The 52594-nt window shown below is 41.6% G+C and overlaps 3 protein-coding genes across 6 annotated transcripts; 1 reads left to right on the top strand and 2 right to left on the bottom strand.

Moving 5' to 3' along the window:
• The first annotated feature begins 7882 nt into the window (after positions 1-7882).
• Positions 7883-26376, top strand: LOC118373315 (protein RER1-like). 3 transcript variants are annotated; one of them, XM_052500500.1, is made up of 8 exons: positions 7883-8052; positions 10735-10820; positions 11073-11177; positions 13004-13100; positions 23292-23370; positions 24087-24222; positions 24453-24507; positions 25917-26376. In XM_052500500.1, exons 2-8 carry the CDS (start codon positions 10740-10742, stop codon positions 25925-25927), a joined length of 564 nt encoding a protein of 187 aa, XP_052356460.1. In that variant the 5' UTR covers positions 7883-8052; positions 10735-10739; the 3' UTR covers positions 25928-26376. The 3 variants fall into 3 exon arrangements, with proteins under 3 accessions (XP_052356460.1, XP_052356458.1, XP_052356459.1); XM_052500498.1 differs by having other exon boundaries at positions 7884-8052; positions 24453-26376; XM_052500499.1 differs by lacking the exon at positions 7883-8052 and adding an exon at positions 8362-8499 and having other exon boundaries at positions 24453-26376.
• Positions 26377-33616: 7240 nt separating this feature from the next.
• Positions 33617-34582, bottom strand: LOC118373319 (transcription factor HES-2-like). The gene is made up of 2 exons (XM_052500492.1): positions 34562-34582; positions 33617-34512 (listed from the first exon to the last, which is right to left on the bottom strand). Exons 1-2 carry the CDS (start codon positions 34580-34582, stop codon positions 34108-34110), a joined length of 426 nt encoding a protein of 141 aa, XP_052356452.1. The 3' UTR covers positions 33617-34107.
• Positions 34583-43582: 9000 nt separating this feature from the next.
• Positions 43583-45004, bottom strand: hes2.1 (hes family bHLH transcription factor 2, tandem duplicate 1). 2 transcript variants are annotated; one of them, XM_035759429.2, is made up of 3 exons: positions 44655-45004; positions 44384-44567; positions 43583-44264 (listed from the first exon to the last, which is right to left on the bottom strand). In XM_035759429.2, the coding sequence occupies exons 1-3, from the start codon at positions 44742-44744 to the stop codon at positions 43948-43950; spliced, it is 591 nt and encodes a 196-aa protein (XP_035615322.1). In that variant the 5' UTR covers positions 44745-45004; the 3' UTR covers positions 43583-43947. The 2 variants fall into 2 exon arrangements, with proteins under 2 accessions (XP_035615322.1, XP_035615321.1); XM_035759428.2 differs by having other exon boundaries at positions 44384-45004.
• Between the last annotated feature and the right edge of the window lie 7590 nt (positions 45005-52594).

Below are 52594 nucleotides of genomic sequence, written 5' to 3'. Positions count from 1 at the left end.
GAGGCTACGCTAATGCAAAGGAGATTGGAATGACAAGTGACTACACGTCTCGAATGTTCAGAAAGTTAAGCTTACGTAGCAAGAATCTTATTGACTAAAATGATTAAAATGATACAGTACTGCTGAAGTAGGCTAGCTGGCAGTGGCTGCGTTGTTGACTTTGTAGGCTAGCTGGCAGTGGCTGCGTTGTTGACACTACACTAATCAAGTCGTTCCGTTGAGTGTAATAGTTTCTGCAGTGCTGCTATTCGGGGCCAGCTGGCTAGCTAGCAGTGTTGTTTACGTTACGTTGCGTTAAAAGAACGACAATAGCTGGCTAGCTAACCTAGAAAATCGCTCTAGACTACACAATTATCTTTGATACAAAGACGGCTATGTAGCTAGCTATGTAGCTAGCTACGATCAAACAAATCAAACCGTTGTACTGTAATGAAATGAAATGAAAATGTGATACTACCTGTGAATGCGACCGGGTTGTTGAGTCCTATTCGGTAGACGTTGGCTAGCTGTTGGCTAGCTGTTGGCTAGCTGTTGGCTAGCTAGCAGAGTCTCCTACGTTAAGGACGACAAATAGCTGGCTAGCTAACCTCTGTAAATTAAGATAATCACTCTAAGACTACACACTCTAAACTACACAATTATCTTGGATACGAAGACAGCAAAGACAGCTATGTAGCTAGCTAACACTACACTAATCAAGTCGTTCAGTTGAGTGTAATAGTTACTACAGTGCTGCTAATCGGTGGGCATTTGCTAGCTGGCTAGCTGCTGGGCAAATAGCAGTGAAGACTACGTTAGGACGACGAAATACGATAATTATGCAATTATCTTTGATACAAAGACGGCTATGTAGCTAGCTAAGAAGAAATTGCTAAGATTAGACAAATCAAACCGTTGTACTATAATGAAATGTAATGAAAAAGTTATACTACCTGCGGAGCGAAGTGCCGATGCGACCGCTCACTCCATGCGTGTGAATCACCATACCACAATATTACACCACTACATATCTACAATACTAAATGTATAATACCACAATATTACACCACTACAAATAAACAATACTAAATGTAGAAAACCACAATATCACAACACTACATATCTACAATACTAAATGTGTAATACCACCATTCCACAATATTACACCACTACACATCTACAATACTAAATGTATGATACCACAATACCACAATATTACACCACTACAATACTAAAAGTATAATACCATCATACCACAATATTACACCACTACAATACTAAAAGTATAATACCATCATACCACAATATTACACCACTACATATCTACCATACTAAATGTATAATACCACCACACCACAATATTACACCACTACACATCTACAATACTAAATATATAATACCACCATACCACAATATTACACCACTCCATATCTACAACACTAAATGTAAAGTACCACCACACCACAATATTACACCACTACATATTTACAATACTAAATGTATAATACCACAAAATTACATCACTACATATCCACAATACTAAATGTATAATACCACCACACCACAATATTACACCACTACACATCTACAATACTAAATGTATGATACCACAATACCACAATATTACACCACTACAATACTAAATGTATAATACCACAACACCACAATATTACACCACTCCATATCTACAATACTAAATGTATTGTCACGCCCTGGCCTTGGTATTTTGTGTTTTCTTTATTATTGTGGTCAGGGTGTGACATGGGTGATTTATTCGGTTTTGTCTTGTCTAGGGGTTTTATTAGATTAATGGGGATTTGTTCAGTTCAGTTGTCTAGGTAAGTCTATGGTTGCCTAGAGTGGTTCTCAATCAGAGGCAGGTGTTTATCGTTGTCTCTGATTGGGAACCATATTTAGGCAGCCATATTCTTTGGGTATTTTGTGGGTGATTGTTTCCTGTCTTTGTGTTTTCTGCACCTTTCTGGACTGTTTCGGTTTTCACGTTTATTTGTTTTGTAGTTAGTTCATGTTTGAGTTTTCCTATTAAAACCATGGACACTTACCACGCCGCATATTGGTCCTCCGATCCTTCTCGATGAAGAGGAGGAATACCGTGACAATACCACCATACCACAATATTACACCACTATATATCTACAATACTAAATGTATAATACCACCATATTACACCACTACATATCTACTATACTAAATGTATAATACCACCATACCACATCATATTTACAATTCTAAATGTATAATACAGCTAAACTACTGGTGGGGTAAGTGTATGTGTCAGTGCTGTGTGTAATTTGACTATGCAAACAATTTGGAATTTCCAAAACATTAGGGTTCTTCTAAAAACAACACCTTACAGTGAAATGCTTACTTATGAGGCCCTTACCGACAGTGCAGTTTCAAAAAATAAGAATAAGAGATAAAAGTAACAAGTAATTAAAGAGCAGCAGTAAAATATAACAATATACACAGGGGGTGCCGGTACAGAGTCAATGTGCTGTGGCACCGGTTAGTTGAGGTAGAATGTACATGTAGGTAGAGTTGAATTAAAGTGACTATGCATAGATGACAAGAGAGAGTGTTAGTGGTGTGGAGAGGGAAGGGAAGGGGGAGGGCAATGCGAATAGTCTGGGTATCCATTTGATTAGATGTTCAGGAGTCTTATGGCTTGGGGGTAGAAGCTGTTCAGAAGCATCTTGGACCTAGACTTGGCGCTCCGGTACCGCTTGTCGTGTGGTAACAGGGAGAACAGTCTATGACTAGGGTGGCTGGAGTCTTTTACAATTTTTAGGGCCTTCCTCTGACACCGGCTGGTACAGAGGTTCTGGATGGCAGGAAGCTTGGCCCCAGTGATGTTCTGGTCCATTCGCACTACCCTCTGTAGTGCCTTGCGGTTGAAGGCCGAACAGTTTCCATACCAGGCAGTGATGCACCCAGTCAGGATGCTCTCAATGGTGCAGCTGTAAAACCTTTTGAGGATCTGAGGACCCATGCCAAATCTTTTCAGTCTCCTGAGGGGTAAAGGTTTTGTCGTGCCCGCCTCACAACTGTCATAGTGTGCTTCGACCATGTTACTTTGTTGGTGATGTGGACCCCAAGGAACTTGAAGAACTCAAACTTGCTCCACTGCAGCCCCAAATGATGAGAATGGGGGCGTGCTTGGTCCTCTTCTTCCTGTAGTCCACAATCATCTCCTTTGTCTTGATCACGTTAAGGGAGAGGTTGTTGTCCTAGCACCAGGTCTCTGACCTCCTCCCTCCTCTCGTTGTTGTCGGTGATCAGGCCTAACACTGTTGTGTCGTTGGAAAATGTAATGATGGTGTTGGAGTCGTGCCTGGCCGTGCAGTCATGAGTGAACAGGGAGTACAGGAGGAGGCTGAGCACGCACCCCAGAGGGGCCCCTGAGTTGAGGATCAGTGTGGCAGATGTGTTGTTACCTACCCTCACCACCTGGGGGCAGCCCGTCAGAAAGTCCAGGATCCAGTTGCAGAGGAAGGTGTTTAGTCTCAGGGTCCTTAGCTTATTGATTAGCTTTGAGGGCACTATGGTGTTGAATGTTGAGCTGTAGTCAATGAATACCATTCTCAAATAGGTGTTCCTTTTGTCCAGGTGGGAAAGGGCTGTGTGGAGTGCAATAGAGACTACATCATCTGTGTATCTGTTGGGGTGTTATGCAAATTGGAGTGTGTCTAGGGTTTCTGGGATGCTGGTGTTGATGTGAGCCATGACCACCCTTTCAAAGCACTTCATGGCTACAGACGTGAGTGCCAGGGATCGGTAGTCATTTAGGCAGGTTACCTTCGTGTTCTTGGGCACAGGCACTATGGTGGACCGCTTAAAACATGTTGGTTTTACAGACTCAGAAAGGGAGAGGTTGTAAATGTCAGTGAAGACACTTGCTAGTTGGTCAGCACATGCTCGCAGTACATGTCCTGGTCATCCGTCTGGCCCTGCGGCCTTGTGAATGCTGACCTGTCTAAAGGTCTTACTCACATTGGCTCCGGAGAACATGATCACACAGTCTTCCAGTACAGCTGGTGCTCTCATGCCTGTTTCAGTGTTATTTGCCTCGAAGCAAGGATATAAGTAGTTTAGCTCGTCCGGTAGGCTTGTGTCACTGGGCAGCTCTCGATTGTCCTTCCCTTTGTAGTCTGTAATGGTTTGCAGTTCCTGCCACATCCAACGAGAGTCAGAGGGGTTGTAGTACTTATAAGCTTCTGGGTTAGAATCCTGCTCCTTGAACGTGGCAGCTCCAGCCTTTAGCTCAGTGTGGATGCTGCCTGAAATCCATGGCTATGGTCACTGTGGGGTGATGTCATCAATGCACTTGTTGATGAAGCCAATGACAGATGTGGTGTACTCCTTAATCTGACCACTTTTTTTATTGTTCTAGTCACTGGTGCTTCCTGCTTTAATTTTTGCTTGTAAGTAGGATTCAGGAGGATGGAATTATGGTCAGATTTGCCAAATGGAGGGCGAGGGAGAGCTTTTTATGCATCTCTGTGTGTGGAGTACAGAGTTATTTTCCCTCTGGTTTCACATTTAACATGCTGATAGAAATTTGGTAAAAACTGATTTAAGTTTCCCTGATTAAAGTCCCTGGCTACTAGGAGCACCAACTCTGGGTGAGCGTTTTCTTGTTTGCTTATGGCGGAATACAGCTCATTCAATGATATCTTAGTTCCAGCCTCTGACGGTGGTGGTATGTAAATATCTACAAAGAATATAGATGAAACTCTCGGTAGGTAATGTGGTCTGCAGTTTATCATGAGAAACTCTACCTCGGGCGAGCAATAGCTCAGAACTTCCTTAGATATCGTGCACCAGCTGTTGTTTACAAAATTACATAGATCGCCGCCCAGTGTCTTACCAGACGCCACTGTTCTATCCTGCCGCTACATCGTATAACAAGCCAGCTGTATGTTGATATTGTTGTCGTTCAGCCACGACTCCGTAATGCACAAGATGTTACAGTTTTTAATGTGCCGTTGGTAGTTTAGTCTTCCCAAATGCTCGTCCATTTTGTTGTCCAAAGATTGCATGTTTTCTAGCAGAATTGAGGGGAGTGGGGGTTTATTCGTTCGCCTCCGACTCCTCAGAAGGCAGCCCGCCCTCCGGCCTCTCTTCCTCCACCTCCTCTTCACGCAGATCACTGGGGTCGAGGCCTGTTCCCGAGGTAGCCGTATATCCTCCGCCTCGGGCTCGTCAGAGTCGTGAAAGAAGAAAAAGGATTCTGCTAGTCAGTGGTGAGTAATCGCAGTCCTGATGTCTAGAAGTTACTTTCGGTCATAAGAGACGGTTACAAACAACGCAGATAAACTAACAAAAACACAATCGGTTGGGGGCAAAACGTCTGCCTTCTGCTCCGGCGCCATCTTACAGGTATTGTAATAATATTAGCCCTCTGATTACAAAGAAGAGCAAGACGTGTTGCTCTGTTCTGGGCCAGCTGCAGCTTAATTCGGTCTTCATTTGCAGCACTTGACTATATGACTGGACAATAAAAGATACAATAAAACTAGAGCTTGCAGGACATGCTTTGTGGAGTGTGGTGTCAAAAAATCTGATCATCTCTTTATTACAGACAGACCTCTCCCCATCTTTACAACCATTGAATCTATATGTTTTGACCATGACAGTTTACAATCTAAGGTAACAATAACTAATTTAGTCTCCTCAACTTGTTCAACAGCCACACCATTCATTACCAGATTCAGCTGAGGTCTAGAACATAGAGAATGATTTGTACCAAATACAATGCTCTTAGTTTTAAAGATGTTAAGGACCAGTTTATTCATGGCCTCCCATTCCAAAACAGACTTCAACTCTTTGTTAAGGGTTTCAGTGACTTCATTAGCTGTGGTTGCTGATGAGTACAGTGCCTTACGAAAGTATTCGGCCCCCTTGAACTTTGCGACCTTTTGCCACATTTCAGGCTTCAAACATAAAGATATAAAACTGTATTTTTTTGTGAAGAATCAACAACAAGTGGCACACAATCGTGATGTAGATGACCTGGCCTCAATAACCCAACGGAGATGGTTTGGGATGAGTTGGACTACAAAGTGAAAGTAAAGCAGCCAACAAGTGCTCAGCATATGTGTGAACTCCTTCAAGACCGTTGGAAAATCATTCTAGGTGAAGCTGGTTAAGAGAATGCCAAGAGTGAGCAAAGCTGTCAAGGCAAAGGGTGGCTACTTTGAAGAATCTAAAATCTATTTTGATTTGTTTAACACTTTTTTGGTTACTACAGGATTCCATATGTTATTTCAGAGTTTTGATGTTTTCACTATTATTCTACAATGTAGAAAATAGTACAAATAAAGAAAACCCATTGAATGAGTAAGTGTGTCCAAACGTTTGGCTGGTACTGTAAGTATTCAGTCCCTTAACTTAGTACTTTGTTGAAGCACCTTTGGCAGCAATTACAACCTTGAGTCTTAAGTCTCTCCAGAGATGTTAGATCAGGTTCAAGTCCGGACTCTGGCTGGGCCATTCAAGTGCATTCAGAGACTTGTCCCGAAGCCACTCCTGCGTTGTCTTGGCTGTGTGCTTAGGATCGCTGTCCAGTTGGAAAGTGACCCTTCACCTCAGCCTGAGGTCGAGAGCGCTCTGGAGCAGGTTTTCATCAAGGATCTCTCTGTACTTTTCTCCGTTCATTTTTCCCTAGATCCTAACTAGTCTCCCTGTCCCTGCCGCTGAAAAACATCTCCACAGTGTGATGCTGCCACCACCATGCTTTATCATGGGGATGATGCCATGTTTCCTCCAGACTTGATTCTTGGCATTCAGGCAAAAGAGTTCAATCTTGGTTACATCAGCCCAGAGAATCTTGTTTCTCATGTTCTGAGAGTCTTTAGTTGCCTGTTGGCAAACTCCAAGCGGGCTGTCATGTGCCTTTTATTGAGGAGTTGCTTCTGTCTGGCCACTGTACCATAAAGGCCTGATTGATGGAGTGCTGCAGAGATGGTTGTCCTTCTGGGAGGTTCTCCCATTTCCACAGGGGAACTCTGGAGCTCTGTCAGAGTGACCATCGGGTTCTTGGTCACCTCCCTGACCGAGGCCGTTCTCCCCCTTTAGCTCAGTTTGGCTGGGTGGCCAGCACTAGAAAGAGTCTTGGTGGATCCAATCTTCTTCCATTTAAGAATGATGGAGGCCACTGTGTCCTTGGGGACCTTCAATGCTGCATAAACGATCTGTGCCTTGACACAATCTTGTCTCGGTGCTCTACAGACAATTCCTTAAACCTCATGGCTTGGTTTTTTGCCCTGACATAAACTGTAAACTGTGGGACCTTATATAGACAGGCGTGTGCCTTTCCAAATCATGTCCAATAAATTGAATTTACCACAGTTGGACTCCAATCAAGTTGAGGATGATTAATGGAAAGAGGATGCACCTGAGCTCAATTTCGAGTTTCATAGCAAAGGGTCCGACCGAATACCTATGTAAATAAGACATTTCCGTTTTTTTAAATACATTTGACATTGGGTTATTGTGTGCAGATTAATAAGGATTTTTATTTATTTAATCCATTTTAGAACAAGGCTGTAACGTAAAACAAAATGTGGTTAAAGTCAGGGAGTCTGAATACTTTCCGAATGCATTGTAAGTAAGTTCCATCAAACAGTTAATGACCCTCGTCCTAGTGAGTAAACAACACTTGTCAAAAGGTATGTGTACTCTGTCATATGCTATATTATATTATTTTTAGAGAGAAAGAATAATTCGGCTATTTAATTGGGGGCATTATTTTAGGCTACTAAAAAGCAATTGAAAGGTTTGGCTGGATTTTTTTGTCGTGTCATATAATTGTGTTGTGTCATAAAAATTGGAGTTCAAATAAGTAGGTATTTTAAATTCTCCAGTGGCCAGGCAAAGTGCCACAAACCAGCTGTGCATCTCCCTCACCGGTCCAGGGTTTTCTTTGCTCTTCTGATCTTGCCTGCCGTACTTTAAAGCGAGTCCTCGCGGAAGTACTGACGTGTTCACATCAGCCAAACCAGCCCGAGAGGTAGTTAGGTAGAGCCGAGAGTGACACAGCGGCAGAATCAGGTAAGAAAAACCTGTCTTGCAGCAGTATGTCTGTCAGTAGGTGTGTGAAAATATGGTCTTTAGTTTTAGTGGAATTAAGGGGACCAATACCGAAGTAATATTTCAATTTAATTCCTCTCTAAATATGATATCGAGAGGCTATGCCTATGCTAGCTAAATAGGGCTCGGTTTCTAACCGGAAGTGAGTTGTCAAATTCACGAAGTTACTGCTGGTGGTTGTAGTTCAACTTCCCGCTGATTTGTAGCCATCATAATGACAAGATTGAGATTAAAGACTACATTTTCCTACTGTGATGTAGCAGGGTTGAACTGTTTGATTATTTGATTCCCGCTGCACATAATGGGAAGTAGAGGGAATCCATCAGTGTTTCACACACACTGTTAATGAAAGGTGGTTGTTTAAAAACTACACGAACCAGGTGGTTGTTTAAAAACTACACGAACCAGGTAGGTTTTTTGGGGGGTTGGGGGGGGGCAATCACTCATTAGCTTTTTTTCTAATGTTAGCTAAAACGTCACTCACCCTGCTTGCGAGACAGGAATACATTTAATCAAAATTGCGCTATGAATAAACACAAACGCTAAACATCTCATCTCAAACACTATAAATAATTGTTTTAGCTGGCTACAGTAGCTAGCAACTGCATTTGTTGGCTCGAGAAGCGGTAAACGAGTCAACGTTAGAGAGCTAACTAGCCATTATGAGAAGAGACTGTTTGTGAGCGACTCAACTCCACGATTTACGATGGAGCGGCGCGCCGACTAGTGTGTGGGCGGCCTATGTTTTTAAATACATAGTACTGATTTCAGGGCTGTTCTTTGGGTGCTGAAATATGTCGTTTTTGATTAATTTAATTGTGTGTCTTCGGAACTCCAGTCTGCCCACACTAGTCGCCGCTAGTAAATCGTGGAGTTTAGTTTAATTCGGCTAACAAAGTCTGTCATTATCAGCTAACTTAAGTCTCACAATAATTGAACGACTGTTTGATAAGCAACGTGACATTTGACATGAATGGAAATGAAACTATCGTTTGAGCCGGTAGACCTTCCAAGGGGGCAAGGACTTCGGGTGGGAAGAGTTGGGATAACATTAAACCAGTATTTATGCTTGAGGAGAAGATGTCTCCTCTGACGCCCATTATCCTTAAATGTCTAAGTCCCATTAATCAGCTCTGCAACTGTGATGTCAAAATAAGTTCATTACGCACCCAAAATATGGAGTTTCGCAGCAAATATCGTCTTTACTGCCGTTGTGCGCAGTATATGCTTGCAAAAAGTTTTTGACCAAGTGCATGAGCCAAATCAACCTAACACCAAATGTTGATGTAGCTGACTTTGTTCAACTCCATGGAGTTGATCAGAGACCAGGGTCTGTGGAATTCAGCTATTACTACATCGAATCACTCCCAAGGTCAATACTTAAACATTTACATTATATAACACTTACCATGATGTATCAATGTTTGCCCTCTAGTTGTATGCCTTTCCTTGTTTGCTGAAATCCATACTTTTTCAATAAACATTAATCAAATACAACCACCGATTTGTTTGCTCGTTGCTTTTAGATGGCACGTGTCAATTTGAATTTCAACATCCAGTCGGTTGTATTTGATTCATGTTTTATAAAAAAAATATGTATTTCAGAAAACAAAGGCACTCAACTACAGAGGATTAAACGTAGGTACAAGGTAAGCATTTCATTTTTTGTTGAAGTATTTACCTTGGACAAATCAATTTAGTCAGAGCTGAATTCTAAAAAGCCTGGTCTCTGCTCAACTGTTCATTGAGCTCATCAGAAACTTCCTTTACTGACCTCCTGAAAGGCGCAGCGGTCTAAGGCACTGCATTGCACAGCTAGAGGCATCACTACAGACCTGGGTTTGATCCCGGGCTGTAGCACAACTGGTCGTGATCAGGCGTCTCATAGGGCAGCGCATAATTGGCCCAGCATCATCTGGGTTTGGCCAGAGGGGTTTACTTGGCACATTGCACTCTAGCGACTCCTTGTGGTGGGCCAGATGCCTGCAGGTTGACCTCGGTCATCATTTGAGCGGTGTTTCCTCCGACACAGTGGTGCGGCTGGCTTCCGGGTTAAGCTGGCAGGTGTTTAGAAGCACGGTTTGTTTTGGGGGATGCATGACTCAACCTTCGCCTCCTGAGCATGCTGAGGAGTTGCAGCGATGAGACAAGTTTGAAATCGGGGTCCTTTACCATGGAGTTGAGTTAAGTCAGCTAGGTTGATGAAGCTTTGTTGTCGCTGTATGTGAGTTGTTGTCATGTTATTATATGTGGAAAAGGACTAAGTGAATAAAGAAACTAGCTAGCTATATAGCTAGCCAATTAAAAAATTACTGTAGCCTACATGTTGGGTGAGAATGATCTGCCAGTGTTAGTACTGAATACCAATAGATTATTTGCCAAATTGCTCTGAGCTGAAGGCCAAATATCCTCAGGTTCATCTGTCCACACATTATTTACATGCAGCAAATGTAGCCATGCTTTGAGTCACAACCAGGCAAGACATTCTTGTCTTGATAGCACACCACATCAACACATTGTGTCTATAACACCTTACTATAAACACTTAGTCTACAGATCCATACTCACGTTGCAAACAAAAAGCCTGGTGGTGAAATCTGTTCAAGTAATGCCTGTTAACAACCCCTTTCTCTCCTTGCACAGACAGAATGTCAGAAGGGGACAGTGTTGGTGAATCAATCCATGGGAAACCATCCACAATCGGAAGCTTCTTCACACGGGTTGGACAGGTACTGCTGCCAGGGCCTTTAGTTGTTCTCTCATCAAATGTCAAGAGGAAAGAAAACTAGGCTAAACCAAGGGAAATGCTTTGATTTTGATGAAGATAACCATTGGAACCACTGTCACAGTGGTGCTGCATTGAAAACCTAGAAATTGAACTTCAGATAAGACGATGTGAAAATGTGACGCTTTATCTAATGTTTACTGTTGCGCTCCTGGTAATGGTTGTGCACTGTCTTTCTGTTTGGTGTCTTTTCCAGATCTATCAGTCATGGCTAGACAGGTCGACGCCGTTCTCCATAGGGCGATGGGGAGTCACACTTTCGCTAACGGCCATCTACATGATCAGAGTGTACATATTACAGGTAGGGAAACACACCACACTCAGGGCTTATGCTGGGTCGCGTTCAGGAGGTTGCAAGGTAATGAACACTACAGATAGAAGTGCCATGAGTAGAGCTGACGTCTTTCCTTTCTCAGCATGTCAGAGGTATATCTGTTCAATATATTTCTATCTTAGCATTCCACAACATTTTTCCCTACTGAATATGCATCTGACGTCTTTTGAAGGTAGACTCTAATCTGGCGTCACCATATACAGTGCGACAACTTCCTCCTTTGACGAAATCAACAACGAAAGTCAAATCTGCCAAGATATGGGTATGCCTCAATGGAGGGAGCCTGTAACTGGCTTGTCAGATTTGGGTATGTCTCAATGGAGGGAGCCTGTAACTGGCTTGTCAGATATGGGTATGTCTCAATGGAGGGAGCCTGTACCTGGCTTGTCAGATATGGGTATGCCTCAATGGAGGGAGCCTGTAACTGGCTTGTCAGATTTGGGTATGCCTCAATGGAGGGAGCCTGTAACTGGCTTGTCAGATATGGGTATGCCTCAATGGAGTGAGCCTGTAACTGGCTTGTCAGATATGGGTATGTCTCAATGGAGGGAGCCTGTAACTGGCTTGTCAGATATGGGTATGCCTCAATGGAGTGAGCCTGTAACTGGCTTGTCAGATATGGGTATGTCTCAATGGAGGGAGCCTGTAACTGGCTTGTCAGATTTGGGTATGTCTCAATGGAGGGAGCCTGTAACTGGCTTGTCAGATATGGGTATGTCTCAATGGAGGGAGCCTGTACCTGGCTTGTCAGATATGGGTATGCCTCAATGGAGGGAGCCTGTAACTGGCTTGTCAGATTTGGGTATGCCTCAATGGAGGGAGCCTGTAACTGGCTTGTCAGATATGGGTATGCCTCAATGGAGTGAGCCTGTAACTGGCTTGTCAGATATGGGTATGTCTCAATGGAGGGAGCCTGTAACTGGCTTGTCAGATATGGGTATGCCTCAATGGAGGGAGCCTGTAACTGGCTTGTCAGATATGGGTATGCCTCAATGGAGGGAGCCTGTAACTGGCTTGTCAGATGTGGGTATGTCTCAATGGAGGGAGCCTGTAATTGGCTTGTCAGATGTGGGTATTTCTCAATGGAGGGAGCCTGTAACTGGCTTGTCAGATGTGGGTATGTCTCAATGGAGGGAGCCTGTAACTGGCTTGTCAGATGTGGGTATTTCTCAATGGAGGGAGCCTGTAACTGGCTTGTCAGATGTGGGTATGTCTCAATGGAGGGAGCCTGTAACTGGCTTGTCAGATGTGGGTATGTCTCAATGGAGGGAGCCTGTAACTGGCTTGTCAGATGTGGGTATGTCTCAATGGAGGTAGCCTGAAACTGGCTTGTCAGATGTGGGTATGTCTCAATGGAGGGAGCCTGAATCTGGCTTGTCAGATGTGGGTATGCCTCAATTGAGGGAGCCTGTAACTGGCTTGTCAGATTTGACTTATATTGTTTATGACTGATCATGTTACATTTGAGTTTGAACGTTAAGCTATTTTCTCCCAGGGTTCTGCAATGTGCCTTTAGGCGTAATATGCACTTGCACACATCCAAGAAGTAGAAGATCACTTTGGGAGCGTCTGTGTGAAAATGGAGGCCACTGTTTTCCCTTCAGACTAGTATTGCCCCAGATCTTGTCAAATCAGTCAATGTGAAACATTTGTGAATTAAGTGAGGGAATACACATGTTTACGCTTATTTAATTTCCAGTTTGGATAAGAGCGTCTGCTAAATGAGTAACATTTTAAAATGTAATGTACGAAATTCAATGAACACTAATATAGGTTCTCTCTGCTCCCTCCAGGGTTGGTATATTGTAACATACGCTCTGGGAATCTACCATCTCAACCTGTTCATCGCTTTTCTATCACCAAAAGTGGATCCGTCAATGCTTGACGAAGGTAAGTTAGAGTTCCCTGTAACATACGACATTCCTTTGGGTTCCAGTCATGTTTGAGATGTTTACTTTCTCACATAAAACAATGTACAGGAGTGTCTCCTCACGCTCACTCTTCATGAAGAGACCCTCCATGTAGGACTGAGACTATATTTAAAAAACTTTGACTAGGGGTGTGTATCTTTGGCCGACTACGCATCTTGATACACTGGTGTGTATTTAAAAAAACATATTTTTTTTTATTTTACCTTTATTTAACCAGGCAAGTCAGTTAAGAACACATTCTTATTTTCAATGACAGCCTGGGAACAGTGGGTTAACTGCCTGTTCAGGGGCAGAATGACAGATTTGTACCTTGTCAGCTCGGGGGTTTGAACTCGCAACCTTCCGGTTACTAGTCCAACGCTCTAACCACGCTGCCACCCATATGATTCAGGAAAGACACATCATAGTTTGGGACGATTCAATAATATATGTTTCAGTCCAATGCAACTAAATATTTATTTTCCAGTAAATCAGGATATGTTTTCATCCTTATGGCTAAACAAAGACTATTAAAAAATGACATTTTCTAATTGGGTGATTCGCAAGAAACTTGCACTTCACAAAAATTCCTCTTGAATCACTAAGATCAGATGTTTATTTATCTATTTCATAATTATGGTTGTTAATAAGATTATGTAATTTACAACCATTTCCACATCTACCAATGCAAGAATTATCAGTACTGCAACACTTTTAGAAGTCTAAAGTAGTAATAAATACATTTCTAATATTTGTTTTAGCATTCCTCACTTAATGAAAGGGCCTGATTAAAACATGACACTGAAAACAAATATTTCAAATGTAATTATTATTTTGTGTAACTTCTCATTACCACAACACAACATTTTCTGAATCTTGTGTATACATGGTATTTTCATGTACACATGTAGATAAAGGCATAGTACTAGATTAAGCCCAAATAACTGAAGAGTACATTTTATTTGTTCTAATAGTTTTAAATGTTGGTGCATTAGGGTAATGAGGAGCAGGTTTCAGAGATCAGAATGTTGGCTATTTAAAAATTATACTGAGCTCTATTAGAGATACACTTTTGTGTATATATAGTGTACAGTTGAAGTCGGACGTTTACATACACCTTAGCCAACTACATTTAAACTCCGTTTTACACAATTCCTGACATTTAATCCTAGTAGAAATTCCCTGTTTTAGGTCAGTTAGGATCACTACTTTATTTTAAGAATGTGAAATGTCAGAATAATACCTTGACTTTGTTGTCCTTAAGCCATTTTGCCACAACTTGCTTGGTTGAGGTCATTGTCCATTTGAAAGACCCAGTTGTGACCAAGCTTTAACTTCCTGTCGGATGTCTTGAGATGTTGCTTCAATATATCCACATAATTTCTCCTCATGATGCCATTTATTTTGTGAAGTTCACCAGACCCTCCTGCAGCAAAGCACCCCCACAACATGATGCTGACTTTGACTTTGGCCCCGTGTGCAGTTCCAAACTGTAGTCTGGCTTTTTTATGGCGGTTTTGGAGCAGTGGCTTCTTCCTTGCTGTGTGGCCTTTTAGGTTATGTCGATATAGGACTCGTTTTTCTGTGGATATAGATACTTTTGTACCTGTTTCCTCCAGCATCTTCACAAGGTCCTTTGCTGTAGTTCTGGGATTCATTTTCACTTTTTACACCAAAGTATGTTCATCTCTCGGAGACAGAACGCGTCTCCTTCCTGACCTGCGTGGTCCCATGGCGTTTATACTTGCGTACTATTGTTTGTACAGATGAACGTGGTACCTTCAGGTGTTTGGAGGATGAACCAGACTTGTGGAGGTCTACAATTTTGGGGGGGGGTGATTTCCTTTGATTTTCCCATGATGTCAAGCAAAGAGGCACTGAGTTTGAAGGTAGGCCTTGAAATACATCCACAGGTACACCTCCAATTGACTCAAATGATGTCCATTAGCCTATCAGAAGCTTCTAAAGCCATGACATAATTTCCTGGAATCTTCCAAGCGGTTTAAAGGCACAGTCAATTTAGTGTATGTAAACTTCTGACCCACTGGAATTGTGGTACAGTGAATTATAAGTGAAATAATCTGTCTGTAAACAATTGTTGGAAAAATTACTTGTCATGCACAAAGTAGATGTCCTAACCGACTTGCAAAACTATAGTTTGTTAACAAGTTTTAATGACTCCTAAGTGTATATAAACTTCCGACTTCAACTGTATGTGGACACCCCTTCAAATTAGTGGATTTGGCTATTTCAGCTAAACCTGTTCCTGACCGGTGTATAAAATCGAGCACACAGCCATGAAATCTCCTTGGACAAACATTGGCCCTAGAACTGAAGAGCTCAGTGACTTTCAACGTGGCACCGTCATAGGATGCCACCTTTCCAACAAGTCAGTTCGTCAAAGTTCTGCCCTGCTTGAGCTGCACCGGTCAACTTTAAGTGCTGTCATTGCCACAAAGTGGTAGGCCATACAAGCTTACAGAATGGTACCGCCGAAGCGCGTAAAAATTGTCTGTCCTTGGTTGCAGCACTCACTACCGAGTTCCAAACTGCCTCTGGAAGCAATGTCAGCAGAATAACTGTTTGTCGGGAGTTTCATGAAATGGATTTCCATGGCTGAACAGCCACACACGCAAGCAAAAGATCACCATGCTCAATGCCAAGTGTTTGCTGGAGTAGTGTAAGCCGCCATTGGACTCTGGAGCAGTGGAAACACGTTCTTTGGCGTGATGAATCACGCTTCACCATCTAGCAATCCGACGGCCGAATCACAGAGCCCTGACCTAAACCTCATCGAACAACTTTGGGATGAATTGGAACTCCGACTGCAAACCTGGTCTAATTGCCCAACCTCAGTGCCTGACCTCACTAATGCTCTTGTGGCTGAATGGAAGCAAGTCCCCGCAGCAATGCTCCAACTTCTAGTGGTAGGCCAGAAGAGTGGAGGCTGTTAGAGCAGCAAAGTGGGACCAACTCCATATTAATGCCCATGATTTTGGAATGGGATGTTTGACGAGCAGGTGTCCACATACTTTTGGTCATGCACTGTATCATGGGTGAATAAAACTTGAAAAAGTCTTAAGGTAATGACAAACATGTCCACAGACAGTGTTTTTACTTAATAAATATTTTGTTTAATGTGAACTTCAGATGGTATACAATTTATGATTAATCAAATTTTATTTGTCACATACACATGGTTACCAGATGTTAATGCGAGTGTAGTGAAATGCTTGTGCTTCTAGTTCTGACAATGCAGTAATATCCAAACTACAGCAACAGTGTTTTATTCGTATTCATTAGGTTTTTCGAAAGTAAAATTGTCTAAAAGGAACTGAATATATGGATGCATTTTGGTAATGAGAATTTGGGGTGAAAATGTATGAAATTCAGGCTCATATTTATTTTAAATAAGACACTATGCCTAAACTAGGCACCTTAGTCTTCAGAATGATTGCAGATGCAACATGGTTTTCCAAGTCCATTTGCAACTGTCAAACTGGTATCATGAGAATTACTCATTTCTGAAAACATTGCCATTGAGCTATAGGCCAATGCCAAAATTCGATGACAAAATTCAGATATTTGTTACAGTTCAGTTCACCTACATGCAATATTTTGGATAACGGTTGGTTTACCTTTCCCTCACCAGACTTACTCATTTAAAATTGGGGCGCATTTGGTAAGTGCCGTCTATTGTGCAAGGTTATTTTATGGCGAGGATTGTGACCGAATCGGGGGGGGTCGTCTCATACCAATTCTCAAAGTATTGGTGACTAGTTAAACCCCTACTCTGTACACTAAAGCAGCCTTTAAGTATGGTTTGTGGCCCCACCTGTTAATGGTGGGTTGCAACGTGTCACAGTAAATGTATAATTATTTAATTCATTACCGGAATTGATTTGGCCAAGTGCAATTGCGCTCTATGGTAACTGTGCTCTCTCTGCTTAGCAGGGGTGTCTCTGCTCATTTTGGTATCTGCGCGAGTGGGAGGGAGACGCCTGTGTGCTTTGCTTTGTTTCATCTTGTTTCTGCAGTTTTATTGAAGATCACTCTGTGATCCACACTGTCGTTCAGCAGCAGATGATGCGCTGTCAGCCACTGATTTTTGTTATTCTCACCGCTGTCATTAAATGGACTCAAGCTAGCCACAAGTTCTGACTGAGCTCATACAGCGCAAATACAGCGATGAGTTTCTCTCTCTCATGCAAACTTTGAGAAATGGTGAGGAGCACCCACAGTGTGTTTTATGCGCGAAGTGCATAGTAATGAGTCTCTCAAAACAAAAATTAAAACGACACATCCTGACCAAACATCCACCGCATGATGGTAAACCCAGGGAGGTCTTTCAGAACAGGGCAGAATGCTTCAGGAAACAGGGCTTCAACAGTGGAAAAATAAGTCTAGCAAGGCATTGTTGTCATTTTATAACAGGTGATGATCAATAGAAATAAGGAGGTACCAACTGACTCTCTTAGTAGTAAATGTTCATTTCTCTTTCAAATAATCCCCTTGTACACAGCTAAGAGCTAGCTAATGTTAGCAAAAGCAAGTTAGCTATTGTACTTTTTTTTTAAAGTATGAACTAGCAAAGTCTGTTAAGAACAAATACTTGTTTTACAATGATGGCCTCCTGCGGGGACAGGCTGGGGTTAAAAATAAAGATTGGACAAAACACATAACGATGAGACACAACAACACTACCAAAAGAGAGACTTAAGACGACAACAGCATGACAGCAACACAGCATGACAGCAACACATGATGGCAGCACAAAACATGGTACAAATATTATTGGGTACAGACAACCGCACAAAGACTAGAAGGAGGAGACAACAATACATCACACGAAGCAGCCACAACTGTCAGTAAGAGTGTCCATGATTGAGTCTTTGAATGAAGAGCTGGAGATAGAACTGTCCAGTTGTTGCAGTTTGTTCCAGTCGCTAGCTGCAGCGAACTGAAAAGAGGAGCGACCAAGTGTGTGATTTGGGGCCTTTTAACAGAATGTGACTGGCAGAATGGGTGGAGGATGAGGGCTGCAGTAGATATCTCAGATAAGGGGAAGTGAGTCCTAAGAGGGTTTTATAAATGAGCATCAACCAATGGCTCTTGCGACGGATATACAGAGATGACCAGTTTACAGAAGAGTATAGAGTGCAGTGATGACATCTAATGGCCGAATGGTAAAGGACATAAAAGTAAAAGCCACTCACCGTTACCTGCCGTTACCTGCCGATCTGTACATTTTGTCTCTGTAATCTAGCATGGGTAGGATGGTTATCTGAATCAGGGTTAGTTTTGCAGCTGGGGTGAAAGAGGAGTGATTAGAATCACCAAGTCTAGATTTAACTTTAGCCTGCAGCTTTGATATGTGCTGCGAGAAGAACAGTGTACTGTCTCGCCATACTCTCATGTACTTGTATGAGGTGACTACCTCAAACACTAAACCCTCCAAGGTAGTAATCACACCTGTGGGGAGAGGGACATTCTTCTTACCAAACCACATGACCTTTGTTTTAGAGGTGTTCAGAACTAGGCTAAGGGTAGAGAAAGCTTGTTGGACACTAAGAAAGCTTTGTTGTAGAGCGTTTAACACAATCCGGGTAGGGGCCAGCTGAGTATGACTATGATCTGCATATAAATGGATGAGAGAGCTTCCTACTGCCTGAGCTATGTTGTTGATGTAAATTGAAGATCGTGGGGCCTAGGATCGACCCTTGGGGTACTCCCTTGGTGATTTGCAGTAGCTGAGACTGCAGATGTTCTGACTTTATACACTGCACTCTTTGAGAGAGGTAGTTAGCAAACCAGACCCTTGTCGTGTCTTTGGCTATGCCGGATTAAGTGATATGACATGCTATTCTATAAAATAATTTATCCATAATTAATATTACCTGATTGAGCTAATCATGTAAATGTACTTAACTAGAGTCAGGGCACCACAAAATAATATTTATAGAGCTGTTCTCTTCCGAATAAACTCTTAAAGACCTAGTAATATTTTACATCAATAGCAGTCAATATTAATCGTCTGTATTACATAAAGATGCAGTAGATGATATAGAGTACAGTATATACATATGAGATGAGTAATGTAGGGTATGTAAACATTATATTAGGTGGCATTGTTTAAAACCTCTTAAGGCTAAGTGAGACGTCTGCGTCTCACTTAGCCAACAGGAAATGCAAATGCGTACTCGCTAATAGTACTCGCTAAAACTCAAACTTTCATTAAAACATACATGCAGGGTACTAAATTAAAGCTACACTCGTTCATGAATCTAGCCAGCAAGTCAGATTTTTAAAATGCTTTTCGGCGAAAGCATGAGAAGCTATTATCTGATAGCATGCAACACCCCGAAATACCTGAAGGGGACGTAAACAAAATAATTAGCGTAGCCGGCGCTACACAAAACACCTTTGATGAGCTTCTTTGTTGGCACTCCTATATGTCCCATAAACATCACAATTGGGTCTTTTTTTTTAATTAAATCCGTCCATGTATACCCAAAATGTCCATTTATGAAGCCCGTCTGATCCAGGAAAATACAGCTTTCCAAAACGCAACGTCATTTTTTTAAATTAAAAAAGTTGCCTATAAACTTTGACAAAACACTTCAAACTACTTTTGTAATCCAACTTTAGGTATTAGTAAACGTTAATAATCGATCAAATTGATCACGGGGCAATGTGTATTCAATAGCTGCACGTCTTGAAATGATGGTCGATATTCTCCCTTTCAAAACTTCCTCCCGTGTACCGGATGACATGAAGTGCCTCTTCTTCATTTCACCAAGGATCAACTTCATGCCAATTGCCAAGACTGGCGACATCGTGTGGAAGCTGTAGGACTTGTAAACTGGGAGCTATCTATTTTCCCTTGCCATAGACAATACAGCCAACTGGCGGATTGATATATATATATTTTTTGTGAACAGTTGTCCTTGGGGTTTTGCCTGTTAAACACGTTCTGTTATAGTCACAGACATGATTTAACCAGTTTTAGAAACTTCAGAATGTTTTCTATCCACACATACTAATCATATGCATATACTATATTCCTGGCATGAGTAGCAGGACGTTGAAATTTTACGAGATTTTTAACAAAATGTTGAAAAAAATCTTTAAGAGGTTTTAAAGTGGCTAGTGATATATTTTACATTTCCCATCAATTCCCATTATTAAAGTGGCTGGAGTCAGTGTGTTGGCAGCAGCCACTCAATGTTAGTGGTGGCTGTTTAACAGTCTGATGGCCTTGAGATAGAAGCTGTTTTTCAGTCTCTCGGTCCCAGCTTTGATGCACCTGTACTGACCTTGCCTTCTGGACGATAGCGGGGTGAACAGGCAGTGGCTCGGGTGGTTGTTGTCCTTGATGATCTTTATGGCCTTCCTGTGACATCGGGTGGTGTATGTGTCCTGGAGGGCAGGTAGTTTGCCCCCGGTGATGCGTTGTGCAGACCTCACTACCCTCTGGAGAGCCTTACGGTTGTGGGCGGAGCAGTTGCCGTACCAGGCGGTGATACAGCCCTACAGGATGCTCTCGATTGTGCATCTGTAGAAGTTTGTGAGTGCTTTTGGTGACAAGCCAAATTTCTTCAGCCTCCTGAGGTTGAAGAGGCGCTGCTGCGCCTTCTTCACGATGCTGTCTGTGTGGGTGGACCAATTCAGTTTGTCTGTGATGTGTACGCCGAGGAACTTAAAACTTACTACCCTCTCCACTACTGTCCCATCAATGTGGATAGGGGGGTGTTCCCTCTGCTGTTTCCTGAAGTCCACAATCATCTCCTTAGTTTTGTTGACGTTGAGTGTGAGGTTATTTTCCTGACACCACACTCCGAGGGCCCTCACCTCCTCCCTGTAGGCCGTCTCGTCGTTGTTGGTAATCAAGCCTACCACTGTTGTGTCGTCCGCAAACTTGATGATTGAGTTGGAGGCGTGCGTGGCCACGCAGTCGTGGGTGAACAGGGAGTACAGGAGAGGGCTCAGAACGCACCCTTTTGGGGCCCCAGTGTTGAGGATCAGCGGGGTGGAGATGTTGTTGCCTACCCTCACCACCTGGGGGCGGCCCTTCAGGAAGTCCAGTACCCAGTTGCACAGGGCGGGGTCGAGACCCAGGGTCTCGAGCTTGATGACGAGCTTGGAGGGCACTATGGTGTTAAATGCCTAGCTGTAGTCGATGAACAGCATTCTCACATAGGTATTCCTCTTGTCCAGATGGGTTAGGGCAGTGTGGTTGAGATTGCATCGTCTGTGGACCTATTTGGGCGGTAAGCAAATTGGAGTGGGTCTAGGGTGTCAGGTAGGGTGGAGGTGATATGGTCCTTGACTAGTCTCTCAAAGCACTTCATGATGACAGAAGTGAGTGCTACGGGGCGGTAGTCGTTTAGCTCACCTTCTGATGTTCCCAGAATCTCTATGTTAACCAAGGGGTTTGCAAATGTAACATCAGTAGGGTAAAGAGAGGAAAAGGGGGGGGAAGAGGTATTTATGACTGTCATACCTACCCCAGGTCAACGTCATGACACCCCTCAGAGACACCAATATTCCTTAGCCCGGCCCACAAGAAAAGGAATGGTCTACCGTATCATAAGCTTTGGCCAAGTCAATAAAAATAGTATCAGAACATTGCTTAGAATCAAGGGCAATAGTGACATCATTGAGGACCTTTAAGGTTGCAGTGACACATCCATAACCTGAGCGGAAACCAGATTGCATACCAAGGAGAATACTATAGACCTCAAGAAAGCCAGTCAGTTGATTGACAAGTTTTTCCAGCACTTTTGATAAACAGGGCAAACTAGGAATTGGCCTATAACAATTAGGATCAGCTTTATCTCACCCTTTTAATAATGAATGCACCGTGGCTGCCTTCTGAGCAATGGGAACCTCCCCAGAGAGGAGAGACAGGATTGGCGACGATAAGTGCTGCAACCTTAAAGAAAGAATCTGACCCATATGTTTTTCGGGGTTCAAGTTTAAAACTTCTTCGGGATTGGTGGGTCCCCTGCGGGACGGTTGAGTTAACGTAGGCTAATACGATTAACATGAGGTTGTAAGTAACAAGAACATTTCCCAGGACAGACATCTGATATTGGCAGAAAGCTTAAATTATTTTTAATTTAACTGCACTGTCCAATTTACAGTAGCTAATACAGTGAAATAATAACATACTATTGTTTGAGGAGAGTGCACAATTTTGAACATGAAAAGATATGAATAAAAAAATAGGCACATTTTGGCAGTCTTGATACAACATTTTGAACAGAAATGCAAGGGTTCATTGGATCAGTCTTAAACTTGCATTTACACTGTTGTCATCTAGTGGCCAAAATATAAATTGCACCTGAGCTGGAATAATACATTATGGCCTTTCTCTTGCATTTCAAAGATGATGGTGCAAAAAAAATGGGGTCTTTGTATTATCTTTTACCAGATCTAATGTGTTATAGTCTCCTACATTCCTTTCACGTTTCCACACACTTCAAAGTATTTCCTTTCAAATGTTACCAAGAATATGCATATCCTTGCTTCAGGGCCTGAGCAACAGGCAGTTTTTCATCTGTATTGTTACTTAGGTTTGTATTATCAAACGGAGTGTGTGTGTGTGTTCTGTTGTACATCTATGTGATGTGATCAATCTGTTTATTCCAGTTTAGAAAAATTATTTAGTGTATTTTAACAGCAACAGTTCCAATCTAGACAGATATGCAAGAGTTTTTAATGGGGAAAATAAACATGAATTTCTATGGGTATTTAATTTCATTGTTATTTGTTCTTGTCTATATTGCATTTGTTTTAGGCATAAGGGAAATTAAATGTGCTGATAATTACGTATAGTTGCATGTTTTCATAAGCTTGGGTCCCAGGTAAACAGAATTTCTAATTTGGTTCCCAAGGCTGAAAAAGTTTAAGAACCCCTACACTAGAAAAACAAGATATTGGAGAGCTCCTTTCCTTTCAATGTGATGAGAGTAACTTAGAAAGGTATTTGTTTGGAAGCTCTTGGGTTACTATGTAAATACTGCCTTTAGTGACATTTTGGTATTTCAAACTGAATGCAAAGTGTCTAGACCAGTACTCTGTAGTCACTGTTCTTGTTTTGAGTCCATTTGATTGGCTAGCAAAGTGATCCTCGCTGTAACTTTGCTCCCCCTCCATTCACCTGTAGATGAGGGCCCGGCACTCCCCACCAAGCAGAACGAGGAGTTCCGTCCGTTCATCAGGAGGTTGCCTGAATTCAAATTCTGGTGAGAGCCCCCAAGGACCACACCATTTCTAGCTTGGCCTTTCACTGAACTGGACTGAGTTACAGGCTTGTGCATCATTTGTGCCCATTATTTCTGACATCCTACCACAGTGTCCTGTCGGAATATTCCACGAATCTTTGAATGAATGATTCAATGTCACAGAAAATACACACAATCTATGGAAAGGGAGAACACGCATATTAACGTAGTACACTGACAATACTGTCCAGCCATGTAATGGCTGTTGTGTTCTATGTCCCACCATTCAATAGCCTGTTTCACAAAGACCTCCTGCACACTGTCCCTTGCAAATCCTCTCCTTCTATTCTGTTCACTCACCAAGTAGCCAGCTCACCCACCAATGTGAAGATGTGAAAGTATATTTCCAATAGGACACTGCACTAGGATTGCTCTATGGACTTTTACCTTTCCAGTGCAAAGCTGTATTGTTCTACATACTTTCCTTACTATCAAGGCCATTTCATTCTCCACCTGAACCTATAACAACAATGCTAATATGTACTGGAGGTGGCACTGACAAGTATGTTGTTGCCCATACTTATTTGGATGGTAGGAAACAGAAATCTCTCGTTCTTAGCTTTGTAGTTTACTTGTGTTTTTTTTTTTAAACTACTATCTACAGGAAAGGAACTTGCTATCATTAACGCTGACTTTTTTTGTAGATGTGCACATGTGTTTTTCTTTTATGTCTTCAGGCATTCGGCAACAAAAGGCATCGTCATCGCCATGATTTGCACGTTCTTTGAAGCCTTCAATGTGCCAGTGTTCTGGCCCATACTTGTAATGTACTTCATCATGCTTTTCTGCATCACCATGAAGAGGCAGATCAAGGTATGGGAAACCCAGTGACGCTGCTGCTTACTCTGCATGATATATAGTTGTATCAGGCAATTCAAAGCTAAATGTATCGCAGTCATTACAATCCTAATTAATTCCTCTGCTCTTGATATGTATCTGTAGTTAATCATGCTAGTCAGTCTTCAAGATGTTTCACTGAGAATTCAGTGAATAAGAACATCATGTGGATGTGGCTCATTTTATTTTTCTTGTCCTACTTTCAGCATATGGTCAAGTACAGATACCTCCCCTTCACACACGGGAAGAGGACTTACAGAGGCAAGGAAGAAACCGGGAAACCTTTTGCTAGTTAAAATCAACCCCCTCATTGAGAATTAAAAGTTATGGAAAAATAGTATATGTGGGTCAAAGGGGTCAGTGATTGTCTGAGGGGAAAAAAGATACAATAAATAGTTTTGATCCAAAATGTTGACAGTATTGGATGGTAGTAGTGCTGAGGATTGCCGTAATCACAAGAGAACACGCTGCCTTTGGTTAATATGGGGAGTCATCTCTCAGCCGCGGGATACCGTTGTCTTTGGTCAGTGGATGAAACGCAGTGCCGCCCTTTGCCTTGTAACCCTCTGGGGTAAGTATGAACTCTGCTGGAGGGGGCGCCACTGGACGGATTGCAGGAGAAATTCCGTTGTGGAATCTTAATGACGCTCCGTTTTTAACTCCTCTGACTCCAAGCGAAATACAACTACTATTGATTAAAGACATGGTACCTACTCGTTTATAACGTGTACTTGTGGGAGGTCCTTAGGTTTCGAAATAACCTGATTAGATGTACTTTTTATTTCATTGATTTAAATTGATGTGGGTCTATGATCAAGTGTACTTTTGCACTGTCTTGAGACTCACATCAGAAATGTTCCTTTATGTAAAGCAGTTCATTTTTAGTGACTGGTTACCCTCAGTTGAACACCAATTCACTACATACAATACCTATCAGAACTATTCAGAACCATAGTCCAACCATCTGTTGATGGCACAAGCAGTGATTTAGGTATAGGAGATTGGCTAGATAACAAGTTGGCGAAGAGTGAAAACACTGCATGGCTAGGACAGAGTTGGTGTACTTTCCAGAGAATATCATCATGGAGAATGATGAAATGTCATGTTTTTTTTACAACATTATGTACAGAGAGGTTTAAGAAAGCCCAGTTCAAGATGTGTGGCTGCTAAAAAGAAGGGGAAAAAGTGTTATTAATTTGTTACTGTTTTTCCCTCCGTAGCCATAGAATCCCTTTTGTGTTTATTCCCTCTGCTTTCCCGTCATGTCAAACATACGATTTGCTTGTACAGTTGAAGAGAACTGTAACTGTCATTCAGCACTCCTGGATACTAAATGACAGATTAATTTACGTCTAGCTATGGGGAAGCAAATCAAGTAGTTCAACTTCAGATTTATGCTTTGCGCCCCCTGTGAATATAATTTTTTGGGTTCAGATTTCTTAAAATGTACATCAGTATCATACTCTTATTCAAATGATTCTTTCCTTACAAAAAAGTTATCCCCTGAAAGACCATATCCTTTGAACAAGCAGTTTAGGCAACTGTTTACAAACTGGCGTTATATTCCACTCAAATCTAGTAGCTTGATACTCACATTCTGTATTTTTCTTTTGACAAATGTGGTCTAATCATTCCAAACAAAAATATTTTCTCTTTCTCTTCTTTTGCAGAGGACACATGAGAAAAGTGAGATTGAGAGCTTTTAATGTATGAAGGGAGTATGCTGGGGATCTTATGAAAAGTATGCGGTAGTATTTTTGGTAACCAGAGACATTTTGGAAAACCTTTTGATCAGCAATAGGGAAGGGAAGAAAAAATAATCCTGTCAAAGTACATAAGTGTTTCCAAGGGTTTATATCTATTTTAAAGATTACATTTGTTTAGAGATTTTTTTTCAACATTTTTTTTTCTTCAAACAACTGTTAAACAAGTGTTCCAAGTCATCGTATGTCATTAAAAAAATAACGAGTAAAATTGATTTCTAGATTTATAAACTTTCTCATGAAAGAGATTGCATGTTCTTGGTTGCTCTTGTGCTGCAATTATAAACAAAAAAAAGATTTTAGTAACTTTTAAGTGTCATTTTTTTCACTCCAAATGCTATTAAAGAGACTGTGTCCCTTCAAATTAGGTGTGGCTGTTTCTGCTTCATGTTTTAGGATCTCACTGACATTTGTCTGTTAACTTTAATCAATTCCTGCTTTTAGAAGTAACCATTAGGGCGGGAGGTAGACCAGTGGAGATGGACAGTTTGATTCCCGGGCCAGGCACTGGAAAAATAGGGGGAATTGATCTGGCAACTGGAGGGCTGATGGGTTCACATCTTAAAGACCTTCCCCTACTGTTGGGCCCTTGAACAAGGCCATTAACCCCACAACCTGCTCTCCATATAGGGGAGCTGCTCGTCTCAACTGTATGTGATGTCTGTGGGGGAACGATCATCAGCAGCGCCTGAGCAGTTGGTGTGGACACAGGCACTCTGCCTTCACATTTAGTATCTGAAGAAAACAATGATGTAGCATCTCCTAGCCCTGCAGGTAATGCACTACCTGAATCATTTTCTTGTCCAGCCTCTGAGTTTAAACTGGATGGAGAATATATACTGGGAGGACTTTGACATTCATCATGCCAGCAGCTCAGTTCTTTACAACAGACCGGAGACTGGATTTCTCTCTGCGTACTGTAGCACAACATACCTTTCCACATTCAGGGAACTCCCAACTCTAGACCTGGAGAGGCACTGGGTGTGCAGGGTTGTTTTTTTTTACAGCCCAACGCCCAATTTAATTAAGCAATGCTTGTACTGAATACCAAGGTGACTATTGTAAACTGTTCTGTTAGTGTTGGTTTGGGAATAAAAGCCTGCATACCCAGTTGGAGTTGGAGACCCCGGAGTTAAATAATAACACATTTAAGTGAAATGTCTTTCATAGTACTGTAAATGTATTATAGCGGGGGCTATTCTACTATGTTCTTACAGCGGCCGGATCTGAAAAACATTATTTACAGGGGTGGCAGACATTTTTTACATGGGATTACTCTTCCTAAAACTGGTATTAAAATTAAATATTGCTGAAAGTTCTTTTTAAGTGCTTTAATATTAGCCTAAATCAGCGCATTAAATTGTTTAAATAATGGTACACATTTGTACTTTCAGTGCATTCGGAATTTCAGTACTCAGACCACTTAACTTTTTTCACATTTTGTTACATTACAGCCTTATTCTAAAAATGTATTATATTCTAAAATTGATAAATAAAAATCTTTATCTACACGCAATACCCTACAGTGAAAACAAGTAGACATTTTTGCACATTTTATTAAGAAAAAAAACAGAAATTCCTTATTTACGTAAGTATTCAGATCCTTTGCTATATCAGATCTTCCATTCCTCTCAAACATTTTAGAAAAGGCTGTTGCGCAGCAACTCACTGCCTTCCTGAAGACAATGTATACGAAATGCTTCAGTCTGATTTTAGACCCCATCATAGCACTGAGACTGCACTTGTGAAGGTGGTAAATGGCTTTTAATGGCATCAGACCGAGGCTCTGCATCTGTCCTCGTGCTCCTAGACCTTAGTGCTGCTTTTGATACCATCGATCACCACATTATTTTGGAGAGATTGGAAACCCAAATTGGTCTAGATGGACAAGTTCTGGCCTGGTTTAGAGCTTATTTGTCGGAAGGATATCAGTTTGTCTCTGTGAATGGTTTGTCCTCTGACAAATCAACTGTAAATTTCAGTGTTCCTCAAGGTTCTGCTTTTGGACCACTATTGTTTTCACTATACAGAGTTCCACTGTGGAGATGGGAGAACCTTCCAGAAGGACAACCGTCTCTGCAGCACTCCACCAATCAGGCCTTTATGGTAACACGGTGCATGCCAGGCCATTCTCTCACCACGGGAGGAACGGGGAGTTTGCTCAGGTCTCCTACCTGACTCCGCCAATCTCCCCGTGTCCCCCCCCAAAAAAAAAAAGAATTCTGGGATTGCCTCTTGTGCACGTTACCTTTATGTCTCTATTTTGGTTTGGTCAGAGCGTGAGTTGGGGTGGGCATTCAATGTTTTTCATTCTATGTTTTGTTCTGTGTGTTGTGTTAGGCCTGGTATGGTTCCCAATCAGAGGCAGCTGTCAATCGTTGTCTCTGATCGAGAACCATACTTAGGTAGCCTGTTCCCACCTGTGTTTGTGGGTAGTTGTTTTCTGTTTTGTGTATTGCACCTTGCAGAACTGTTCGTATTTATTAAACGTATTATGAATACTTACCACGCTGCACCTTGGTCCTCTTCTCCTTCTCCCGACAACATTCGTTACAGTAACATATAATTAAGTCCTTTAGTAGGGCATTATACATGACTTTATCTTACAGGTCTTAGAAGTCTCAGGGTTACAACATGTCCTTATGATTTACAGGGAAAGCAGCCTTTTATGAATGACTCTTTTCTATCTCAACACATCTGATTTAACCTATATGTTTGATAGATTTCAAGATTGTTTATAGGAGAATAAAGGTGAATTCTGGAAGGCAGAATTTAAAGAGGAATCAGATTTTAATGTGCCCATGTTGATTGACAATATTCTTGATGCCATTACGACTATCATTGAAAGTAAGTCTATAGTTTATAGAACTGTTTCTACTGTTTTTGTTGGAATTTATTAAGTAACTGGCTTCAGTTCAAGATTTTAACTTGTTTTTGAGCTTCATCAGGCCAGGTATCGGGGATCCTCTCAAGCGAAAACGCTCAAGGAGAGAATTTTGCCCATTATATTCTACCTCTGTGTCACAGACAATCTATGAAGTTGGCTTACTAGTAAACCTCTTTTTAGGGGGAGAGGGTGATAACTACCAGCTGTCAATATATTATTTTCATCTGTTGGTTTTCTGTTAACTGTAGTTCTTGTACTAGTTACAAAGGGACGATCTGTATCGAAGAAACGTATAGTTAATTGAAGTGATTTGCATAGTTGGGAGCTAACGGAGTCCCCATTGCTGTTCCAAAGGTCTAAGTAGAAATATTTATTATATAGAAAAATCGTTTTTAGTAAGCTCTAGTTGTGCAAGCTCAATTATATAATTTGTTGGCACATCGCTTAAGTGTTTGGAGAGGAAGAATTTGAGGGTCTCCACACCTCCATCATTCGGGAATTTTGGTACATAGCGATGAGACATCAAGGGTGACTAGCCAGTCTCCTTTACTAATAACTGGTATACTTTGTAGTTTCATTCGAAAAATCAGTGGTGTCTTTTAGATAAGATTGCAACTGTTTGACTAATGGATAAATGTGAATGTCCACATAACGAGACACTTGTTCTGTTAGGGAGCCGATACCAGAAACGATAGGTCTTAATGGAGGGTCTGTGGTTGATTTTGTGAACCTTAAACAGACCATAAAGGATCAAAACTGGAGGTTTTGGGACAAAGATATTTAAATTCCTGTTCTGTCAACCAATTTATTTTGTAGTCCTTCATCAAGGACTTTATTCAATTGCATAATTGGAGGTAGGATCAAAAATCTATTTCTTGTAACATGTTTTTTATCCTCCAACAGACTATTCATTTTTCCGATATACATGTTGGTATTAGAAATCGATGATGAGGTAGATTGACCAGAATTAAATTGAATTGCTTCTTATTTTAAATCCACGTACATAGTGTGTAACACTGTATATCAGGCATTAGTCATTTTACCTGTTCTCACCTCAGCTGACCTTAGTTTTAGTGTTTTTATGTTTTCCGGTCCAGGGTGACCTATTAGACAAGCACATTAAGCTGGTCAACGGCGTGCTCACCAGAAATCTGAAAATGTCTGTACATACAGTATAGTCTATTTCTTTACGTTATTTTCGCTTTATATAGTCCATCTCTGTCTTTAATTTTCCCATGCTTCCTTCAGAGTTCCAAAGCTATTCTCTCAATTGTTATCTTTATGTTTTTTTTTTCAGAATGGTCCCATTCAGACATTGGGAAAGCCCCTGTGAAACCAACAGAGAAATGCTAGACCTCCTGATGACTAAGACTCACAGGTATGGTTATTTCATATATAGTTCCAGTCAAAAGTTTGAACACACCTACTCATTCAACGGTTTTTATTTATTTTACTATTTTCTACATTGTAGACTAATAGTGAAGACATCGCAACTATGAAATAACACTTATGGAATCATGTAGTAACCAAATAAGTGTTGAATAAATCAAAATATATTTTATATTTAAGTAGCCACCCTTTGCCTTGAAAGCTTTGCACACTCTTGGCATTATCTCAACCAGCATTTCAATTAACAGGTGTGCCTTGTTAAAAGTTTGTTTGTGGAATTTATTTCCTTCTTGTGACAAGGTAGGGGTGGTATACAGAAAATAGCCCTATTTGGTAAAAGACCAAGTCCATATTATGGCAAGAACAGCTCAAACAAGCAAAGAGAAATGACAGTTCATCATTACTTTAAGACATGAAGGTCAGTAAATTTGGAAAATTTCAAGAACTTTTAAAGTTTCTTCAAGAGCAGTTGCAAAAACCATCAAGCGCTATGATGAAACTGGTTCTCATGAGGACTGCCACAGGAATGGAAAACCCAGAGTTACCTCTGCTGCAGAGGATAAATTCATTAGAGTTACCAACCTCAGCAATTGCAGCCCAAATAAATTGCTTCACAGAGTTAAAGTAACAGACACACCTCAACATCAACTGTTCAGAGGAGACTGTGTGAATCAGGCCTTCGTGGTTGAATATCTGCACACAAAAAAACACTACTAAAGGACACCAATGATAAGAAGAGACTTGCTTGGGCCAAGAAACATGAGCCATGGACATTAGACCAGTGGAAATGTGTCCTATGGTCTGGAGTCCAAATTGGAGAATTTTGGTTCCAACCGCTGTGTCTTTGTGAGACGCGGTGTTGGTGAACGGATGATCTCTGCATTTGTATTTCCCACCACTAAAGCATGGAGGAGGAGGTGTTATGGTGTGGGGGTGATTTGCTGATAACACTGTCTGTGATTTATTTAGAATTCAAGTCACACTTAACCAGCATGGCTGCCGCAGCATTCTGCAGCGATACGCCATCCCATCTGGTTTGCGCTTAGTGGGACTTGTTTTTCAACAGGACAATGACCCAACACACCTCCAGGCTGTATAAGGGCTATTTGACCAAGAAGGGGAGTGATGGAGTGCTGCATCAGATGACCTGTCCTCCACAATCACCCAACCTCAACCCAATTGAAATAGTTTGGGATGGCCCGCAGAGTGAAGGAAAAGCAGCCAACAAGTGCTCAGCGTATGTGGGAATTCCTTCAAGACTGTTGGAAAAGCATTCCAGGTGAATCTAGTTGAGAGAATGCTAAGAGTTTGCAAAGCTGGCAAAGGGTAGCTATTTTGACGAATCTAAAATAAATGTTGATTTGTTGAACACTTTTTTAGTTACTATATGATTCCATGTGTTATTTCATAGTTCTCCTGTCTTCATTAATATTCTACAATGTAGAATATAGGCTCCCATGCGATGCAGTGGTCTAAGGCACTGCATCTCAGTGCCTTCACTACAGTCCCTGGTTCAAGTCCAGGCTGTATCACATCTGGCTGTGATTGGGGGTCCCATGGGTGGTGCACAATTGCCCCAGTGTCGTCCGGGTTTGGCCGGGGTAGACCATCATTGTAAAACATAATTTGTTCTTAACTAACGTGCCTAGTTAAATAAAAGTAAAATAAAATATCAAGATTGTAAACACAATTTAAAGATTTGGGAGTACATTCAAACTATTTCCCTACAATAACTTTTCAGTCAATGTTATTTTGCTTGACTAAATGGAGAGGAACAAGTCTCCCGAAGGTTTGTGCAAATTTGTTGACTAATAGTTTTATATCTGTCTGATTTAAATCAATTAAAAAAACTAAAATGCCGGTCATTTTTTTCTGAAGTAGCGCAAATCTACCACTAGATGGCATGGTGTCCTCATTACTTCATTAATGCATGTAAACATCGATGACAGCCCACATTTTCCAATGCATTTAACAAACCATTTCCAAGTGCTCTGGAGTAAAGACTCTCTCACACTGTCTTTTCAGTCAGTTTTTTAAGACCATCTTCAAAATCCCCATGTCACTGGTGTCGCCTATTATCGTGCATCTGCCATTACATAAAGAACATAAAACAAACATTTTTTGGAAGGTCCTTCCTTTTCCAGTCTGTTACCACTGATAGGTGGTTAGAGCGGTAAGGAAACCTCACTATAACACACACACACACGGAAATGTATTGCCAGACACAGAGGATGATGGTGAACAGTGCGATAAAGTGTGTGTGTGTGTGTGTGTGTGTGTGTGTGTGTGTGTGTGTGTGTGTGTGTGTGTGTGTGTGTGTGTGTGTGTGTGTGTGTGTGTGTGTGTGTGTGTGTGATCACACCACAGAACTTCTATGAAAATATATTTAACAGCTGAAGGCCCATTTGGAAGGACCTGATGTCAACCTTAGATACCAAGCTGGAACAGTTGAATTGTTTATTTTTGTAAGTTATCAATCTTTGTTAACATATCACTGTCAGTATGACAGCTTCTATTTTTCTAGAAGCTGTCATACTATTTCAATGTGTAAGGTGGTTGTTCGTGTTGTACATTTGCCTGACCTCTGTATTGGGCATCATTAAAAAAAAGATCAATAACGTCGTTCTTCAGACTGCTTATCCAGACGCAAAGTACACAGGTTTATCCAACCGCAAATGATAGGTCACCACACGCACAGGGAGAAGATAGCTCGCTTTGCTTCGATGATCACCCTTCATAGCTCGCAATGGATTTTGTCGCCTGCACAACACCTGTCAGTCCAAGCGTCTATCAAAATGACACTGTGCTTGTTGTGTAAGGGACTTCAGGCTGTTTGCTTAGCGAGTACCACTTCCTCCCTGTTCTTCATACTATTCCGCCAATACCTGGCGCGAAACTCTGTCTCGCTCGCACACGTGACTACTCTCCTGAAGCGTCTTACCAGTCCGCGCCTCGAGAAAAGCTATCCGCTGGCGCAAGTGGGGACACTTCAGGCAGAGGTGTAAGTTTCACAGCTCCCCATGTGTTACACTCAACTGCCAAACTGCTTTCTATTTGACTAAAACCTTGTTCCTTAAAATGGCATGTTTACTATTTTACTAACCATTTAAATTAAGGTCATATGTTTAAACGTTTGGGTAACAGTTGGTGGGTAAGTCTTGATTACACGCACTTCTGTGCGTAATGATACGTTTTCTTACCAACTAAAAGGAAATAGTATTTTGTCTCAGTCTAGGCCTACGTTATGGCTACATATATCCTAGTCATACCAACAAAGACAACTAAGGAAAATTGAAATGAAGAGGAATATACCACGGTATCGTAGTTTTTATTGGAGTTAAATATATGTACAATGCGTAATGGTAATACAAATACATCCCTAAAAAGAGACATTTTACGTTTTTAAGAAACATAACACAACGTGCTTACATATCGTTTATCTGCACAGACCCAGAATACTGAAGTCGAAAGCGCAAATGACATACATTTAATAACCCCTTGGGTTTACAAAGGCGTTTTCAGTGGCCCTTTTATCATTTAACCCCCAAAGAGGACTAAATATAGCAAATAAAATCCATGCAGATCTTAAATAATAAGAATGTCTTCAAACTTGTCCATTTACAAGACAGAAGACGTGTGTAATTACTTCAGTATATAATACTTAACTAACATGATTTAACGATGAAGTATAGCTTTTCATCAAGAGAATATGGCAATGCATGCATCTCTATAGCCTAGTATTGATAAATACATATGTACAAGAGACGTCTCCCCGACATGTACATATCATACAATTTACATTGGCGTTATGGCTTCTTGAATCTACCAGGGTCTCCACATGTTAGCATTGACAGTTTGTGGCACTGGCTGGGGCCGGTTGGGAAGCGAGTTCGAGTGGTTCTCGATTCTGGAGCCAACGTTGGCTTTGAGGCTCAGGAGTCTCTGCTGAATCTGGGGGAAAGCCCTGGAGCTCTGGGCGCAACAGTTCTGACAAGCTGGGTCGACGGACGCAGACATGGACTGCTGGATGAAGTCGTTCAACCGCTGGCACGAGTCTTTGTCCAGGTTCGTTTTGGGGATCAGAGCGGTAACGCGCTGCAGGCAGGCTTTGTACCCTTCTTTGTAGCTGTCTGATGTACTTTTTTTCTGAGCAGCGGGAATATCACTGAGGAATCTTACGGTCATCTCAAGGATGTCAGCTTTCTCAAGCTTCGAGTACCGAGAATTCTGCACAAAAAGAGAACGGGGTGATGGTTAGACCACTATCTATCTATACGCATAACTTCGATGATGACATGTTTACAGCTGTGTATTCTAGACAGGTATAAAGCATAGCCTATTTGTTGGTTATTTGGAACTTACATCTTTTCCTGTGAGTGGAAGGATCAGAGTCTTCAGATGGTTGATGCTGTCATTGATACGAGCGCGCCTTCTCTTTTCCAACAAGGGTTTCATTGTCTGAAAAAGGGTAACACACACTTTAGAATCCGTTGCAAAACCATTTATCACGACAATTTAGAAACACAAAGTATTTTCTATTCTATTGTATCTATTTAGACCCTTACCTTTCTCAATTCAAGCGCCTCTTTTCTCCTGGCCACAGTTGGCCTTGGAGCAAAGGATTGGATAAATTCGGAGGTTATATCTGGAATCATTTTCATTCTCGTATGTGGAGGAGGACAATTTTCAAGTGGGAATCTTTGAGATTGGAGAGGATATGTTTCCAACGACCTCGGGCCGCAGTTTATATGGAGGTCTCGAGCGTCGGTTCTGTGCGTCACGGGTACGCCCCCAAGCTACCGTCAAGTAATTTTGACTGAGGACCTTTGCATTTGAAACAACACGAGCACCAAGTGCACAATAATAACCATCTGCCTCCCCTTTTAGTCCAAGCATAACAACTATGGTTTGTGCAAGCTAAATTTGATGATACAAAGCTTGCAAAACGTCTGCGTAAATAAGTGTTGCTTTTTGGACAAAGTGATTTGAACATCAAATGCTATTGTATACAAGCAGTCTTTAACTTAAAATATTTCTCATTATTGTCTGATTATTCTGAATTGCATAGTTTTTTATGTACAGCTTATTATTTACGTTTTTAAATAAGTTAAATGATTCGATACCCATGCGTAATTACGCATAACCAATGTTCCATGGAAAGCATATCGCATTGTAACACCTTTCATGGTTAGTGATTTAGAAACATATCAACCACACATTAGGCCTACATGTTATTTGAATAAATATTAAACGTGTATGCAATTTCGATAAATAGATGCAGGTTATTGTAGATGGATATGGTTCAATTCAATACACGTTTTTCAAATATACCGTTCAGCCTCTCACGTTTTGTTTTGTTTGTTTGATAGCATTAAACATGTTTTCCACAGATGTTGTTTGATATCCATTCTGTATCGTAGTCTAACATTGGTGGAGGGGCTATGGATGGATAGACGATGGAGGGGGCACTGGGCTTTACGCATTATTTACATCTACACCGACAGATACCCAAGCCAAGCTAACTTCAAATAACATCTGCTTGTAAATTTTGATCAACAATTTTCTTAGTGTGTGATGTCTAGGCCTCTTACATTTCTGATGGACGCTGTCTTTACCTGTAGCCTACTTGTGCTGCCTGGGGAGGGGCGTGACTTTGGGGGGGTTGCACGACAGATGATGGGTATGAACTGAAATTCGTTTAAGTTCCTACATGAACAAAGCAAATGTAGAACTGTTTAGCATTCGGCCTATATCCTGAGACACATTTAGTAGACAAACCATTGTTGATTCGAGTCATGATGTATACATTCCATGTGGCATAGCCTACAAACCATTTACCGTTTATTCTATTCAGAAATGCCTTTAGCATGTCTTCCATAGGCTACCAGTTTCTAACAACAATCACTACTCCAGTGTTAACGACCTATCAAACTCGACGGTTCTCATGGGAATCACGCGTGCAGCACGCGCCATGGAGACCAGATGGGCGTATGTTACCGACCCGAACACCCCCCAATCCAACCCACCTCTCCCATGTCCCCCTCCTCCCCACTACCATCCCCCTACCACCAGCCCGTGTCACCCTACTATAAGGGAAGAAGCCCCCACCCTACTTGTTCTAAACTATTTCTGCATTAAGTTTTATGAAGCATGTTTCGCTAACAATTTCGGCGTCGGTAGCCTACAAATCTGCATGCGATTGGGTGATGGTCTCCATGGTATCCATGATTAAAAACTAGGATGCCAAAATAGATTTCCCCCCACACCCCCCTTTCTATAGATGCTCTCCACATATTGCCATAGTCCGGTTGGCTTGACTTTTACATACTTTATCGCGTCCAAGCTATATTTTTGCAAGTGTGTTTTTCAATGTTTGTGCGTAAAAGCCTGTTTAAGTGTAACGAATTGATGATGGTCGATGCCCTAGTTCAGAGACCGGTTGCATCGATGTAGTTTAAGAGACACATAATCAAACAAATAGCATTACCTTTCATTATAAGCCTTGTATATTTTCAAGTAACTTACAGATTGTTCGAAAATGGATATTTGCTATCACAAATCATGTTTAATTACTATGTGTACTTAACCTGTGATGTCTGCATGTTTCAAAACATTTTCAATAAGATAGATAATCAAAATACTTCCAAGATAATCATCGTTCTAATTCTGTGGGGACAGGACCTTCGAACGATGCAGTTAAGCGGACGCTTGGCTTGGAACAAAACGAAGCCCTGAAATTGATACGCGCATTTGCTGCATGCGCCCCTATCACCCCCGCGGGGCCTTCAATTAACATTTCGGCTGTATGAATCCAGAACTTTTCCATATAGAGCTTACGGTTAGGGCCCCCTTTGTCTTCCCAGCAAATTCGGCGTGGGTAACCCATCTGTGCAAGCTGAATGGACAGTAACCTATTGTCTAAGAATGTTCTGATACGTGAGAATGAAAAAAATGCAGCTTTTGGGATGGGGGAGGATGTCAGCCGCACCACGACTGTCCATGACGAAGAGCTGCGTAGCTTGAGTTGGGCTCTACACTTCTTTTGTCATAGCATAACCAGCGTCTCTTTAGCCAGACAAATGGGATTGGGGGAAAAAACAACCTCTCAGGTCATGTCTGGTTTACTTGTGTGAGATCCAATGTAGCATATACCCAATAGTAGATCTATTGTATCTCAACCAAACCAATTAGATGGTAAAGTAGTATTGTCATTTGGTTGAATACAATAGTTGCGTGTGTGTGTATATATAACTCACATAAAGGTTATTGTACATCAAATGAGTTTGGAAGCTCTTTTGCACAATGTGCACCTTATAACATTTGTTGGGATCCATCCAAAACATTTCATGTCATAAAATACAGTAAGATATAAAACCTCGGTAAAGTAGATCTAAACCGTTTTTGTCGAGCTTCTCAGACCACAGTGATATGAGCTGGTGACAGGTGCAGAATCTGACGTTTTAGGGATGGAACACAGCTGGGAAAAGGGGCCAGAACTCACTTCATATAGTTGCAGCAGATACATTGTGATTAAGTGTATTAAGTGTGATTAAGTGTATGTGAAAACAGATGAATGTTCTACATGTATTTTGATGGGTTTATTTATCCAGGGGTTACCAGCTAGACTTTGATGCGAACACTTAAGAACTCCCAGTATTTTTATGGAAGTGGAAGAGGTTTAAATTGTAATTGAAGATGGAAGTTGAAGCAGTTAAGATAAGTGAGTGGTTGAGGGATGGATGGTTGAGGAATGGGAAAAAAAAAGTACATTTCTTGAAGTATATGTGGTGTGTTTGCTAGCTTGTTTTAAAGTATTTATGGTTGTGAAATAAATGATAATAGTAGTAGTAATGACTGCAGTAGTAATGGTAGTGACTGGTTATAGTAGAAACATTAGGTAGATGGAAAGATATTGATTGTTTTGATAGGATAGGATGGAATTGCCTAAACATCTGGAAGTTGGTTTGGTGTCTCTAGCATAAACGGATCAAGAGTTACTGTTGGTTAGTTATTTTAAGCCAAAATAGTCATGGTTGATAAAGGTTTTTGATGAATTTGAAGTTAGGATCGCCTGAACGTTGGTTTCGTGTTCAATAGTTACACTCTGTGAGTTATTTTATGCAAATGTGTTTACGTTTATATAACTCTAGTTCATAAAGGTTTTAAAGAATTTGAAGTTAGGATACCCTATTTGTTTTTTTATAGCTTAATTGGCCAAGGAGCAGGACCATTTTGAATAGCTACCTCTGTATTCCCATGGTACTCATTCAAACCCATGTTCATGTACAGTATGCACATTTGTAAATGGTTCTAGTTGTAAAAGTATAAATATTATTTAAAAAATGTAAGCAATCTAATTCGGGTCAGTCTGAACATCTCAAAGTTGCTTTTGTATTGATAGCTTCAACGGTGTAAGAGCAGTGGCACATCCAAATACTTCCTGTTCGATTCTATGGAGCGTTTATGAACATTTAACATGGTTATAGACTTCAGTTCGAAAAGTGTAAATGATATAACAATTCTGAAAGCAATGAATTTAAGTTGGGTCAGTCTGAACATCTCAACGTTGGTTAAATGGTGTAAGAGGAGATGCATGCCAACATTTTCACCATGGAAGTTTATGGCCCTTTTATTGCCATAGACATGCATTGGGAGCTCATTTAAATCAGTGGTGTAAAGTACTGTGTAAGTTGTTTGGGGGTATCTATACTTTACTATTTCTATTTTTGACTTTACTTCACTACATTCCTAAAGGAAATTATGTACTTCTTACTCCATACATTTTCACTGACTCCCAAAGGTACTGGTTACATTTTGAATGCTTAGCAGGACCGAAATGGTCCAATTCGCACACTTATCAAGAGAACATCCCTGGTCATCCCTACTGCCTCTGATCAGGCGGACTCACTAAATAAACACAAATGCTTTGTTTGTAAATGACGTCTGAGTGCTGAGTGCTGGCTATCCGTCAATTAAAAAACAATAATATTGTGCCGTCTGGTTTGCTTAATATAAGGCATTTTTAATTATTCATACTTTTACTTTTAATACTTAAGTATATTTTAGCAACTACATTTACTTTGATACTTAAGTATATTTTAGCAACTACATTTACTTTGATACAAATTTCTTGTTAACAAACTATAGTTTTGGCAAGTCGGTTAAGACATCTTCTTTGTGCATGACACAAGTAATTTATCCAACAATTGTTTACAGACAGATTATTTCACTTATAATTCACTGTATCACAATTCCAGTGGGTCAGACATTTACATAACATAGTTGACTGTGCCTTTAAACAGCTGTGAAAATTCCAGAAAATTATGTCATGGCTTTAGAAGCTTCTGATCGGCTAATTGACATCATTTGAGTCAATTGGAGGTGTGCCTGTGGATGTATTTCAAGGCCTACCTTCAAACTCAGTGCCTCTTTGCTTGACACCATGGGAAAATCAAAAGAAATCAGCCAAGACCTCAGAGAAAGAATTATAGACCTCCACAAGTCTGGTTCATCCTTGAGAGCAATTTCCAAACGCCTGAAGGTACCACATTCATCTGTACAAACAATAGTATGCAAGTATAAACACCATGGGACCACACAGCCGTCATACCCCTCAGGAAGTCTCCAAGAGATGAATGTACTTTGGTGCGAAAAGTGCAAATCAATCCCAGAACAAACAGCAAAGGACCTCATGAAGATGCTGGAGGAAACAGGTACAAACGTATCTATATCCACAGCAAAACGAGTCCTATATTGACATAACCTGAAAGGACGCTCAGCAAGGAAGAAGCCACTGCTACAAAACCACCATAAAAAAAGTCAGATTGTACTTTTTGGAGAAATGTCCTCTGGTCTGATGACACAAAAATAGAACTGTTTATCCATAATGACCATCGTTATGTTGGAAAAAGGGGGAGTCTTGCAAGCCAAAGAACACCATCCCAACCATGAAGCACGGGGGTGGCAGCATCATGTTGTGGGGGTGCTTTGCTGCAGGAGGGACTGGTGCACTTCACTGAATAGATGGCATCACGAGGGAGGAAAATTATGTGGATATATTGAAGCAACATCTCAAGACATCAGTCAGGAAGTTAAAGCTTGGTCGCAAATGGGTCTTCCAAATGGACAATGACCCCAAGCATACTTCCAAAGTTGTGGCAAAAGACTTAAGGACAACAAAGTCAAGGTATTTGAGTGGCCATCACAAAGCCCTGACCTCCTTCCTATAGAACATTTGTGGGCAGAACTGAAAAAGCGTGTGCAAGCAAGGAGGCCTACATACCTGACACAGTTACACCAGCTCTGTCAGGAGGAATGAGCCAGAATTCACCCAACTTATTGTGGGAAGCTTGTGGAAGGCTACCCGAAACGTTTGACCCAAGTTAAACAATTTCAAGGCAATGCTACCAAAGACTAATTGAGTGTATGTAAACTTCTGACCCACTGGGAATGTGATGAATGAAATAAAAGCTTAAATAAATCATTCTCTCTATTATTATTCTGACATTTCATATTCTTAAAATAAAGTGGTGATCCTAACTGACCTAAGACAGGGAAGGTGGTTTACTAGGAGTTAAATGTTTTGACTGGGCTGAGGAACTTGTGGTAAAAACTGCCCTTGTTTGGGTGTAGTTTAAATGTATTTTACTAGGATTAAATGTCAGGAATTGTGAAAAACTGAGTTTAAATGTATTTCTTTAAGGTGTATGTAAACTTCTGACTTCAACTGTAGATAGTGTGGTCTACTGCTTATCATGAGATACTCTACCTCAGGCGAGCAAAACCATGAGACTTCCTTAGATATCGTGCACCAGCTATTGTTTACAAATCTGCAAATGCCCCCGCCCGTGTCTTACCAGAGGCTGATGTTCTATCCTGCCTATAGCTTGTATAACCCGCCAGCTGTATGTTATTAATGTCGTCGTTCAGCTGTGACTCGGTGAAGCATAAGATATTACAGTTTAAAATCGGGTATCTGTAGTATATCCCTCTTGTTGAAGAAGAACTCCTCGTCCAATTTGAGGTGAGTAATCCCAATGTCTAGAAGCTCTTTTCGGTCACGAGAGATGGTAGCAGCAACATTATGTACAAAACAAGTTACGAACAACACGAAAAAACAAACCAAATAGCATGGTTGGTTAAGAGCCAGGAAAGACGGCAGCTCTACCCTCCGGCGCCATCGTGTTTGGTGCCTTTTTCCCTTCATTTCCTGTATAAAGTGTAGCCAGGGACAGAACACCAGCTCGCTCTTGCTGCCACCTCTTTTTCCAGTTTGCGTAACTACGTTTACCTGTGATATGCCTATCAACTTTTGCACCAGCAGTAGCCTATGTTCCATCTACTTTGCGGATTTCTGAACTATGGATTCACTGGCAACAGAGCAGATCGAGGCCTGCATCCAGCAATGTCAAGTGACCTGTTTTTGAAGCTTTTCAGTACTGCACTACAGGTAGATAGAGCGAGAGGGTAAACTCTACTGAACTAGTTTTAACGTATGGAATCACTTGGGAGTTTCTAGATTTGCGATAAACTTCCCCTTTAATATTTCACATTTCAGATTCTCAGATTCCCTTTACAGCTACCCTTGACCAAAAGGAATATGTTGTCTACTTCCCCAGAGTCAAATGAACCGTGGATACCACAAGCGTTAACGTAATGGCTGGAAGTCTATGGTATCTGCTACCTCTAACTCCCTACTGGACACAAATAGTGAAGAGTTCATTCCAAGCCACCGGATGTATTAGGGGTGCTATCTGTTGTGAAGCCAATATGTTTTGTTGTAATTTTACTCAAATCATATTTTATTTGTCACATACACATGTTTAGCAGATGTTATTGCGGGTGTAGCAAAATGCTTGTATTCCTAGCTCTAACAGTGCAGTAATATCTAACAATTTCACAACAATACACACAAATCTAAAGTAAAGGAATGGAATTAAGAATATATAAATATTTGAGCAAGCAATGACATAGCAGCATAGACTAAGATATAGTAGAATAGTATAGAATACTGTATATACATATGAGGTGAGTGTGCAAAATATGTAAATATTATTAAAGTGACTAGTGTTCCATTATTAAAGTGGCCAGTGGGTCCAAGTCTATGTATATAGGGCAGCTGACTCTAAAGTGCTAAGCAGCAGCCTCTAATGTGCTGTATATCATGTGCCAGACTATATGTATATATATATATGATATATTATATATATATGTTGTTTAGAACTATCATCTAGATCTCAGACTCCTGCCACTCCTTGCACCTATTGCTCCTTGACTGAATTTGGTTACATTTGGTGACATTTTTCTTGCCCCATCCCTCAGCTCAGGATAGACAACTGGCAGGCTCAGGCTGTTGTGCCTTTAACTTGAATAACAAATACACATTTTGTTAATACAATTTTTGGAATCTATACTGACCCCTAAAGAGACATTGAAATACAAAGAAGCGCAATCTGGTCTCATAAACGGATGAGTCCAAAGACCGAACAATCCATCCATTGGCTTCACATCAACCAGAAGGCAAAAGCATCTCCTAAATGTAGCATGTCTTTATACAGAAACATTTTCTGGAAAATGTCATGTTGATGGTGCATATAAATATTGTTTTTTTTAGATTACAATCCATCATGGTGCTATTATGGGACTCAGGGTAGCCTAGTGGCTACAGTGTTGGACTAGTAACCAGAAGGTTGCAAGTTCAAACCCCCGAGCTGACAAGGTACAAATATGTCCTTCTGCCCCTGAACAGGCAGTTAACCCACTGTTCCTAGGCCGTCATTGAAAATAAGAATTTGTTCTTAACCGACTTGCCTGTTTAAAAAAAGATACTGGTGAATTTTGAAGCACTTTATCTTAGCATTACACTACTCCATATGGGCTCACCAAAATGTTTTCTTTAATTCGTTTTGTTTGAAATGCCTCTATGGGCTACCTCCATATACTTTACCCCCAAACCAAACAAGCAAATGGCCTCTTTCCGAGCAAATTCACGATCAGAAGTTATGAGCAGCGCACCACCCCACAATGGGACGAATGGGGGATCAACTGCTTGTGCAAACAACCAAACAGTTGTAGCATTATTCCTATAGCACCATTTGAGCAAATAAACACATTCATTTCATATCATTTTAAAATGAACACATGTTCAATCCAATGTTTCATGTTGTTGGAATAATGTTACCAATACCGAGAAAATACAACAAAACAGTTTCTTTTTTTTATAATGAGCTTTTATTGAAAGTATATGATCAATGACAAAATCGTTTGTGTCATAAGACACATAAACTGAATTGTGTTTTCATGAAATAAATAATACATTACTATAACACACAGTGTTTACAGCCTACTCCTTTGCACAGACCAAAAGTACTTAAGTCAATAGCGCAAACCTCAAACAAAATAACCCTTGGGGTTTTACAATTGTTTTGTCTACAACCCAAATCTTGGAAATCCCAAAGAGGATTGCATTTAGCCTAACAAAGATCATAGAATTTGTCTGCTCATAAAGTCTGTGCTCATCTGATTTTTCTGTGAATAAATAAATGCATTACTAGTCAAACGTGAAATAACTCCCTCATCTCTTCCAGTTAATATCTACATCTAACAGCGTTTATATATATATATATCACAAAACAATGTTCGCTAAGGGATCGTCTGTCTAATCTACCAGGGTCTCCACATGTTAGCATTGACAGTTTGTGGCACTGGCTGGGGCCGGTTGGGAAGCGAGTTCGAGTGGTTCTCGATTCTGGAGCCAACGTTGTCTTTGAGGCTCAGGAGTCTCTGCTGAATCTGGGGGAAAGCCCTGGAGCTCTGGGCGCAACAGTTCTGACAAGCTGGGTCGACGGACGCAGACATGGCCTGCTGGATGAAGTCGTTCACCCGCTGACACGAGTCTTTGTCCAGGTTCGTTTTGGGGATCAGAGCGGTGACGCGCTGCAGGCAGGCTTTGTAACCTTCTTTGTAGCTGTCTGATGAACCTGGGGGGGAAATAGGCGAAAGTTTAGTTTAATGACCCAATGACAAATGTACAACTTATTCATACAATACAGTACACATATACAACATGATAGAATTAGCTTTCTGAAATAATACTGACCTTTGACTGGAGATGAAGGGAGATCTCGGAGGAATCGGACGGTCATCTCCAGAATATTGGCTTTCTCAAGCTTCGAGTATGGAGCGTTGTCTTTGCCGACCAGAGGGAGGATTAGAGTCTTCAATTGACCGAGGCTGTCGTTGATGCGTGCGCGCCTTTTCTTTTCCAACAAAGGCTTTAGTGTCTGGAAGAAGCGATAAAAAGCCATTAGTAACTCGAAAAGGGTATATAGCATTGATGATAAACACATTTGACTCTTAGTTTCTCTTACCTTTCTCAGATCGTTCGCTTCTTTCCTCTGGGCCACCGTGGACCTTGAGGGGACAAGCTGGGTAGTCTCAGGAGTGATTCTTGGAGGCATGTCTTTAGCTAGAAGTTGTGCTTTTAGGAGAGAGGCGATGTGCTCTTTGCGAGGCGGTGAGCTGCTGTGTGCTGAGCGGAGGGAGAGCGCTGTATTTATGCGAGTTTCGCGCGTCGAGGGGGGGGACCTCCATCCATTGTCTTGGAGTCTTGACGCAGGGGACTATGCCTTTGGGACAGCAACACATGCACTCGACTTGACCATCTGGCCTGTGGGGATATAGGCTTGACATTTGGCTTCCACAACTGGCATGTCTCACTGGTGGTATTGCATGTTGTGGTAGCTATAACTTTAAAGATATTTAAAGTTTCATTCATCCATGTGCACCATCTCTATCCGTGCATAAAACCTAAATGCTTATATAAGACGTGGGATCCTAAACTATCCTGAAATTACATTTTAAAGCTAAAACTGTAAAGTATGATAACATCATGTTTAATAAACAGCATTAAGGTTTATTCGGTTGTATTTATTAGATAGCCTACATCTTGTTTATTGACACATTGTAAATAGCTTTATTTTCACAGTGGGCTACTGGAACATAATGAACTTGGGGGGAAGTCTTACAACCAAACAAGTTGTATTAATAGTTCTTATAATCATGCTTCTATTCAAATGTAGATTATGGTCTAGGTTTGTTTTCTTCAGTCTTGATTCAGAGTTAGGACTCAGGCAAATGTAGCCAGACAAACGTTATAAAATAGTAAGCGATTCCAAAATGTTGACAAAACCGATCCCCAAGCCACGCTATGTATGGATTAACATTTGCTCGTCCTAATCAACATGTTTTCAATGCAGTCTATCTGAACAAGGACATTCACCTGTGGCGTGGCCAAGACCCTTATTAAATGGGGGGGGGCAGCAATGCAGTGGAACCATAGATGTTTATAAAATAATGAAATGTAGATTGTATTAATTATTTATGTCAAATAGCCTACATTCTGATGATATTTCAATGCATGACAGGAGATTTATTTCCAAATAAACACCATTGTGTTAGCCTACTCAGATGGACTTTTCATGTATCACTATATGAACCAAAATGCAGAAGTTGTATTTATACATTTTGTATTTCATATAAGTCTTTGTCAATAGAGTGCTCTCATTTGCTCTGTGCAGTTATGAGCCGCTGTTAAACTCACGCGCTCGGCACGCGCCATGGATGCGCAACAGATGGGGAGTCTGTTGCACGCCCATCCCCCACGTCTCTGCCATTGCGCTGCACTTGTTCCGTGTCCCGTTGCTTACCCATGTTCTTGATTTGTGCTCCCGTCACCTGTCTGCGTGTTTTTTCAAACATATTTGGCGTCAGTAGCCTATATTCCATTTGCATGCTGGTGAGTGGGGGTAGGGACAGTGGTTTACAATATCATCTCTAACAGTTTTGCACCAGAATTGGAAGTTCAAAACGTCAAATTTCAAGTGTTTAAGGTTAAGTTTAGGCATTAACTCCCTATTTTTAAGGTTAGGGTTAAGTGCAGGCATTCATTCCAAATTATTAAGGTTAGGCATTAACTCTGACAGTCAATATGTGACGTTATACACCTGGTTTTGGATTGTTAAATGCTGGTGGCACTGCATTGGCTTGTCAAATCTTCTGAACAGGCTTGTGAAGGCTTCTTAACAGTCAATTGCAGCCTATATGCTACAATGTACTGTGCCAAAGTATAGAAAAGTATATGTCCTATACTTTGTCCATTACTTCTAGATTAGATTAAGCTACACAATTTATTAGGCTAAATGAAAATACAAAGACTCTCCAAACCATTTATGCATTGGTTATTCAATATTGCTTATCGAGGTGACCTTGTACCATCCACGTGCTTTGTAAATATATTTTGCATCCTGAGCTACATTTATAGTGTAAGGGAAATGGAAGTTATCATATAGGCTTACACTGTTGCAAGCTGCCCTTGCTTGTAAGTCTCTTTGTGAGACAGCGAGGGCACTAGACGGTACACTGTATGGCCAGCTGGAACACTGTCCTTCTCTCAGCAGACATCAAAGCTGCAGACTAAAGTTAAATCTAGACCTTGTTTCTTCTATCGTATTCGCTCCTCTTTCACCCCAGCTGCCAAATTAACCCTGATTCAGATGACCATATATATATATACACAGTGGGGCAAAAAAGTATTTAGTCAGTCACCAATTGTGCAAGTTCTCCCACTTAAAAAGGTAAGAGAGGCCTGTAAATTATTTTCATCATATGTACACTTCAACTATGACATACAAAATGAGAAGGAAAAATCCAGAAAATCACATTGTAGGATTTTTAATGAATTTATTTGCAAATTATGGTGGAAAATAAGTATTTGGTCACCTACAAAAAAGCAAGATTTCTGGCTCTCACAGACCTGTAACTTCTTCAAGAGGCTCCTCTGTTCTCCACTCGTTACCTGTATTAATGGCACCTGTTTGAACTTGTTATCAGTATAAAAGACATCTGTCCACAACCTCAAACAGTCACACTCCAAACTCCACTATGGCCAAGACCAAAGAGCTGTCAAAGGACACCAGAAACAAAATTGTAGACCTGCACCAGGTTGGGAAGACTGAATCTGCAATAGGGAAACAGCTTGGTTTGAAGAAATCAACTGTGGGAGCAATTATTAGGAAATGGAAGACATACAAGACCACTGATAATCTCATTTGATCTGGGGCTCCACGCAAGATCTCACCCCGTGGGGTCAGAATGATCACAAAAACGGTGAGCAAAAATCCCAGAACCACATGGGGGGACCTAGTGAATGACCTGCAGAAAGCTGGGACCAAAGTAACAATGGGAATGGGCCAAAATACCAGCAACAGTGTGTGAAAACCTTGTGAAGACTTACAGAAAACGTTTGACCTCATTTGTCATTGCCAACAAAGGGTATATAACAAAGTATTGAAATGAATTGAGTATTGAAGTATTGAAATAAACTTTTGTTATTGACCAAATACTTATTTTCCACCATAATTTGCAAATAAATTAATAAAAATTCCTACAATGTGATTTTCTGGATATTTTTTCCTCTCATTTTGTCTGTCATAGTTGAAGTGTACCTAAGATGAAAATTACAGGCCTCTCATCTTTTTAAGTGGGAGAACTTGCAGAATTGGTGGCTGACTAAATACTTTTTTGCCCCACTGTACACACACACACACACACACACACACACACACACACACACACACACACACACACACACACACACTACCCGTCAAAAGTTTTAGAACACCTACTCATTCAAGGGTTTTTCTTTACTTTTAAAATTTTGACATTGTAGAATAATAGTGAGTACATCAAAACTATGAAATAACACATATGGAATCATGTAGTAATCAAAAAAGTGTTAAACAAATCAAAAATATATTTGAGATTCTTCAAATAGCTACCCTTTGCCTTGATGACAGCTTTGCGCACTCTTGGCATTCTCTCAACCAGCTTCACCTGGAATGCTTTTCCAACAGTCTTGAAGGAGTTCCCACATATGCTGAGCATTTGTTAGCTGCTTTTCCTTCACTCTATGGTCCAACTCATTCCAAACCATCTCAATTTGGTTGAGGTCGGGGGATTGTGGATGTATGTCATCTGATGCAACACTCCATCACTCTCCTTCTTGGTAAAATAGCCCTTACACAGCCTGGAGGTGTGTTGGGTCATTGTCCTTTTGAAAAACAATTGATAGTCCCATTAAGCCAAAACTAGATGGGATGGCGTATCACTGCAGAATGCTGTGGTAGCCATACTGGTTAAATGTGCCTTGAATTAAAAATAAATCACAGAAAGTGTCACCAGCAAAGCACCCCCACACCATTACACCACCTCCTCCATGCTTTACGGTGGGAAATACACATGCAGAGATAATCCGTTCACCCACACCGCATATCACAAACACTTGGCAGTTGGAACCAAAAATCTCCAATTTGGACTCCAGACCAAAGGACAAATGTCCACTGGTCTAATGTCCATTGCACGTGTTTCTTGGCCCAAGCAAGTCTCTTCTTCCTATTGGTGTCCTTTAGTAGTGTTTTTTCCCCAGCTATTTGACCATGACGGCCTGATTCACACAGTCTTCTCTGTTCTCAACTCTGTGTCTGTTATTTGAACTCTGTGAAGCATTTATTTGGGCTGAAGTTTGAGGCTGGTAACTCTAATGAACTGATCCTCTGCAGCAGAGGTAACTCTGGGTCTTCCATTCCTATGGCAGCATAGCGCTTGATGGTATTTGCGACTGCACTTGAAGAAACGTTCAAAATTCTTGAAATATTCCGTATTGACCGAACTTGATGTCTTAAAGTAACGATGAACTGTCATTTATCTCTGCTTGTTTGAGCTGTTCTTGCCATTATATGTATACCCCCTATACCTTGTCACAACACAAATGACTCAAATGCATTAAGAAGGAAAGAAATTCCAAAAATGAACTTTAAACAAGGCACACCTGCTAATTGAAATGCATTCCAAGTGACTACCTCATGAAGCTGGTTAAGAGAATGCCAAGACTGTGCAAAGCTGTCATCAAGGTAAAGGGTGGCTATTTGAAGAATATCAAATATAAAATATTTTGATTTGTTTAACATTTTTCTGGTTACTACATGATTCCATATGTGCTATTTCACAGTTTTGATGTCTTCAATGTAGAAAATAGTACAAATAAAGAAAAGGCTTGAATGAGTGGGTGTTCTTAAACTTTTGACGGGTAGTGTACATACAGTTTATTTATTTTTTAATCCAAGCCCCCGTAGGCTATCATGGTAAATAAGAATGTGATCTTAACTAGCTTGCCTAGTTAAATAAAGGTTAAATTAAAAAATAGCCAGAAATGGATAGGCCTACGCATTTTATTTGCACTCGCCCTTTTACCCAAATTAACTGCCGTTGAAGTCCAGTTTGGGAACAGGGCTTTCGATATCAAACACAAAATCATGGGTGGCTTTCTGTTAGGGCCCTCTTTGTCCATAATTTGGCGTGGGTTCCCCATCTGTGCAAGCTGAATGGACAGTGATCCTTTGTTGGGGAATACCTCAAAATGTGGAGGAAATTATCATGTTTTTGTTTGGCCACTGTATCGGAGATGCTGTGCATCATGGATGCGCTGTATGAGGGGTGACACAGCAGTTATAGAACAGACACGTGTTCCTTTTAGCTGGGATAATGTCCGTGTGCATCAGGATATAGGCTACATGAGACATCCATGTTTGTCAACGCGATGTAGGCTAGTGCATCTATTTCAGTATGGCAGTACTCTCAGTGCAATAAACCAAACCTTTTCCAGTTAAGAGCATCAAACGACTATTTTGCACATTACATTACATTTACATTTACATTTAAGTCATTTAGCAGACGCTCTTATCCAGAGCGACTTACAAATTGGTGCATTCACCTTATGACATCCAGTGGAACAGCCACTTTACAATAGTGCATCTAAATCTTTGAAGGGGGGTGAGAAGGATTACTTTATCCTATCCTAGGTATTCCTTAAAGAGGTGGGGTTTCAGGTGTCTCCGGAAGGTGGTGATTGACTCCGCTGTCCTGGCGTCGTGAGGGAGTTTGTTCCACCATTGGGGGCCAGAGCAGCGAACACTTTTGACTGGGCTGAGCGGGAACTGTACTTCCTCAGTGGTAGGGAGGCGAGCAGGCCAGAGGTGGATGAACGCAGTGCCCTTGTTTGGGTGTAGGGCCTGATCAGAGCCTGAAGGTACTGAGGTGCCGTTCCCCTCACAGCTCCGTAGGCAAGCACCATGGTCTTGTAGCGGATGCGAGCTTCAACTGGAAGCCAGTGGAGAGAGCGGAGGAGCGGGGTGACGTGAGAGAACTTGGGAAGGTTGAACACCTGACGGGCTGCGGCGTTCTGGATGAGTTGTAGGGGTTTAATGGCACAGGCAGGGAGCCCAGCCAACAGCGAGTTGCAGTAATCCAGACGGGAGATGACAAGTGCCTGGATTAGGACCTGCGCCGCTTCCTGTGTGAGGCAGGGTCGTACTCTGCGGATGTTGTAGAGCATGTAAATGAACCTACAGGAACGGGCCACCGCCTTGATGTTAGTTGAGAACGACAGGGTGTTGTCGAGGATCACGCCAAGGTTCTTAGCGCTCTGGGAGGAGGACACAATGGAGTTGTCAACCGTGATGGCGAGATCATGGAACGGGCAGTCCTTCCCGGGAGGAAGAGCATCTCCGTCTTGCCGAGGTTCAGCTTGAGGTGGTGATCCGTCATCCACACTGATATGTCTGCCAGACATGCAGAGATGCGATTCGCCACCTGGTCATCAGAAGGGGGAAAGGAGAAGATTAATTGTGTGTCGTCTGCATAGCAATGATAGGAGAGACCATGTGAGGTTATGACAGAGCCAAGTGACTTGGTGTATAGCGAGAATAGGAGAGGGCCTAGAACAGAGCCCTGGGGGACACCAGAGGTGAGAGCGCGTGGTGAGGAGACAGATTCTCGCCACGCCACCTGGTAGGAGCGACCTGTCAGGTAGGACGCAATCCAAGCGTGGGCCGCGCAGGAGATGCCCAACTCGGAGAGGGTGGAGAGGAGGATCTGATGGTTCACAGTATCGAAGGCAGCCGATAGGTCTAGAAGGATGAGAGCAGAGGAGAGAGAGTTAGCTTTAGCAGTGCGGAGCGCCTCTGTGATACAGAGAAGAGCAGTCTCAGTTGAATGACTAGTCTTGAAACCTGACTGATTTGGATCAAGAAGGTCATTCTGAGAGAGATAGCGGGAGAGCTGGCCAAGGACGGCACGTTCAAGAGTTTTGGAGAGAAAAGAAAGAAGGGAGTCTGTAGTTGTTGACATCGGAGGGATCGAGTGTAGGTTTTTTCAGAAGGGGTGCAACTCTCGCTCTCTTGAAGACGGAAGGGACGTAGCCAGCGGTCAGGGATGAGTTGATGAGCGAGGTGAGGTAAGGGAGAAGGTCTCCGGAAATGGTCTGGAGAAGAGAGGAGGGGATAGGGTCAAGCGGGCAGGTTGTTGGGCGGCCGGCCGTCACAAGACGAGAGATTTCATCTGGAGAGAGAGGGAGAAAGAGGTCAGAGCACAGGGTAGGGCAGTGTGAGCAGAACCAGCGGTGTCGTTTGACTTAGCAAACGAGGATCGGATGTCGTCGACCTTCTTTTCAAAATGGTTGACGAAGTCATCTGCAGAGAGGTTAGGAGGGGGAGGGGGATTCAGGAGGAAGGAGAAGGTGGCAAAGAGCTTCCTAGGGTTAGAGGCAGATGCTTGGAATTTAGAGTGGTAGAAAGTGGCTTTAGCAGCAGAGACAGAGGAGGAAAATGTAGAGAGGAGGGAGTGAAAGGATGCCAGGTCCGCAGGGAGGCGAGTTTTCCTCCATTTCCGCTCGGCTGCCCGGAGCCCTGTTCTGTGAGCTCGCAATGAGTCGTCGAGCCACGGAGCGGGAAGGGAGGACCGAGCCGGCCTGGAGGATAGGGGACATAGAGAGTCAAAAGATGCAGAAAGGGAGGAGAGGAGGGTTGAGGAGGCAGAATCAGGAGATAGGTTGGAGAAGGTTTGAGCAGAGGGAAGAGATGATAGGATGGAAGAGGAGAGAGTAGCGGGGGAGAGAGAGCGAAGGTTGGGACGGCGCGATACCATCCGAGTAGGGGCAGTGTGGGAAGTGTTGGATGAGAGCGAGAGGGAAAAGGATACAAGGTAGTGGTCGGAGACTTGGAGGGGAGTTGCAATGAGGTTAGTGGAAGAACAGCATCTAGTAAAGATGAGGTCGAGCGTATTGCCTGCCTTGTGAGTAGGGGGGAAGGTGAGAGCGTGAGGTCAAAAGAGGAGAGGAGTGGAAAGAAGGAGGCAGAGAGGAATGAGTCAAAGGTAGACGTGGGGAGGTTAAAGTCGTCCAGAACTGTGAGAGGTG

Source organism: Oncorhynchus keta, unplaced genomic scaffold, assembly GCF_023373465.1.
Source record: "Oncorhynchus keta strain PuntledgeMale-10-30-2019 unplaced genomic scaffold, Oket_V2 Un_contig_10789_pilon_pilon, whole genome shotgun sequence".
NCBI lineage: Eukaryota > Metazoa > Chordata > Actinopteri > Salmoniformes > Salmonidae > Oncorhynchus > Oncorhynchus keta.
Note: the sequence above shows the minus strand (reverse complement) of the source record. Positions and strands in the feature narration are given on the sequence as shown.

Coding starts and splice junctions, on each gene's coding strand:
- LOC118373315 (XM_052500498.1), top strand. CDS start 10,740: ATGTCAGAAGGGGACAGTGTTGGTGAATCAATCCATGGGAAACCATCC. Junction 11,178..13,003: donor TCAGAGTGTACATATTACAG/GTAGGGAAACAC, acceptor TGCTCCCTCCAG/GGTTGGTATATTGTAACATA. Junction 23,371..24,086: donor TTGCCTGAATTCAAATTCTG/GTGAGAGCCCCC, acceptor TTATGTCTTCAG/GCATTCGGCAACAAAAGGCA.
- LOC118373319 (XM_052500492.1), bottom strand. CDS start 34,582: ATGTCATCATCGAAGTTATGC. Junction 34,513..34,561: donor TGTCATCATCGAAGTTATGC/GTATAGATAGAT, acceptor CTTTTTGTGCAG/AATTCTCGGTACTCGAAGCT.
- hes2.1 (XM_035759428.2), bottom strand. CDS start 44,744: ATGCCTCCAAGAATCACTCCTGAGACTACCCAGCTTGTCCCCTCAAGG. Junction 44,265..44,383: donor CCCTTCATCTCCAGTCAAAG/GTCAGTATTATT, acceptor TTTCCCCCCCAG/GTTCATCAGACAGCTACAAA.